Source organism: Dendropsophus ebraccatus, chromosome 3 (assembly GCF_027789765.1).
Source record: "Dendropsophus ebraccatus isolate aDenEbr1 chromosome 3, aDenEbr1.pat, whole genome shotgun sequence".
In the NCBI taxonomy this organism is placed as follows: Eukaryota; Metazoa; Chordata; class Amphibia; order Anura; family Hylidae; genus Dendropsophus; species Dendropsophus ebraccatus.
The window spans coordinates 23,818,812-23,881,158 of NC_091456.1; the positions used below are offsets into that span (position 1 = coordinate 23,818,812).

General features: G+C 44.4%; 3 protein-coding genes and 1 long non-coding RNA gene across 4 annotated transcripts; all 4 read left to right on the forward strand.

Annotated features, from left to right (window-relative positions):
* Positions 1-7,853: 7,853 nt before the first annotated feature.
* On the forward strand, positions 7,854-8,350 carry LOC138786979 (uncharacterized). Its single transcript, XR_011362271.1, has 3 exons — positions 7,854-7,930; positions 8,053-8,133; positions 8,269-8,350. It is a non-coding gene; the product is annotated as an uncharacterized lncRNA (long non-coding RNA).
* An 11,243-nt stretch (positions 8,351-19,593) lies between these two features.
* Positions 19,594-23,964, forward strand: LOC138786980 (macrophage migration inhibitory factor-like). Its single transcript, XM_069964062.1, has 3 exons — positions 19,594-19,770; positions 22,562-22,734; positions 23,802-23,964. The coding sequence occupies exons 1-3, from the start codon at positions 19,663-19,665 to the stop codon at positions 23,866-23,868; spliced, it is 348 nt and encodes a 115-aa protein (XP_069820163.1). The 5' UTR covers positions 19,594-19,662; the 3' UTR covers positions 23,869-23,964.
* A 5,742-nt stretch (positions 23,965-29,706) lies between these two features.
* On the forward strand, positions 29,707-38,524 carry LOC138786981 (macrophage migration inhibitory factor-like). Its single transcript, XM_069964063.1, has 3 exons — positions 29,707-29,880; positions 33,538-33,710; positions 38,365-38,524. The coding sequence occupies exons 1-3, from the start codon at positions 29,773-29,775 to the stop codon at positions 38,441-38,443; spliced, it is 360 nt and encodes a 119-aa protein (XP_069820164.1). The 5' UTR covers positions 29,707-29,772; the 3' UTR covers positions 38,444-38,524.
* Positions 38,525-45,846: 7,322 nt separating this feature from the next.
* Positions 45,847-59,940, forward strand: DDX51 (DEAD-box helicase 51). Its single transcript, XM_069964064.1, has 15 exons — positions 45,847-45,934; positions 47,591-48,221; positions 48,336-48,486; positions 48,908-49,053; positions 49,600-49,671; positions 49,780-49,886; positions 51,275-51,383; positions 52,988-53,130; positions 53,266-53,464; positions 53,855-53,970; positions 55,361-55,477; positions 56,850-56,951; positions 58,228-58,291; positions 58,378-58,512; positions 59,594-59,940. The coding sequence occupies exons 1-15, from the start codon at positions 45,912-45,914 to the stop codon at positions 59,618-59,620; spliced, it is 2,142 nt and encodes a 713-aa protein (XP_069820165.1). The 5' UTR covers positions 45,847-45,911; the 3' UTR covers positions 59,621-59,940.
* The last annotated feature ends 2,407 nt before the right edge of the window (positions 59,941-62,347 follow it).

Here is a 62,347-nt window from a genome sequence, read left to right on the forward strand (position 1 = left end):
ACCATAGCCTATAACTGTCTGTCTGTATACTGACTGACTAGTAGTTTACTAAGAACTGCAGAATCCAGGATCGAGAATGGCCCCCAGACCCCTTGGAGTCACAAGCCGCTCTCCTCTTTTCCCTTCACATCTTTATGGGCCTAGTTGCCACAGAGGCTTCAAAACTAATGGGGTAAATATCTGGTTATAATATCACAGCGAGGTGTCTTCTCTGACTATGTATATATTACAGTGATTATAGACATACAGAGAATTGTAGACGGCTAATAAATCATTGTAACTATCTGTGATTATATATGTTCTTCTACATCAGGCCCAAACTCAGATACACATTGGTTCAAAATTAAAAAATTAGACTAAGGCCTCATTCAAACGTTCAGTAATTTTTCTGGACCACAAATACTCTCGCTATTTTTACTCCATGGTCCGTATAAATTCATCCGTATTTGCATCTGTATTGCAACCGTTTCCGTAAAATGTGAATAGTAAAAGTTTGCATATATTTGATCCGTGTTTTTTACAGACATCACGGATGTGACATCCATGACATCCGTAAAAAACACAGATCCTATAGACTTCTATTGGTGATCCGTATCGCAATCACAATCATGCAATCACGTTTTACAGAACGTATTACGGATAAAAATGAACACGGACTGTGTGAATAGCCCAATATACATCAATGTGCTCTAAGTTGAACTGTGATTACAGATCAGAAAAAACGGACAACTTTACAGAGCGGGTGAATAACGCCTAAGTTGTGGGCCAACCTTGATATTTATTGAGGTATGGGCCGTTGTGAGAGCGGCGTGTGTCTCCTGGCCTTGTGCACCAGTGATATGATAAACTGCTATGGCATGACAAGGATAGGAAGGTGGAGGACAAGGTGGAGTAAAGCTAAAAGGGGTTATTCAGGGTTACAAAAACATGGGCACTTTCTTCCAGAGGGTGGGTTCAGACTACGGAATTCTCACAGATAAATTCTGCGGAATTCCGTCGCCTGTACGCGCTCACTGCCGCGCGCCTTTCTGACGGCTCTATAGACACCATTCTATGGGCCGGCTGAATCCGCATTCAGCCGGCTGAATCCGAATGTGGAATCAGCCGGCCCATGGAATGGTGTCTATGGAGCCGGCGGAAAGGCAAGCGGCCGTGAGCGCGTACAGGCGACGGAATTCCGCGGAATTTATCTGCAAGAATTCCGTAGTCTGAACCCGCCCAGAGACAGCACCACTGCTGTGGTTTGCAATTAAGCTCTATTCACTTCATATGGAACCGAGTTGCAAAACCTGCACCCAAACTGAAGACAAGAGCGGTGCTGTCTTTGAAAGAAAGTGGCCATGTTTTTGTAACACTGGATAATTTAAAGTGACTCTGTACCCACAATCTGACCCCCCCAAACCACTTGTACCTTCGTATAGCTGCTTTTAATCGAAGATCTGTACTGGGGTCCGTTCGACAGGTGATGCAATTATTGTCCTAAAAAACAACTTTTAAACTTGCAGCCCCGTGCCCAACGGCCGTGGCCTAGAATATCTGTGGCCTAACTTTGCACCACCCCTCCACCCCTCCTCCCCACCCTCTTCATCATTAGGAATGCCACTGGAACATTTTCTCCTGTCTAAACATTGCACAGGTGCCTTAACAATTCAGCCCATGTGCCATGCTGAAACAGCTGATGAATAGGAGACAATCTGCCTGGAGCATTCCTAATGATGAGGAGGGCGGGGAGCAGGGACAGAGAGGTTGTGCCACCCTAATGCATACACAATCTAGGCCACAGCCGTTGGGCACGGGGCTGCCAGTTTAAAAGTTGTTTTTTAGGACAATAACTGCATCACCTGCCAAACGGACCCCTAGACAGATCTTGGATTAAAAGCAGCTATCCAAAGGTACAAGTGGTTTGGGGGGGTCAGATTGTGGGTACAAAGTCGCTTTAAGGGAGGCAAAGCTTACCAGCGTCTGCCATGTTTGTGAGGGTGGGTTCATACTATGGAATCCGCACGGACTCCATCGCTAACGGCCGCGTTCGTTTCTGTCCGTGCCATAGACACCATTTTATAGCAGGGCGGATTCAGTCTTCTGCCAAAAGAACTGTCATGTCACTTCTTTCGGTGGACAGCGAAATCGGCCCGGCCATAGAATGGAGTCTATCGCACGGGTGGGGACGCGTGCAGGAGTGAGTGGGTACGAGCGACAGAATCTGCCAGGACTTATCCGCGCGGATTCCATAGTGTGAACCCACCCTTACAAAGTGACATGTCAGGATACATTCACACATTCGTATTTTCTGTCTGAAATTATGGACAGATTACAAGCCTATTAATTTCTATGGCCCCATATACACACCCATAGGCGTCATGGGTCCAGGCTGGGGCTGTGATCTGCAAATAATACTGATGACAACCTGTCACCTATAAATGGGTCTGTGCAATTGCAGACAGCTACAGACATGTGAACGTAGCCTTAGAGCAGGGATGGGGAACCTCCGGCCCTCCAGCTGTTGCAAAACTACAATTCTCATCATGCATGGACAGACAAAGCTAACCTTTTACTGTCCAGGCATGATGGGAATTGTAGTTTTGCAACAGCTGGAGGGCTGAAGGCTCCCAATCCCTGCCTTAGAGTCTCCTGACACTGAGCACTATGATGCCGATTAGAGAGAAGGAGAACTTCCAGAAAGCCGTGCAAGATCAGGAATGCAGGAATTTAACATTTTGGGAAATTCTTTTACATTGTGTATTTTAAACTGGGGCAATTGGAATATATATATTACATATCCATACATACATACATTTTTTTAAACACTTTTGCCCCCCCTCCTCCAGAAGACTTCTATTAGCAATAACTTAATTGCTCATAGGGAACAATGCAGTACTGCACTCATCCATTATCTCGGCACTCTATTAGCACATCCTGCTGGAGGCAGCCATGGAAGGCCTAGAAGCCACAGAGATCATTAGAGGGCCGGCTGTAGGAAATTCTGCTCTGCGGGCAAGAGTCTGATATGCCTGATGTAGATAGGTACATACTGTATCATACTGTGCAAAGCAGAAGCAGCTGGAGCCAGTGGTGGGAAGATACTATAACACAGGCGCAGGTACCCAGCAGTTGATACTGAGACGTAGTTTTCCGGCTAGGTGCCATGATTTGAAACTGGGATCATTAGTAAAAGTTTGAATCTGGGGCTGGGAGCAGCGTAGAAAGGTGTATTCGGCCCATAATTGTTCTGTGGAATAGGGGGCAACGATCAGCCGACATCGTTCATGTCGGCTGATCGTCGAAGTCGTTTGTCTTTCAACATGTTGAAAGAAGCTACTTATATAGCAACGATCTGCTGCCGCTGCTCCGTGGAGTAGGAGTGGTGGCAGCAGACCGCCGCTATATCCTATGGGCTGCCCGGACAATCAGCGATCACCCAGGCAGCCCCCCCGCAGCTCCCCGGACTCACCAGCTCACTGCTGCAGCGTGGAATAGCGGCGGCAGCGAGCAGGGAACGAGGAGCAAATGAGCGCTGACAGGGCTTGTTTGCTCCCCACTGTCGGCCAGTGTAATAGGGCCTTAAGAGCACAACATCTATATCCACATGTGTGGCACTAAAGCAGCCAGACTATCTGAGGCGTCTGACACCCAAGCCGACGGGTTGGGCACAGGGATGTAATATCTAGTTCATTGCTGAGGAGCCTGTAGTGCGGACCACAAGTTCCTATGCAGAGTCCACAATGGCGCTGTGGTGCTTGATGGACATCACTTATAGCAAGTGGGTGTAGTTCAAAATCCAATATATTCAGTATCACTATTGCCACAACACATTTCGGGGTGCCAGGACCCCTTTCTCAAGTGTACAGGATGGTGTGACACTAGGTCCTGGCACCCCGAAACACGTTGTGACCGTGATACTGAATAAATCAGATTTTAAACTACACCCACTTGCTATAAGTGATGTCGTTCAAGCACTACAGCGCCATTGTGGACTCAGGGACCTCAGGCTCCCCAGAACTGACCTACAAATAATCGGCAGGGGATCTGTGGGCGGTGGGCCCTTTTGTGCATTTTATTTTATTTATTTTTTTATGGGATTGCTGGAGTTTGCAGTATGTATTTCTATACTGAATGGTGACCAGTGATCAGGGGCTGAGGTGGTGGGATCTTTACTTTATATAAATTCTTATTTTGGGATGAACATGGGAGAAGCCCCTTTCTGCTTTATGTTAAGCTGTTATTCTGACTTTATAGAACATATTTTATTGATTGTCCCGGATATATCTGATATTAGCTGTACTATGAAGTACACAGGGAAATGTATTCTATGTCAGTGTCTATGTATTCTTATCTTAGTTATCCACCAAACGAAAAGAGACTCTTTGTGTATTAAATGAATCAAAAATAAGCTAAATACTTATATGATAAACCATACCTTTATTAATTATAATCATATATGACAATAAAATTGCAGTAGACAAGTCAGAAAATCACACATGGAAGACAACAAACCAGGCAGAGCAGTGGGGGTAACCTCATGATAAAGGCTGCACAATGCTATGACTTAGTGAAAGAATCATCGCACAGGTCACCATAGAAAAATGCATGAATACGTATTTTTGTCAGTGTATAAACTCATACATAGAGTATGTATATAATAATCTACACTAAAGTGACTGGTGCTAAATAAATAAATAACGCAAGGTGCAGAGCATACCCATCATGCAGTACTACTGCTCGTCCTGGATGCCGCCAAACCCCGACGTACGTTTCGTCTCCTTCATCAGGGGGTGACGTCATAGCAGCAGGACAGGAGTTATATACTGGACCATCATCAACATGTGACATATAAACGCACCTGTGGTTACTAATTGGCGTCATGCCGTGTGCGGTCCGGGATCGTCCCTCCGGATGTGACGTCACCAGAAGCGCGCGCCAGGGGGAAGGCCGGCCACGGCAAAAAACGTCACCGTGGCCCGCCCTCCCCACGACAGCGCCCCCAGTAGAGACGCCCACCCCGAGAGATCAGTCCCATTCAGCACGCCGCATGCGCACTACCACTGGTGTGATCCAAAAGACTAGAAGAAAGGCAGACAGTGCTGAGATGGATATAGCGCCGCAATAGCGTAAACAAAGGGAACAATCACAATCAGAGAATCCACAAGAACTCTGGCATAATCATTAAGGGTATAAATATATAAATATATAAGATGAATAAGATTATATTTGTTGTATATAAATAAATAAAGTGCATATATAATACAAAACAGTGCTAAAGTGTTATAAGATATTAAATATGGCACAGATCAATCCATGACCATAAAACTACATATAATATGGTTCAATATAAATAATCTAATAGAGAAAATATTATATACAGTGAAGCTAAATTATACCAACAGGAATAACTTCCACTATTGTGATATGAAATGCATGAAAAAATTTTTTTTTAAAATTGATTAAAATGACCCACAGTGATGTGAAAAAACAGTCAATCCATAAAGTGTGCAAATGCAAACAAAGTACACAAAAAAGTGCTGCAGTGCAAAAAATGTGCAAAAAGATTGTGTGTCTATAGTGACAACTATACAGTGAAAGCCTTACAGTATACCCTAATAAAAAATTCCTTTATAAAGACTTTTTCTTTCAAAAAATATATATATATCCAAGTCACATATATTTCTGATTCTTCTCCTCGTTTTCAACCTGTCACATCCATCTTCATTGTCAGACATCCTCAACGCATCAAACCAGTCCATGATCCACAAATAATGTATACCATCATAGTTACTATAATAAATGAAAAACACAATGTTAAAAACCAATAAAAACACACACATAAAAACACTTAAAAAGAACCTGCTGAAAGGTCATGTAGTGCTCAGAGAAATGGCGCAAAGCTCATCACCTCATTTAAACCTTGGGGCTGTAGTGTCTTTAGTTTCCATATCCATTTACTCTCACATTGTCCAAGCCTCTTAGTGATGTCGCCTCCACGTATATCATTAACAATGCGATCAATTCCCTTTACTTGAAACAAAGTCGGGTCACAATTATGATGTAATTTAAAGTGTCTTGCCACTGGTTTTAACAGATCCACCAATTCTTCATTTTCTGCAGCTAAAATGTCCCTTACGTGTTCGCGTACCCTCACTTTAAGTTCACGGGTTGTCATACCAATGTATATCTTGGGACACGAGCAGCTCGCATAGTAGACTACTCCTCTTGTGTTGCACGATATTGTCTGCACAATCTTATATGTCCTTTCTCCTGTGGAGTCCACAAAGTCATCTGATCTCATTATATTGGGGCACGCAACACATTTGCCACATGGGGTACAGCCCCACTTTGGACCTCTAGAACCAAAGATCTCACCTGGTTTTGACGGTCTATAGTGGCTATGAACCAGTATATCTTTTAGGTTTTTTCCCCTTCTTGCTGTTATTGCTGGTTGTGGTGTCAAATATTTCTCCAGAATGGGATCTGTTAACAAAATAGGCCAAAATTTTGCCATTCTTTCTCTCATTCCATTCCATCTAGAGTGGTACTGGGTAATGAACCTTACCTTCATATCATCCTGTCTCGATCTTTTCATATGTATCAATTCATGATGATTTGTTCCTTGTGCACGTTTATACGCCATTGTGGACTCAGGGACCTCAGGCTCCCCAGAACTGACCTACAAATAATCGGCAGGGGATCTGTGGGCGGTGGGCCCTTTTGTGCATTTTATTTTATTTATTTTTTTATGGGATTGCTGGAGTTTGCAGTATGTATTTCTATACTGAATGGTGACCAGTGATCAGGGGCTGAGGTGGTGGGATCTTTACTTTATATAAATTCTTATTTGGGGATGAACATGGGAGAAGCCCCTTTCTGCTTTATGTTAAGCTGTTATTCTGACTTTATAGAACATATTTTATTGATTGTCCCGGATATATCTGATATTAGCTGTACTATGAAGTACACAGGGAAATGTATTCTATGTCAGTGTCTATGTATTCTTATCTTATACTTTTTTTTTTTTTAAATTCGCTTTATTCTTTACATCTGGAATTCCATTAGGTGATGGCTAATGGTGATGAATATTTGCCATAAAAATTGGTAAAATACAGAGACGGCCCTGGGATCTATTCAGTGATCGGTTCCCGGTCCCACCGGCTGCTGCATTGGTGACAATAGCCGCCATTACATCAGAGGTGGAGCTGTCCGTCTCATCTGCTCCTCCTGTCAGCGCAGTCACCCGGCCGTCTATTGGTGGGTCAGGAGTCTGATGGCTCCATCCATCACTGGAGGAATCTCACAAAATAACGGCCGGGGTACAAACCATTGTATTTACATATTGGGAACAACATAGCAACATAGACAATCCCTATATGTGTCACATGTCAATAACAAGCAGTACAGTATAGATGCTGCTTGTGGTGATGATGTCATAATGTCCTAGTGATGTCACATGGGCTTCGGAACGTTTCCATGTGACCACCAGCGGGTATATAAGGGGCCTCCGGCCACCTATAGCTTGTCTCTGTTTTGCCTTTCTTGGTGATAGGAGACACCCCTCATTGGAAACAATGAGGTTTATCTTTCTTCTTGTATTTATGGATCTGATCCACAATACACAGTGCGACTTCTCATCTTGGATAAACACCATCCTGTCCTATGAGAGAACAATGGAAAAACCACCACCATCACCTACTATGTTTGAGGTAAGTGTCCAAGTGCAATCCATGAAATACAGGATGATGGATATTACTGTTATTGTCGATATTCTTATTATCCTCTATGATAAGATTCGGCCATAATTATTCCGTTTATTTATTATTAGTCTCTTGTCTTGGATATCAGACTATTATTATTTCTTGTCTTTTAGGGCTGGATTAAAAGCATCTTGTCCTATGACCGTCCTGTAGAGAAACCCCCACCACCACCTCCCACTATGGTTGAGGTAAGTCTCCAAGAACTATGCTTGAAAATCATCATCATCATCCACCATTAATGATAAAATGAAGCCATAACTATTCCCTGTATGTATCAGATGTTATTATATTATTATTTTTTGTCTTTCAGGAATTCTTATCCTGGATAAATAACGTCCTGTCCGTTCCTGTCCCACCTGCTCATAGACGGACCCGGGAGCACTGTATTGGAGTAAGTGGAGCTCATACTGTATATACAATGTGTACATCTTATGTTAGATGCATCTGGTTCCCTTTATAATACTTTCTATGCAAATTATATTATCTTTGAACCCTTGTAATAGTTTTCATTTTTTGCATCTTACAGAATAATCCATCGAAATCCACTGGCCCCCGAGAGAAGCCGACTATTATAAAGAAGATTTATACATGGATATCGGCTATAGTGTTTGGGGTAAGTGACGCCATCTTGTATTATAGGAAGCAATCTGCAGTCAGACATGACCCCCTCCTGTTCTGACAATGGAAGCTGGGACTGCTCTCATGGCTTCATACTGACTCTGTTTCTTTCTATTACAGGAGCCCCAACTACCCGTGGTCCCATCAGGCTATATAGTGACCCTACGTGACCGGGTTATCAGTGGAGCAATATTTGGACTACTCATATCACCAATCTTTGCAGTAGTAGTCCTGGCTGCATGGCTTGCCCAACCATTGCCGCTGCCAGACATCCCAGAGCCTGCAAGAGCAGCTGATGAGCCTGTAGAAGCAAGTGCCTGAACCATCAAGGCCAAAGAAGTCAGCGCTCAAGGCACCATCTCCCATTGGCACCAGAAAAAGAGACAAAGCTCCCAAAAAATCATCTAAACGTGTGAGCTTCAATAAGATGGTGCACTTCCGACCCATACCCCCAAACCACTGTTACCGAAGGGCTCCAACCTCTGAAGAACAGCAAGAGAGGGAATTTGTAGAAGACCCCATGTCTGCACATGACCAGGCACTGGACGAAGACACGGACACAGAGATGGACACAGACACAGACACAGACAACTAGCAAACCTGTCACCTGCCCGCCGGAGCGCCAGACACATTTAATCTGGTTTGGCGACAGATACGGCGAAAACTAATATGAGACGAACTTCGTCAAATTTATCATATTAGTAAAAAATTTATATATATAAAATGATGCAATGTGTCAGTGAGGGAATTAAAGGCCTGTAAAGGGGGAACAGATCATCTGAATGGGGCAGCCATTACTAAGAAGCTAAAGGATCTGTCTAAACCAGGGATGAGGAACCTTCGAGCCTCCAGCTGCTGCAAAACTACAATTCCCATCATGCACGCTTTGGCTGTCCATGCATGATAGGAACTAAGCAGGTCTAACAAGGTTATTAACTGCTATATCCGCGTTTGTCAATGGTTTCCCCCTATACCTGGGCTTGGCTCTCCAGCTGTTGCAAAACTACAACTCCTATCATGCCTGGATGATGAAAGCTTGGGAGTTGTAGTTTTGCAACAGCTAGAGAGCCAAGGTTTCCTACCACTGCTTTATACATTGTCATCTTTGCCAAAAGGTATGTGTGTGTATATAATATATATACACACACACATACACTGTGGTGCAACCCTTCTGGGCCCATTGAGATGAATAGACTTCATGCAGTCTACAAAGTTTCATCTATTTCCTAAACTTCGCTTTTTTTGCACAAATGAGGTCTGCTGCACTGATGGACGCCATACGGAAACTTTTTAGAATTGGTAATTTTTGGAAAATAGAAGAAAAATGGTCACTAGAAGATGCCATTCAGTCCATTATACTTGGCTATCCTGCCAGGAGTCACAGTATATAATAGATACACTTAGCAGACATGCTGATACTGTATACTGATGAAATATCACCACAACACAATGTGAACAGGCCCTAATATGTAGAAGTATATGGTTGTGTTCACACATAATATTGCCATACATCTTTTTTTCAACCATAACCAGCAGTGGGATGAAAACACAAAACTGTGCAAATCTTTCCATTATAATTTTGCCCTGTCAGTCCCACTCCTGGTTTTTGGATGAAACAAGACTAAGGAGAGGGGGCGTGGCTTAACCATGGCGCTGTGAGGACGCACATGTGAGGAGCTCCATCCACAGCCGCATATCTCAGCCCGGTTTTTGGTCCCTGTGACCCCCCTTTGGAATGTCCGGCAGCAGGAGGAGACCCCCGCCAAGCCTCCCCACCCGGCCGACCCGCTCACTCACCCTGCGCAGCAGCTGGGAACGATATCGCCGCTCCCCAAGCGCCTCATCACAGCAAGGCCGGCTCCCTGTCATGGCACCCACACAGAGTCCTGAGGCGGACCGCATGGACACTACGCCTCCTGCCAGCAGGCAATTGCAGGGTGAGAGATCGCCTCTGGGCACCCTTTCCCCGACCCCCATCTCCCTCGCAGACCGGGACTACACCCTTTGCCCCCCTGTCCTAATGGCTCAGTGCAGGCCCCCATCAGCTACCTAGGCGCACAGCCGCCATCTTCCCTGCAGATGCTGAGAGACATGATACAGGCACTGCCGTCTAAGCAATACCTGGACAGTGTTATCCAGAGGATTGAATCTGCCCAGCAACAAGCCATAGAGGGGGTGAGAGAGGAAATTGAGCAGCTCTCCACTAGAACATCACATAATGAGTCTGCCACTGCTACACTGTCTGCCCGTGTACAACAACTAGAGCAGGAAGCCTCTGCTAACCGCCGCCATTTGCAATCCTTGACCCTGCATCTTGATGACCAGAACAGAGGCAGGAGAAACAATATTCGTATCAAGGGTTTGCCTGAAATAAATGGGGCTGATAACTTGCCTGATAGAGTGATGGGCCTCTTTAACCAACTTACGGACGGACCTGCAGAGGCCACTTTTGTGATCGACCGAGTTCACCGGGTGACCAGAATGTCTCAGAACAACAGTGAGGCTCCAAGAGATGTGCTATGTCGACTTCACTATTTTACTGACAAGGAACTGGTTCTTAGAGCTGTACGGGATAGTGCCCAAGGGATGTTTGAGGGCACGGAAGTCCACCTGTATCCTGACATCTCATCCCGCACGTTATACATGCGCAGGCTACTACAACCCCTACTGGCGCTTCATACAGGTGGGGCCACCCTTTCCATGTCATCATTAGAAAAGACTCGGCCACTTTTATCTTGCGCCACCCAGATGAACTAAGTGAGCTGTTCGCGTTTCTGAACATCCCAGAGTTCCCCTTACCGGATTGGCTTGCATTGGGCCGCCAAGACCAACCGTCTGGACTCCCCAGAAGAAGACGTCCTTCTACTAGACGCCCCCGCAGCCCAGACCCACGGCCAGCTAATGTGGAGCCCCTGATTGACCTTTCCAGGGAATTTCCTAGGATGGCTTAATGACTTTCCCTCCCATGAACCTCTGACTGCAGGAGAGGCCAAGCTACACTGAGACTTGTTACAACCTAGATTCTTAGGGACTCTCTTAGCTACTCTCCACAAGGGCGGGCTCTTCTCACCTTTGCTATAGCCCTGGCGGCGCCTGCTCTCCCCTCCCCTCGCAGGTTCATGTTCTGTTTATCATACTAACCTGAGGCACTGCAGGAAGACATTCTGGTTTCCATAAGTTAGCGTTAGTTATACCTCTTGTTGATAGCCTCACAGTCAGTCTAGTTCTGGCTATTGCGTTCACTAACCTAAGCAAGCTACTCCCCTCCCTTTTACCGCTGTAGTTCGTTCTTGGGATAATTGCTGGTTACTGTGCCTTACTCAACGGAATATGGAAAAGGGTTGAATGTTCGCTCTATGCTATTATCTTCTACTAACCCTCCTCCTCCCTCCTCTTTATAGATAATAACGCTGTATTAGGGGTCTCCAGAGACCCACTTGTTTTCATGATGTTTGAAATTTGTATATGCTGTTGTGGTGGAAAACCTCTCCCACGGTTTTCTACATCCTCCTTTACTTATTCCTAGTGTAGGCCGGTTGGACCTACGTGCACCTTGGTGCTACTACCTTTCTCAGTTTTTGTCAATTTCTCACCTCTTTTCTTTGCTCAACTCTTCTTCCTAGTGTTTCCTCTTCTCGTTTCTACTTTCCTCCTCCTTTCTTCTACCCACTCTCCCCCCCCCATCCTCTCCCCTACCCCCTCCATTGCAGTCGGACGTTGTTTCGAGGCTACCTATCCACCATGTAACTCCTTGATCCAGGTAAGAGGTCTATCCTGTTGAATTTTCTGAAAGCACAACGTGTTGACGCTGCCTTCCTCCAGGAAACGCATATAACACCCTCAGCTTTGTTTAACCTCTCTAACAGGTGGTTTCCTCATGTTTACCACAGCTTCACAGATGATACCAAGGCCAGGGGCGTGAGCATCTTACTATCCTTACTTGCCGTGGGAGTTCGTGGACGTTCGCAGTGATGGAGAAGGCAGACTGCTGATGGTGAAGGGTAAAATTGCATCCACAATGCACACACTGATAGTGGCGTATCTTCCAAACACGGGGCAGACCACTGCACTCCAATGGTGCTTGGAACTGATGGACGAATTTGCCGACGGTGGTTTTTGGGGGAGACCTTAATGTAGCCATAGGCCCCAAGATAGACACCTCCTCGGGTACTTCACACCTACCAGTGGGAACAGTTAGGAAATTTAATGCACTACTCCGAGAACACCAACTAGTAGACACGTGGTGAATTCTCCATCCACGAGACAGAGATTTTTCGTTTTACTCTCCAGTGAGACATGTATTCCAGACTAGACTACCTCCTCCTCAGGCATAGAGACCTTCATCTACTCACGGCGGCGGACATAGGGAACATCACCTTCTCCGATCATGCTATGGTCACAATCAAAATCTCACTACCAAGCCATTCCCAAACAATGGCGGTGGACGCTTAATACGTCCCTGCTAACGGACGTGGTGGTCCAGGCAGACCTTAAAAGATCACTTGAAGAATACTTCACTACAAATGCGACAGCTGACATTTCCCCGGGTATAGTGTGGGAGGCACACAAGTGTGTAGCCCGCGGCATACTGGTCAAGCACAGCATGAGACTTAAAAAAGAACATTCCGCTAAAACGCTCCGTCTTTTACGGGAGCTTCAGTGCTTACAAAGTCGTCACAAAATGACTCCGTCGGAAGACAATCGGACAGCTCTGTTGCAGGGTCGGGACTTGCTTAGGACCCATCTCACGCAGTCGGCAAAAACACAGCTAGCTAAATGCAGGCGACACTTCTACGAGCATGGAAACAAGTGCGGAAGGACGCTAGCAAGGGCACTTCGGGAACAGTGGCAACAATCATATGTACTGTCTATCCTTATAGAGAACGGACCCGAGCTCACAGAACGGCGGACATTGCAGAGGTTTTTAGACAATTTTACACTAAATTGTATTCTGCTGATAAAGAAAACCCAGCCACTCTAGACCCCACATTTAGAGACAAGATCCGTACGTACATCTCTCAATCTGGCATGCCCTCTATAACAACTGAAGAGATGGACAGCCTAGAAACCCCTATCACTGCTGGTGAACTGGCATCAGCAATTAAGCAGTCCCAAACAGTAAAGGCACCCGGACCAGACAGGTATAGCCTCCAATACTATAAATCTTTCTTAGATATTCTTAGTCCCCATTTCCTTTCTGCATTTAACTCCCTATCTCAGGGGACACCTCTGCCGCCAGACGCCACGAGAGCTCACATAACAGTTATCCCAAAACCGGGCAGGGACAGTGCGCATTGCTCCAATTACAGACCCATCTCCTTACTAAACGTTGACCTCAAATTGTTCGCTAAAATCCTAGCCTCTAGGTTAGTGAATATATTGCCCGCTATTGTACACCCTGATCAAGCGGGCTTTATGCCCGGCAGATAGGCACGCGACAACACCATGAAGGCCAATAACCTGATCCATAAGGCTTATTTATCGGCTTCCCCTCTTATGTTACTATCTACAGATGCCGAGAAGGCCTTCGATCGGGTTAATTGGACCTTCATGGAGGAAACATTGAAATCTTTGGGAGTTGGGCCTGCCTTTCTAACTTGGGTACTGTCCCTATATGCCTCCCCTTCCGCCCAGGTACGAGTAAATGGCATTCTCTCTGATAGCTTTCGAATATATTATGGCACGCGGCAGGGGTGTCCCTTGTCCCCTCTAATTTTTATTTTAACTCTAGAACCTTTCCTTTGTTATATTAGAAACAACCCCAATATTGAAGGTCAGCAAGCCCACAGAACTGCATACAAGACCGCAGCCTATGCAGACGACTTGTTGTTCTTCATTACCAACCCGCGAATTGCCCTCCCAAACCTAATGTCAGAATTCGCAACTTATGCTAGATTGTCTAACTTTAAAATCTATGTTACAAAATCATCTAAATCATCATAAAATATCTGGGGATACATCTAGCCTCAGATCTCAGCACTCTTTATCAGCATAACTACGTTCCCCTGCTAAATAGTGTCAAGGCCGACTGCGAGAGATGGGTCAAGGGTCTGCATACATGGTTCGGCCGCTGCGCTATTTATAAAATGAACATCCTACCCAGGATCCTTTTCTTTTTTCAGTGTCTGCCGATTCGTTTACCAGTGGCGTTTTTCCGTTCAATGTCCTCAATTCAAACACGATTCGTCTGGGGGAACAGGCCGGCACGTATTCGGAAAGCCCTGCTCACGAGACCCAAAGACTTGGGAGGGATTGGGCTTCCGGACCTTAAAAAATACCACCTAGCAACCCACCTTACACACGTAGTGGACTGGTGCAGGAATAGTGAGAGGAAACAGTGGGTAGCTATCGAACAATCTTACACAGTAGTCCCAGTACAGGGGTTGGCCTGGGTTCCTTTAGCCCACTTGAGTGATATCAAATACCATCCCACCATAGGGCCCACGCTAGCTGCCTGTTCGGAGAAGGTGATTCGCCAACACTTTGCCCCGCTCAACTCACCAATGTCTCTTGTTCTGGGCCACCCGGAGTTCACACCTAGTGTGACGGACAAAATTTTTAGACAATGGATCGCCCACGGCAAATTCAGAGCACAACACTTTCTTCAAGACAAAGCCTGGTTAACAACCATAGCACTGTCTGACCTGACTGATCCCAGCCCACTAGGCCCATGGAGAGTATCCCAACTCCGGCACTTTCTTGCCTCCTTACCTGACCCACATTCCTTCCAGCACACGCTCACGACATTCGAGCAGCTGTGTTCGGAAACGGAACCTATACGCCATACCTTATCACTGACGTACCACGTGCAATTGACCACCCCTGAAGAGCCACCACCTACTTTCATGCTTAAGTGGGAGACCGACTTAAGACTAACTCTGACAGAGGAACAGAGAGTTAGGATTTACCGCTTGGCGCTCGGGTCGTCCATCAGCTCCAGACTTCAAGAGGCAGGTTATAAAATACTCGCAAGGTGGTACAGGGTACCAACCAAGCTCCACGCTCTGATTCCTCAGGTTGATCCCACCTGTTGGAGGTGTGGGAACCAGGAGGGAACGTTTCTGCACGTGTTTTGGGAGTGCTCCCGTCTTACTCATTTCTGGTCCGAAGTCCAACGGGTTATTACACTAGTCACAGGCCTCTCGATGCCCATGGGTCCGGTTCTGTTCCTTCTCCATCACTGTGAAATGTCCCAGAGGATCTACAAGCACTCCCTTCTTAGCTTCCTGGTGATGGCAGCACGAGCATGCATTCCAATGTGCTGGAAAAAACAAGAGCCTCCGGCATTATCCTTGTGGCTCTCCAAAATTAATGATCTGATGTATATGGAGGATCTCACCTCCAGCATACAATCCAAAAATAAGAAATTCTATACCACCTGACTCCCATGGATGGATTTCCAAGAAACAGACGAATATAGAAGCCTCTTGAGAACCGTTTACTGAACACGCTCTATGATCTTTCCATGGCATGGTTGGTACGGGGGGCTTGGACGATGTCCCCCTGCCTCTCCCTATCCCCCCTCCCCCCCCCTCTGATTCCTATAACCACCCGGCCCCTTCCCCTCTGTCGCTCTGTCTTCTTCTATCTGTCCCGTTCTAGGGTCTAACTACTGTTCTTTACCCCTATATATTAGTAAAAACAGGACTTGAGCGGGGTCGGTGGGCCCTCCCCGCCGCGAAGATACACAGTCCTCAGCAAATTTTTCTTGTATTTAAGACAGATTGTCTGATTGTTCATACCTGATCTTTATAAGTTGTAAAATGTCGGCTGTTGTGGGCCTATACTGTACACTGCTCTATGTCTTGGTACAAATAAAGAATTAAAAAGAAAAAAAAAAAAGAAACAAGACTAAGGTCTATACTGTATGTGACCACAGCCTAGGGCTGGGCGATATGGCCAAAAAATAAAATCTCGATTTTTAAAATTTTTTGGACAATTCTCAATTTTTTTTCTTTTTGCTAAATATACAGAACATTTTTCTCCTTGCAGCGTCAGATACTATTTTAATGACGTTTGAGACAACTGTATTGCTTCCCAGTGTAGCAGTCCTCCCCCTGTACCCCCATGTAGTAGACAAGCCCCCTCTGTGATAAATAGTTTTCCCAAATATGTGCCCCATATAGTATAGGAGATCTTCTTTGTGCCTCCTTCTAGGTAGGGTGTAGAAGTGGAGGGATAGTGGATAAGGGGTGTAGTAGTACAGGAACAAATGAGGGGGTAGTAGTAGTACAGGAATAGATTAGGGGTGACTGGGGGGGGGGACTGAGGCAGCTGGAGGTGACTGAGGGGGACTGGGGCAGACTGGGGGTGAGTGAGGAAGCTGAGAGAGTCAGGGGGACTGGGGGGGACTGAGGGAGTCAGGGGCAGCTGGGGGTGACTGAGGGGGACTGAAAGGGACTGGGGCAGCTGAGGGAGTCAGGGGAAGCTGGAGGTGACTGAGGGGGACTGGGGCAGCTGAGGGGGACTGGGGCAGCTGGAGGTGCCTGAGGGGGACTGGGGCAGACTGGGGGTGAGTGAGGGGGACTGGGGCAGCTGAGGGTGACTGGGGGTGACTGGGGAAGCTCAGAGAGTAAGGGGCAGCTGGGGAAGCTGAGGAATTCAGGGGCAGCTGGGGGTGACTGGGTCAGACTGGGGCAGCTTGTGGTCACTGAGGGGGACTGGGGGTAACTGCACATAGCCCTCCTCACCCCACAAATGCTCCCCTCCCGACCGCACGTGCAGGTCCCCGGTCTGTGGAGGAGGCCGCAGGGACTGTAGAATAAGGAGATGGTGTTGCTGCGGGTCCTGGAGCTGTACAGCGAGATCTGCACTCCCCGATCTCGCTGTACAGCTCCAGGACCCGCAGCGGCGCAATCTCCTTATTCTACAGTCCCTGCGGCCTCCTCCACAGACCAGAGACCTGCACATGCAGTCGGGAGGGGAGAGGGACGCAGGTCAGCTGCGGCTCTGCCGTGTAAGAGGCTGGAGGCCGCCTGCACAGTACAGTGTCGGGAGTGTTGGGGACGCAGTGTCCGGAGAGGTGCGTCGCCGACGGCCTCCCGCCTCTTACACGGCAGAGCCGCGACTGACCTGCGCCCCTCCCGGCCACCCTGCACTTCACCGCACCGCCTTGCACCTCTCTCCCCGCAGCCCGCCCTGCACTGCTCCACCCACCTTTCACCTCACCGCTCCGCCCCCAATGATTTTTTGTGAAAAATCGAATTTAAACGATTTTCACAAAAAATCTAATCGCTTCTGACATTCTGGGCGAATTAATCGAATTAATTTGATTAATCGCCCAGCCCTAGTAGGAGCAAAGCCTACTAAATGCCTGCAAGAGAGCACTGTCTGACCTCAGGGAGATCAACCAAAACACCACAGAGACACCATCACGTGTTTATCAACGTCAGTGTATCTAGGAACATTGCCCCCTGGGAAATCAAATATGCAAAAATACTGCGGAGACACCGTCACGTGTTTCCCAGAGGGCAATGTTCCTAGATACACTGACGTTGAGAAACGTGATGGTGTCTCCGCTGTGTTTTGATTGATCTCTCTGGGGTCAGCCAGTACCCCTGTATACACTGTACAGTACCACTTCTCTACCCCTGTATACACACTGCACAGTACCACTTCTCTATCCATGTATACACAATGCACAGTACCACTTCTCTACCCCTGTATACACGCTGAACAGTACCACTTCTCTATCCCTGTACACACTGCACAGTACCACTTCTCTACCCCTGTATACACCCTGAACAGTACCACTTCTCTATCCCTGTATACACGCTGCACAGTACCACTTCTCTATCCCTGTATACACACTGCACAGTACCACTTCTCTACCCCTGTATACACTGCACAGTACCACTTCTCTACCCCTGTATACAGACACTGCACAGTACCACTTATCTATCCCTGTATACACTGCACAGTACCACTTCTCTTACCCTGTATACAGACACTGCACAGTACCACTTCTCTATCCCTGTATACACTGCACAGTACCACTTCTCTAGCACTGTATACACACTGCACAGTACCTCTTCTCTATCCCTGTATACACTGCACAGTACCTCTTCTCTATCCATGTATACACTGCACAGTACCACTTCTCTACCCCTGTACACACTGCACAGTACCACTTCTCTACCCCTGTACACACTGCACAGTACCACTTCTCTATCCCTGTACACACTGCACAGTACCACTTCTCTATCCCTGTATACACTGCACATTACCACTTCTCTACCCCTGTACACACTGCACAATACCACTTCTCTATCCCTGTATACACTGCACAGCACCACTTCTCTACCCCTGTATACACACTGCACAGTACCACTTCTCTACCCCTGTATACACGCTGAACAGTACCACTTCTCTATCCCTGTATACACTGCACAGTACCACTTCTCTATCCCTGTATACACACTGCACAGTACCTCTTCTCTATCCCTGTATACACTGCACAGTACCACTTCTCTACCCCTGTATATACAGCACAGTACCACTTCTCTATCTCTGTATATACACTGCACAGTACCACTTCTCTATCCCTGTATACACTGCACAGTACCACTTCTCTATCCCTGTATACACACTGCACAGTACCTCTTCTCTATCCCTGTATACACTGCACAGTACCACTTCTCTACCCCTGTATATACAGCACAGTACCACTTCTCTATCTCTGTATATACACTGCACAGTACCACTTCTCTATCCCTGTATACACTGCACAGTACCACTTCTCTATCCATGTATACACACTGCACAGTACCACTTTTTTACCCCTGTATACACAATGCACAGTACCACTTTTTTACCCCTGTATACACAATGCACAGTACCACTTCTCTACCCTTGTATACACTGCACAGTACCACTTCTCTACCCCTGTATACACACTGCACAGTACCACTTTTTTACCCCTGTATACACAATGCACAGTACCACTTCTCTATCCCTGTAAAACCTGTATATATCCCTGTCCCTTAGTAGAGAAGCCTGTTCACCATGACACTGCACTCCGTCTCTGTGCTCGGTCACGGAGTGCCCTGCGGCTGTGACAGGATGCCGGGTGAGGGAGGGGCTGGCGCCATACCGGGGCTCGCCTCACGTGACCAATCACGGCTCAGGCCTGATATGGATCCATAAGAGAACCGTGAGCGGCTATTCTCACCTCTGTCCAGCAGGGGGAGCAGGAGCGGCTACTGATTGGATGACCTCTTTCAGGGGGCGGAGTTACGGACACGCGTTCAGTGTCGGCCTGCCATAGCTTCATTATACCCGCTGCTGTCCGCACACAGCCGTCATGCCAACCTTCGAGCTCTTCACCAACGTGGCCAAGGATGCCGTCCCTGATAACCTCCTGGGCAGCCTGACCCAGCAACTCGCCAAGGCGACTGGCAAGCCTGCAGAGGTGCGCGGCCGCGGGGGAGGGTGGTGGTGGTGGTACCCTATGGAGGGTGGGCAGGTGCCCCTCAGGATTGACAGGCCGCTCCTGCATCATGGCAGTCACTGCCCCTGCCTGGTATATCAGCCATATCCGTGCATGCTGCTTGTAGTAAACCGCGCGGCTTAGTTGTGTCCGGCGTGTAACTAGTTAATGGGCCGGACACTGATTGTACCAGATGAAGCTGCCAGACATCTCCGTGTAGTGACCCCTGCTGGGGAGGCCTGGTATTACATGGCGCGCTGTCTGTGGGATGATGGTCCTGTAATAGGAAGCTATGGCCGCATGTCTGTGACTCATAGAGGAGGGATCCTGACTATTACTCAAAAACGGCATATTTTTTACCTATTTATGGATGTTAAAGGATTTATTTGGGCTAAAAAAAGGAAAAACTCCCTAAAAGTGGAGCTTTAAACCTGTGAGGCATGGTATTAATCAGGGATTCCAGCAGTAATACATTTAAAGGGGTACTCCAGTGAAATAGTCCTTTTCTTTTAAATCAACTAGTGCCAGAATGTTATATAGATTTGTCATTTACTTTTTCTAAGTTTCCTGTCTTCCAGTACTTATCAGCTGCTGTATGTCCTGCAGGAAGTGGTGTAATCTTTCCAGTCTAGAGAGCAGGAGAGGTTTTCTCTGGGGATTTGCTAATACTATGGATGGAGGTGGCAGCAGAGAGCACTGTGTCTGACTGAAGAGAAAATACCACTTCCTGCAGAGGATAAGTACTGGAAGTCTGGAGATTTTTAAATGAAAGAAAATTACAGATCTCTGGCATTTTCTGACACCAGTTGATTTGAAAGATTTTCTTTTCCCGCTATAGAACCAACAAAACACAGTAATCACTGAACTCAAGGAGAACAGCGAAAAAAATTCCAATGAAGTACTCAATCAAGAGTCTCCACTGATGCCCCCAAAAATTTAAATATGCAAAACAAAAGTCAGTGGAGCCTCAGTTACGAGTCTCAAAACACGGGATAGCCAGATATCTCTAGCCTGTTGCCAACGGGGTGCCTCCATGATAGGGAGAGCACCACACCACCCTGATAAATAACCCCTTAAGTCCCACTCGGTTGCGAGTATTGGAACATAGACAGGGAAACAACAGGGTGGCCCCTTTTGTCAATGTCTAACTCAAGGTGCGAGTATTGCGATCATGACAAGGGCTTGCCAAGGCAGGCTTCCACCCACAGACAGCCGTTTCGGGGTTTCAGGCTAGAGATATCTGGCTATCCCGTGTTTTGAGACTCGTAACTGAGGCTCCACGGACTTTTGTCCCGCTATAGAACCCCTTTAAGGGTATATTCACACGGGCTCTCGCTGCGAGCCAGACAGGTCCTGGCAGTTCCCATACACTACATACTTGCTGCGGTCTAAACGACCGCAGGGAGTATGTAATTATACCGCCCTTAACCCCTTCTGCTCCCGGCCGGCTCCCCCGCTGTAAGCATACTTTACCTGTCCTTGCTGCACGGGTCCGGCGTCCTGCTCTCCCGTCCGGCCAATCAGTGGCTGCAGCTGGGCAACACACTGATTGGCCGGACGGGAGAGCAGGACGCCGGACCCGTGCAGCAAGGACAGGTAAAGTATGCTTACAGCGGGGGAGCCGGCCGGGAGCAGAAGGGGTTAAGGGCGGTATAATTACATACTCGCTGCGGTCGTTTAGACCGCAGCAAGTATGTAGTGTATGGAAACTGCCGGGCTCGCAGCGATAATCTCGCTGCAAGCCCGTTCGTGTGAATATACCCTAAGAGTGAGATAGGGTGCATTAAAGGAGACCTGTTACCCCGGCTGCCAGGATGAAGGCCGCCCGACCCCCCCTGGTGGAGTCCCTTATACTTACCCTTTCCTCGAAGTCCCAGACCCCGTCCCATTGCCGAGAAATCCCCGCCAGAAGCCGCGGCGTGCTCACTAGAGAGGAGTCCGACACCCATAGAGAGTGACTGGAGCATTCATTCTTTATGGGCGTCGGACTCATTTCTGATAAGCACGCGCACAGCTTCCGATGGGGACTCCACTCGGCAACTGGACGGGGTCCAGGACTTCAAGGAAAGGGTAAGTATAAGGGACTGCACTGGGGGGTCAGGCGGCCTTCACCCCAGCAGCTGGGGTAACAGGTCTCCTTTAAAAGCAAATACACAAGCATACTCACCTGCCCCAATCCCTCACCACCACTGCAGCTCCAAGATTGCTCAGTCCCTGCTGCTCCCTTTAGTCCAGTGCTTCTCAATTCCAGTCCTCAGGCCTCACCAACAGGCCATGTTTTGAGGATTTCCCATACACAGAACACCTGTGATAATACCTGATGCACTGAGTATAATTATATCACCTGTGAAACACTAAGGAAATCCTGAAAACATGACCTGTTGGTGAGGCCTGAGGACTGGAATTGAGAAGCGCTGGTTTAGGCGCACCCTGCTGGCCGTGATGCCTCCAGCCAGTCTCTGATGGGGTCACTGCTTTAGCCATGATTGGCATGTCAGAGGAAGCAGTGGGGATCTGACAGTGTCAGACATACAGCAGGTGGTGCAGGTGAGTATTCTTGCTTTTTGACATTTTCTCTAGTTGCATTTTTATCTCTGGTGTTCTTTCCCCTGCGTTTTCTTTTTTCCATGACACGTCAGATGATTCTCTCATCAATGTTTCCTGAAGAAAAAAATAAAAAAAAAACCCTCAAACACATCTAACAAAACTGCAAATGCATAAAAAAAACATTGTTTTTCTCTCCACTAAATTCCTGTCCTTTCTGCTTTCCCAGTACATTGCGGTGCACATCCTGCCCGATCAGATCATGAGCTTTGGCGGCACGACAGAACCTTGTGCCCTCTGCAGCCTGAAGAGCATTGGCAAGATTGGAGGTCAACAGAACAAAGAGTACACCAAACTACTGAGCGATACATTAACCAAGGAGCTGCATATCCCCCCCAACAGGTATAACTGAGGCCTATTCTGTATAGTCCAGGTCAAATCAACGACCGCCATCAGTGTGACATGGTGACAACCAGTCACCATCTATTTCTTTAGTACTACTTCTGTGCTAATATTAGTCCTTATTTACATTACAGTTTCATACTGGTTAGAGCAGATGTTAGCCTTCTGTGTTACTACAGTGTTTTAGTATTATCTTCTATGTCCTGTATCTCAGTAAATCTTTGTTAATGGACAATATGGTCACTTGTATCACACGTCCTTAGAGTAGACAATGAGCGTGGGGATCAGTGACAGTTATGCAGATGCAGTGTGTATACAAGCAGATGTACACAGTGAAAGGGGTACTCCGGCTAAGCAAATTTTCTTTCAAATCTGGTGCAAGAAAGTTATACAGATTTGTAATTTACCTTTTTTTTTTTTTTTTTTTTAAATCTCAAGTCCTCCAGTACTTATCAGCTGCTGTATGTCCTGCAGGAAGTGGTGTATTCTCTCCTGTCTGACACAGGGCTCTCTGCTGCCACCTCTGTCCACCTCAGGAACTGTCCAGAGCAGTAGCAGATCCCTATAGCAGAGAGCACTGTCACACTGGAAAGAATACACAACTTTCCACAGGACATACAGCAGCTGATAAGTACTGAAAGACATGAAATTTTAAAAGTAAATTACAAATCTATATAACTTTCTAACACAGCCTCTTTATTTGATACACCAGCACCTGAGTATATTGATGTGGGCTCGGCAGTACAAGTATACTATGATGTGGCCTGTACATAATGACACACAGACATGTGCAATTTTTTGTTTGTGTTTTTTTTTTTTTTTTTTAAACCTTTATATTTCCATATAGTTCAGCCATAGGTTTGTATGGCTAGGTTCACACACAGTATTCTGGTAAGTAATTGTAGTCAAATTCAGGAGTGCAACCGACAGAAAATTATAATGGAAAGATTTGCCCAGTTTCTATTTTCATTCCACTCCTGGCTACTGTGTCTGAATTTAACCTTAGAGTGGACATTCTGTTAATTTTTTATTTGTGTATCTGGTGCTAACAGTCTCTTCATTTACAGGGTTTACATCACTTTTGTGGACTTGAATCCAAGTAACGTGGGCTGGAACAAATCTACTTTTGCGTAACCATGCCCTGGTGCGGCGTGAACAGAAGACGAAATGCAAACCACAGCGTCCTGCCTGTGTAATACATTCCATAATAAATATACATAGTAAAAGACAGACGGTTTTGTGTCCCCTATTACCTGGTTTCCGGTATTTATATCCTTTTACAGTACACATCACCCTTCTCCACTTTCATTTTTACACTATAATCTTTATCAGTTTGTTCTAGATCTGGGGTAGGGAACTTCAGCCCTCCAGCTGTTGCAAAACTACAACTCCCATCATGCAAAGCTTTGACTGTCCAGGCATGATGAGAGTTGTAGTTTTGCAACAGCTGGAGAGCCAAGGTTCCCTACCGCTGGTCTAAATCTACATGAGTTAAAAAGGGCTGTCTCATCAGGGGGCAACAAAATATAGCTTTGACATATCATTTTACTAGGGGAAGCCATGGCCATGCATTTCCTGTCTGGAAATGTATAATGTGGGACAGCTTGAGCCTGCCGAAACGGGCAACTTCAGTATTAGGCTAGGTTCACACTGTGTTTTCAGCACACGTTTAACGGATCCGTTTTTTTTAACGGCCAAATAAATATTGTCAGCAACGTTTTTGTGTCCGTAAAAAAAATAAAACTGATCCGTTTTTTTTTTTTTTTTTATAATGGAAAAACGGACGCACACAAATGCATCTGTTTTTTGCAGTCCATTTTTCAAAGTTTTTTTGCAAAAACAGATTGAAAAAACGCAGTGTGAACCCAGCCTTACACAGCCCGTTTAGTGCAGTAAGCAAGCACTGACCTGCAAGATCTTCCCTCGCTTATAGAGCCTATTAGACGGCTGAATTATCGTACAACAAGGGCTGTATATGTATTGTTAATAATGTCCGTGCAGCCCTTGCTGTATATAGAAAGTAATAAAGTATATACAGTGGTGCCTTGGATTACGAGTACAATTCGTTCTGGGACGGCGCTTGTAATCCAAATCCACTCTTAAACCAAAGCACATTTTCCCATAAGAAATCACAGAAATGCAGACAATTGGTTCCCCCACCCCAAAAATAATGATTTATTATTCAGAATAACATGTAAAATTAATGAAACAAACATTCAGAAACAGCAGAATCTGTGATATTATAAGTTACTGTACAGTAACGGAGAGGATGGGAATCACAAGGGCGGACAGAGACTGCAGGGAGCATGAAGGAATGAGCAGGGCAGATGTGGGCATAGTATAGCAGCACTCTCTGTCCAGGGAGAGAGGGGTTACAGCTATGAAGAGATTACCTCCACAGTCCTGTCCCCTGATGCAAGCCCCAGCCTGAAGTGGATCTGCTATGATTTGGAAGGTGAGGGAGACTTCCTGGGTCAGAGTACAGTGCTGTAGACCCCGCTATGCAGACCATGCCCCTCCCCCACTCCCCCTCCCACCCAGTACTGGGAGCTCTTAAACCAAAGCAATTTTGAAAAACTGTGAGCTCTTAAACCAAGGTACCACTGTACTAACCTGCCCATGCCCCCCAGTGTTGTCCCGCCTGTTCCCTGCTGACTGCAGCCACCGCTGAAGCTTCTGATCTCGTCACTGAGATGTGACAATGCCACAGTCTATCGCTTCGGAGACCACTTCAGAAGCTGCAGCAGGACACTAGGGGAGCCTGGACAGGTAAGTATAATGTTTGTTTTTTTTTTTTTACTTTACACTGTAATCAGCTGCTGGCCTCACGTTGCTGTTACATGAATCTATGCAAGGTCGGGCGGACGACGATTTTTCAATGATCAACCAATGAAAGGCTCTTTGCCTGATCGGTTTTTGTTACATGGAGCAATAACCTGACCAAATCGGCCCGATGATTGTTCTGTGTAATAGGATTCTTACTATTAAGTGGCCCAACGTTGTAGTTGATGGGTTCAATTCTATGGCATCAACCAAATACGCTAGTAGTATAAAGAAGGCGGCTAATGGCTTTTTAACACTTCACCTACTCTTTATCTACGTGACTGCAGTTAGATCATATTGTACAGATGCTGTAAAACATTTAGGGAAAGGACATTTTATGCTTATTTTAGATTACACTCCTACTGATGCTGTTGTGGACACAGTAGCTGGATAAACCTGGATGAATACACCTTTAGCTCACATTTCTGCTTTGTGTATGTAATCCTGTCCTGACTGTTCGGGCTCTCAAAGCCCATAGTTCCTATTCCTGATACAGCTTCTCAGTGTAATAAGTACATACACAATGAATAAGAAGGTTTGTTGAACAACAGATTAGATGTGCAAATATATCCTAAAGGTTGCTTGAGGCCCTAGGAAAGGTAGAGACCAAAGAGCAATTATAAGGGTACTATTACACAGCCTGATGATAACTGTAAGCGAGTGCCGGTCTGCTAGGTCGGTGCTCGTTTACTGAGCCTATTACACGGCCCGATAATCGTTTAACAAGGGCTGCATGGACATCGTTACCAATGTCCTTGCAGCCCTTGCTAAACTGGCATACATTACCTATCCATGGTCCAGGGCTCCGCTTCTCCCCGGGTCCCGCGCGATGCAGCTTCAGAGCGGCCTGTCTCATCTGACGAGCCGCTCAGCCAATCACTGGCCACGGCGGCCCCAGCCTGTGATTGGCTGAGCGGCCTGTCAGCTAAGACAGGCTGCTCTGAAGCTGCAGAGAGCAGGAGGAGCCCTGGACCATGGATAGGTAATGCATCTACTTTGCAAATCGTCAGCCGCTGGCAGCATATCACTTACACGTAGCGGTGCGCGGTCGGTGGCCGACAATTATAGGTCCGAACCTATATTAACGATCAGCCGATGACCACTATCGTTGGCTGATCGTTGTGTTTATTGCACAGAACAATAATCGGCCGGATAGGGCTGATTCGGCCGATTATCGTTCCGTGTAATAGTACCCTTACGACTATGAGGGGATGAACACAAGGAGGACATGTGAGTTTCTCTTAGGGAAGCTAGTAACTTTCTAGAAACTGAAGATACCGCTCATGAGCACTAATAAGGAATGGCGATTTCAGATAATACACCAGACAGTCTGCAGCATGACCGCTATTCCACATAAGAGTGTGCACCATGCATAACTAAACCATTCTGGAGGGCAAAGTTGAACTGTGTCGAGTGCTGTCTAGGGTACTAGTCACATGTTAGTTTGCACATTATTCCATACATAAGACCAATAAGAACACCATACAAACCCTTGTGTACTTGTCACTACAAATAACTTTTGACATGTCAAAAGTTATTGATCAAAGCAATGGGATCAGGAGATACAGCCGAGGAGAGAGAGAGCGGCAGTGTGATCCACTCCCTGGCCGGCCGCACATGCCGTCATTATTTTCTTATAGACTTATATTAAAGCGACTCTGTACCCACAATCTGTCCCCCCAAAACCACTTGTACCTTCAGATAGCTGCTTTTAATCCAAGATCTGTCATGGGGTCCGTTCGGCAGGGGATGCAGTTATTCTCCTAAAAACAACTTTTAATCCTGCAGCGCTGTGTCTAACGGCCGGGGCTTACATTAGTATATGCATTAGGCTGGCAACACCTCTCCGTCCTTCCTCCCCGCCCTCCTCCTCATTAGGAATGATCCAGGAACATTTACTGCTGTTTGAGCTTTGCACAGGTGTATGAACGATCCAGCCCATGTTCATTATACACACAGGTGGGGAATAGGAAGCAATCTGCCTGCAGCATTCCTAATGATGATGAGGGTGGGGAGGAAGGACAGAGAGGTGGTGCCAGCCTAATGCATATACAAATGTAAGCCCCGGCCGTTAGACACAGCGCTGCCGGATTAAAAGTTGTTTTTATGACAATAACTGCATCCCCTGCCGAACGGACGGTCTTGGATTAAAAGCAGCTATCCGAAGGTACAAGCGGTTTGGGGGGGATAGATTGTGGGTACAGAGTCGCTTTAAATTATATTAACGGAATGAGCGGCTGGCTGGGAGTGTATGGCGCTGCCGTGATTTCTCCATGGCTGGATCTCCTGATCAGAGCAGGTGTCAGCAGTGAGACCTGGGATCTGTGACTTATAACATGTAAAAAGTCAGAAGTAGTGTCCGTGACCATTTATATCAAAACATCATGCCACACACATACTTCCAGTCTAGAAGAGAACTGTTAAAAAAAACTGATAGACTCCTTCATCTACAGGAATATCCTCAGAATAGTTGTGTAATTGAAATCCCCTGTAACAGTCCCTCTAAGCCCCCCACCTTTGCAGACTAAAGCTTTGTAATTGGGTTTATTAGGCAAATCTGCCATTATCTGCATTCAAAAAGACTTTCCCCAGGTCCCCCCCCCTCCTCTCTCTCATTCACTGCTCATTATCAGGAAATCTCGACCGGTTTACATCAGTTGGGCCCTGTCTGTTCTATGGAGAAGGGAGGGAGATTAGCCGCCAGCAGAGAACAAAGGATTACACAGCGGGACCTGTGTGAAAGCTGCTATTCAGAGGTCAGAGTGGTCAGTGCTGACCTCAGAGGAGATAGCCCGGTGATGTAGCTGTAAATTAACTCTTTGTTGTCCTGTTGGTGCCTTATCTCCCTCCACCCCTCCTCTCTCCATAGAGAACAATGAAGACAGGGGGGAGAGGTTCAAACTGCTTTTTCATGATAAAAATGTATTTTTTGGCTAATACACCCAATTACAAAGTTTCTTCAAATCGCCTGTACTATTGATTTCTGGAGAAAAAAATAATAATAATTTAAACGACAGTGACACTTTAAATAAAGGGGTATTCCTATTACAAAGCCTAAAGGGGTTGTGCCAGCTTTAGGATCAGCCCTGCCATGTCCCGCTCTCACTTCCTGGTTTGCGGCTGGGGGAAGTGCAGATAGGACACAGCAGTGCTGAGAATAAGCTCGGCTCTGCTGTTTTTCCATCTGACATTACACATTCCTCCAGGGACAATCCAAGCCCAGAGGTGGGATGTCAGAGGGAGGTTAAATAAAAGTAAAAAACATACTTACCAGCTCCCAGCCACCACTCTCATACCTAAGAGCGGTGGTTAGGATCCTAGGCAACCACTGTCAACCTGACAGTAAGAGAAAGAGACCAAACTTCAAAAGAAAGCAATTTTGCTAATGCAAAAGTTTAGGTCATGGCAATACACCTTTAACTTTCAGCATATGGTGTCAACAATACGGAGCCTCCTTTAAAAGGGGTACTCCGGCAAAAATCTTTTTCTTTCTGGTCAGCTGGTTTCAGAAAGTTACATATATTTGTAATTTACTTCTATTTAAAAAATCTCCAGTCTTCCAGTACTTATGAGCTGATGTATGTCCTGCAGGAAGTGGTGTATTCTTTCCAGTCTGACACAGTGCTCTCTGCTGCCACTGCTGTCCATGTCAGGAACTGTCTAAAGCAGTAGCAAATCCCCATAGAAAACATCTCTTTCTCTGGACAGTTCCTGAGATGGCAGCAGACTAGAAAGAATACACACTTCCTGCAGGACATACAGCAGCTGATAAGTATGGGAAGACTTGAGATTTTTAAATAGAAGTCAATTGCAAATCTATATAACTTTCTGAAACCAGTTGAACTAAAAGTAAAAGACTTTCGCCAGAGTACCCCTTTAATGCAGAGTTGCGGTTCGGCTTCCTGTGGGCCCAAGGCCCCGATGTACCCCTCACATCCTTGATATTTTTATTATTTGTAATTTTTGCTCCACACAGAGATGCTTTAGATGTGCTGCCAATTGTGTCGGCAGTTCAAATTGATGCCATAAAAAAAAAAAAAAAAAGATTTGCGTAAAATCATATGAGTAAATAAGTAACAGTCACGGGTGGTGAGCAGGATGTGCTTAAAGGGGTGGACGTGAAATACTGCTTCATTGTCCGTTTGTTTCTAAGACTGAGAAGAGCGGCTTTGGTTGCTTTGTGTCTCTTATCCGGTCATATACTCTCCCATCATAATGCCTATATTCACCCTGCACACTAATTTATGCCAGAGCGCAATACCCCAGAACTTCATGACGGACCTTTCCCAGCTACTTGAACAGGCCATGGATGTACCAGCTAAGGTAAGAATTGGGATTAAAATCATTACGAAGATTGTGCTCAAAATAGATTAAAGAGGTTATCCATCGCTACAAAAACATGGCCACTTTTCCCCCTACTGTTGTCTCCAGTTCAGGTGCAGTTTGCAATTAACCTCCATTTACTTCAATGGAACTGAGTTTCAAAACCTGCACCCAATCTGGAGACAACAGTAGGGGGAAAGTGGCCATGTTTTTGTAGCGCTGGATAACCCCTTTAATATTCATACATGTTCAATGGGTTATCCAGTGTTAAACATGGCCACTTCTAGATCAGGGGTAGGGAACCTTGGCTCTCCAGCTGGTGCAAAACTACAACTCCCATCATGCCTGGACAGCCAAAGCTTTAGCTTTGGCTGTCCAGGCATGATGGGAGTTGCAGTTTTGCACCAGCTGGAGAGCCAAGGTTTCCTACCCCTGCACTAGAGACAGCGCCACTCCTGTCTCCAGTTTGGTGTAGGTTTTGCAACTCATCCGTTCCATTGAAGTGAATGGAGCTTAATTGCAAACCACACTTGAACTGGAGGCGAGTCGTTTTGTTTTTGCAAGAAAGTGGCCGTGTTTTTCTAACAATGGATAACCCCTTTAAGAAGTTGTTTTACCTGTTTGTCATATAATGTAGTATTAATGTTGGGTGGAATAAAGCGAGAGGTGTGATTTATTTCAGGTACATATTTTGTTGAATGACTTTCTGTGGAAACTATTAGTAGTGATAAGCGTCCATTTACACAGAAAGATTATCTGACAGATTATCTGCCAAAGATTTGAAGCCAAAGCCAGAAATGGATTTGAAAAGAGGAGAAATCTCAGACTTTTCTTTATGACCTGATCTCTGTTTATAGTCTGTTCCTGGCTTTGGCTTCAAATCTTTGGCAGATAATCTATCAGATAATATTTCTGTGTAAATAGATCCTTATGGTGTGTTTACACAGAGATATTTATCTGACAGATTTTTGAAGCCAAAGCCAGGAATGGATATGAGAAGAGGAGAAATCTCAGGCTTTCCTTTATGACCTGTTTTGTGTTTATAGTCTGTTCCTGGCTTTGGCTTAAAAAATCTGTCAGATAAATCTCTCTGTGTAAACTCACCATAAGATGGAGCAGTTTCAAATGGCGAATAGAAATAATTTAGCAATTTAAGGTTGTGATCCCACTAGCATGTTAAAGGCATACTCCGGTGAGAATCTTTTTCTTTCAAATAAACTTTTCCAATACTTATGAGCTGCTGTATGTTCTGCAGGAAGTGGTGTGTGTTCTTTCCAGTGTGACACAGTGCTCTCTGCTGCCAACTCTGTTCCAGACAGGAACTGTCCAGATCAGTAGCAAATCCCCATAGAACACCTCTCCTGCTCTGGACAGTTCCTGTCAAGGACAGAGGTGGCAGCAGAGAGCACTGTGTCAGACTGGAAAGAGTACACCACATCCTGCAGGACATACAGCAGCTGATAAGTACTGGAAGACTGGAGATTTTAAAATAGAAGTAAATTACAAATCTATATAACTTTCTGAAACCAGTTGATTTGAAAGAAAAAAAAGATTTTTGCTGGAGTACCCCTTTAATTCCTTTATTCCACCTTTATAAAGGCATGGTGTAATATGATTTTGGTTACAATACAATAAAGGGTAAAAAAGCAAAATGTTGTTATAAAAGATTGCTGTTATAGACCACGTAGCATGTACATTATCCTTACAATGTATTAGTTTGGGTGCACATATATCCATTGCACTCAGCTGTTTTAACTGATAACAAAAATGCATTGGTCGTCATCAAGCTTTCTATCCTTTTTCTTTCATAAATAAAATAACAGTAGCCAGTAGTCGGACAAGACGTATGGAGGAACTGTGCAAGATGTGTTCTCCTGTCCAATGATCTGGGTCTAAATGGATGTGCTGGATATTATGAATTATGCCATTCAAATCAATAGGATCAGTTCAAATGGAGCTGGACTGACATACTATATCTGACACACTATATCTAATACAGTATATATAACATATATATGACATGATTGTATTATACATTGTTGCAGAGCTATGATGTAATCTGTTCACTTGTGTAGCTCTCCTTCCACCCATTCACCCCCCAGGTCCTGCTCTACGGGGGCTCATCTGTCTTCATGGTGTGTGGTGCTGATTGGAGTAGTGTGCATTACACTGTATGTGGCACACGGGGTTGAGGGGTATAGTGCCAGGCGATGCATAGTATAATCATTGTATATATCACTTGTAGTTGGTGCAGGGATCCACAAGCTGTCTCTACACTTACATAAGTGGAGAGGTCCACCAGACGTGCCTAGCATATAGTGCGTCTATGATTCAGAATATATATTTTTTTAAATCTTTTTTTATACATGGGGCTTGTTGCAAATGTAAATTCTTATCGCCTTTTCAAACTCAAGGGCACTTTTGCAACCATTTTGATCACCACTCAGTACACGCAGTACAAATATATTCTGTATTTGCAGACTCTCTATACAGTGAAACCTTGGTTTACGATCACAATTCGTTTTGGGAACAAGCTTGTAATCCAAATCACTTGTATATCAAAGCCAATTTTACCCTAAAAAATAATGGTTTGTTCCATAACCCAAAAAATATGGTAAAGTGTTCTGTATCAATAAAGAACAATGTATCTGGAAGGAAAGGGTTAATCAGTTAACTCTCCCACACATACAAATCCCCAGGTGGCTACAAACCTGGTGCTGGGGTCGGCTGCCTGGAGCAGCTATCATGAAAGGGGTTAATATAGAGGCCAGAGGAAAACAGCGGTGATGTGGACGGGCAGCAGAGGAGAGCCGAAAGGCGTCCGATCACTAGAGATGAGTGGACTTTTCGGATTTCTGGTTCGCAGATCTCTACCGTTTACCAACAGAGTTGATAAGGTAGCAGTGGGTTACAATGAAAAGGCTTTCTACCCAGTGCAGAATCAGGATGGGGACACAGGGGACTCGTATTACCAAATCTTGCTTGTATACCAAGTTACAATTTTTAATAAATTTTTGACCGTTACATAATTTCTTTAGGGAATTGATCAAATCACTGACCCCTTTCAGGGAAATGATGGAATGAACTCTATAATTTCCCCTTGCGACATGGAATTCGCTTACTGTATCGCCTCTCTGCTCCCTCGGCCGTCTGCTCTGCTCCCCCATCCGCCCCCAATTCCGTATGCCTGCCAATGCCTGCCTTTAGTCCCGTCCACCCTGCCACCATATGCCTGCCAGGGATGTGTGCCGCTCTGCTCCCCTGTCCGCCTCCGCCGCCATATGCCTGCCTGGAGTTCCTGTCCGCCCCGCTGCCATATGCCTGCCCGGGAGGTGTGCCGCTCTTCTCGCCTGTCCACCTCCGCCACCGGACGTAGTTCTGGGCGACTCCTCGATAGTTCATTCCATCATTTCCCTGAAAGGATTCACTGATTTGATCAAATCCCGAGTTAAATGATGCAACGGCGCGTTCATTCCATCATTTCCCAGGATTTGATCAAATCCCTGGATTCTATCATTTCACTGCAACATATATACATATATACACAAAGACACATATTTATGTACACTCACTTCTTACATTCCCACATGGACATAGTGTGACCACCTTTAGTTTAGGACTGCACAGACTTACAGTATATGGTTGTGTCATCTATAGGCCTTCGCAGTGATTATTCACACCAATCAACAAATGATTTTTGCTGGAACAAAAGATCCCTGTGGCCTGTGCAGTCTGCAAAGCATTGGGAAGACGGGTGGTCCAAGGAACGAAAATTACTCCAAGATACTGGGCGAGTTTCTGGAGAAGCAGCTGCGAATACCCCCCGAAAGGCAAGTGTCACCTTCTATACCTACTGCAGACATATTTCTTCAGGCTTCCCGCAGACACAAATTTTGCTCTGCATTATTTTCCTGTAGTTTTTCCTGCTTGTTTTGAGATTTGGTGCTTATTTTAAGATTTGGTTGGTAGTTTTCTCATTTTCCTTTAAATTAGTATAGGCGCTTTTATCTCTGGTGTTTTATCCCCGGTGTTATTTTCAGGATAAGTCATGTGATTCGTGGATCATGTGATCCCTGGTTTACTTTTGAAAAATTAGGAGAAAAAAACAGCAATATGAATATAGACATGATGGGGGAGATTTACTAAACTGGTGTAAAGTAGAATTGTCTTAGTTGCCCCTAGCAACCAATCAGATTCCACCTTTCATTTTCCAAAAAGTCTGTGAGGTTAGAAAAGTGGAATCTGATTGGTTGCTAGGGGCAACTGAGCCAGTTTCACTTTACACCATGTTTGATAAATCTCCTCCGGTGTTTTTTTCTGGTGTTTTTAGCCCTCTATAGAAGTCTATAATCCTGAAATCTTGCAGATTTTATTCTAGCCACTAAGCCTAATAATAAGCTGTCACTTCATGTTCTATACAGATCACTTTTCAGCAGTTTCCTTCTTATCAACACAGGCAGTGACCTCTGTAAAAGTGTACCTTAAAAGGGGTTATCCAACGCTATAAAAACATGGCCACTTTTCCCCCTACTGTTGTCTCCAGTTCAGGTGTGGTTTGCAATTAAGCTCCATTTACTTCAATGGAACTGAGTTTCAAAACCCGACCCAAACTGGAGACAACAGTAGGGGGAAAGTGGCCATGTTTTTGTAGCACTGGATAACCCCTTTAAACTCTTTTCATTAAACCAATAGACAACTCTGCAGTCTACTGTTTGTTATGTCCATGGGGGCTTGCTGTAGAGAATATCTGCAGAAAGCTCAGGCAATATGGCCTGCCCAGAATGGTTTATACCGTGGCTCTGATCAGTATAAAAATATATACTTGACACTAAAAAGAATCTTTTTCTTTTAAATCAACTGGTCTCAGAAAGTTATACAGATTTGTAATTTACTTCTATTTAAAAATCTCCAGTCTTCCCGTACTTATCAGCCTCTTTATGTCCTGCAAGAAATGGTGTATACTTTTCAATATGACACAGTGCTCTCTGCTGCCACCTCTGTCCATGACTGGAATTGTCCAGAGCAGGAGAGGTTTTCTATGGGGATTTGCCACTGCTCTGGACAGTTCCTGACATTGACAGAGGTGGCAGCAGAGATTCTAAATAATCAACTAGAGCAGGGGTAGGGAACCTTGGCTTTCCAGCTGTTGCAAAACTACAACTCCCATCATGCCTGGCCTCTAAATATGTAATACCACATCAGTCCACCTGCCAATATAACATGTTATCTGCCACATAATACTGACAGGAACTCAAACATGTTTAGCACTCGTTGCTATGTCTTTCTCTGCCAACAGCTGCTATCAAAAATCAACATGGGAGAGGTCTGTCAGTAAGGAGCAGGGGTGTATTGTGTTCTGTAATGCTAGAACTAAATATACTCGCTTACCATGCTGCCTAAAGTAGCACTGTCCAACATAAAACCTAAAAAAACAATTGCGGATGCAAGACCAGTATATATAAATTTACTTTATTGTTTACATATCAGAGAGTGAAACTATTTTTAAAAAAAGATACATCACATGGGGGCTAGAGCTAATACAAATCCCCATAAAAACGGTGGATTGACAAGGTTCTTACATGTAAAATATAACATCACAGAGCAAATAGCAATAGAAAATGATGAACCTATATATGTACTGGGCACTGGGCTGGTACAGCATGCAATAAATAAATATAACTCACAGTGAGAATACAGAAATAAATAAATACCATCCTCCTATGATACAAAATTACCCATACGTGTCCTTAGTTCATATATCCACCTCACCATACACCCGACGCACGTTTCGCTTGTTGCTTTATCGAGGGTGATGTCCCAAGTACTGAGCTCAGATCTTATAAACCCCATACAACCAATCAAACACATACCCATCATGTGAATCACATAGCACAATCAGTAACACCGAAAAACCGGAAATGATGTCACTTGGTCACATGACCAGACTTCATCACATGATAAGTTATTATTCATATATCCAAATTATTGCTGTATACATAATCATTATACCCCCTTCTGCTTCCCTCCTTCACCCCTCATATCGCAATCCTCTCATTTCTAAGTAACCTTAGTATCTTAGTAATCCAAAAATGGTCATGCATTGTACTACCACACTTGGTTGCAGAAGATGTATTTCATTACACAGTATGTATATATATACATTTCTGGGATATGTTGGTGTAACAATCCACAAGTCTACATTTACCTTGGGCACATCTTTAATCATGTTATCAATATTTACACATACACTTGGGCACTCACACCACTTTCATTATGAATATAAGCACTTTATCATACATACACTTTTACCTTTATATTATTTCACACGGTGTTCACATTTCACCATACACATATATACATATTTTTCTCACTCACAGTCTCAATATATTCATTATTTATTTTCTGCATTTATTATTTATTATTTACTATCTATCTATTATTCATTTATTATTCATTATTAGTATTATTTATTATTTATTATTTATTATTATTTTTATTATTTATTTTTTATTTTTCATTTTTTTTATTTATATTTTTTTATTTTTATATTTATTATTATTTTTATTTTCATTTATTTTTTATTATTATTTATTTTTTATTTTTATTTTTCATTCATTACTTTTTTATTATTATATTATATATATATATATATTTTATATATATCCTATTTATTTATTTTTTATTTTTATTTTTATTCATATATATACATATATGTTTTTGTATGTTTATTGATTATTTTTATGGTATAGACATTTATGTCTACAATGATACACAGGTTTTGGGTATATATAACTAATTACATATGCGATTTTATTACATGTATTTTATCTTAAATAGGTAAGTATTATGTGGCACTTTCTTTGGTTTGACACGTTTGTTAGCACTTTTTAGCACTTTTTAGCACTTTGCACGATTGCACTTTTGTTGGCACTGTCACATTGATATGTCCCACTACTCTTTTTATTTCTCACTTTAGGGTTTCTTTTGGGTATATATACATTGTTTTTCTTCTATATTATACATACGATGCAGTATGCAGACTTTAAATTGGTATGTTTTTATTTGGTATAGGACCATGTTTACATTGTATGCGGTCATGTGACTCCCGGCTGGTCAGCTGACCGTGCGGGACGTCACATGACCGCATATACAACCTTGCTCCGGATGACGCTCGTTGAGTGGCAGTTCCGGCGCCGGGCTTCCGGGGATGACGCGGTCATGTGATGTGGTCACGTGGTGCGCGTCATTTCCGGTTTTACGATGTGGATTGTGGATGCAGGAACCAAGATACTAAGGTTACTTAGAAATGAGAGGATTGCGATATGAGGGGTGAAGGAGGGAAGCAGAAGGGGGTATAATGATTATGTATACAGCAATAATTTGGATATATGAATAATAACTTATCATGTGATGAAGTCTGGTCATGTGACCAAGTGACATCATTTCCGGTTTTTCGGTGTTACTGATTGTGCTATGTGATTCACATGATGGGTATGTGTTTGATTGGTTGTATGGGGTTTATAAGATCTGAGCTCAGTACTTGGGACATCACCCTCGATAAAGCAACAAGCGAAACGTGCGTCGGGTGTACGGTGAGGTGGATATATGAACTAAGGACACGTATGGGTAATTTTGTATCATAGGAGGATGGTATTTATTTATTTCTGTATTCTCACTGTGAGTTATATTTATTTATTGCATGCTGTACCAGCCCAGTGCCCAGTACATATATAGGTTCATCATTTTCTATTGCTATTTGCTCTGTGATGTTATATTTTACATGTAAGAACCTTGTCAATCCACCGTTTTTATGGGGATTTGTATTAGCTCTAGCCCCCATGTGATGTATCTTTTTTTAAAAATAGTTTCACTCTCTGATATGTAAACAATAAAGTAAATTTATATATACTGGTCTTGCATCCGCAATTGTTTTTTTAGGTTTTATGTTGGACAGTGTTGGGTGCGCATAGACCGCACTATTTGAGCCTTATGTAGGATTACTGAAGTAGCACTGATCAAATTTCTGTATTGTCAAATTCCTCACGTTCAGAGGTTAGAGTACTGGGCTAGTTTTATGCTGCGCTTACACGAAACGATTATCGTTCGAATTTTCGCATAAACGATGGCATTTGAGTGATAATCAACTCGTGTAAACACAGCCAACGATCGCTAAAAATTTGCAGATTGCTTTGTGTAAACAGTCTTTCAAAGATTCACCCTATGTGAAAGATGGGCTTAAGCGATCTCAAAAACGATCACAATAACGATTTTTATTACGAATTTTCTAACGATTTTTCTAACAATTTATTCGTCTAAACGCTTTATAATCGTTATAAAAACCAAATCGTTGCTTCAAAATCGTTAAACGATTGATTGGGCGAATTATCGATTTGTGTACACACAGCATTACCCTGTTTGATTTTGTACTGATCTTTTCCATTGACTTATACAGCTGTTTTTACACATATCCATTGTCTTTTTCAGGGTTTACATCACCTTCCTTGATGTAAGTGGATCGAACGTCGGCTGGAATGGTTCTACCTATGCTGCGGTTGCTCTGTAATACTTTGGATTAATAATATGTGTACATGCCATGTATTACTCCTCTTCCCTTAATTATACTGCACTTTCTTTACTCAATAAACAGACATTTAGATGTGTTGTGTTTTGTATTGATTACAATGACAATTTTATTACTGTCCCTTATTCTCAATATGATGAAAATCTGCAGTTTCCCAATCCAAATCCACATGGATTAAGCCCATATAAGCGTACCCTTTTAACACTTTATATACTTTGGGGGACATTTACTAAGGAGTCTAATGTGTGTGACTATTTTAAGGTGGGTTGGCGTTTATTTTGTTCTAATAGATTGTTTGTGATTTGTAAATGTGTCTAAGTAAAAAGGTTGCAAAAAAAGTTGCAAACAAATTCACCTGGTACTGACCAGACATAGGCCTGCACCAGTTTTTGCAACTTTTTATAAAGTCGCAAATGATAAATTGGGCACAAATTCTGGATTATGCGAATATTTGGAGGAATAGTCAAAAGGCATTAAAAAAATAGTTTAAAAAATATTCGCCTGTCGAATACTGGCTCATAAATAGAACTTAATATATAGACCATAAATGCGCAAAAAATCCAATTATTCGCCTAAAATTAAGCGCAGAGTTCTTGATAAATTTCCCCATTTAGTTATATTTTTTAATGCTTTAAATCCGTTTTATAAGATTAACTAATAGTGTTGAGCAAACCTGTTAAAATGGTTCAACTAATGATGCCGAACCCAAACATTTTGACAGGTTTGCTCAAACCCTTTAACCCCTTAACGACTGTTGAGTGTAGATTTACGCCCCCACTGCCTGTGTCTTAATGCAGGAGGGCGTTAATGTACGCCCTGCCAGGGTCCCGGGTTATGGAGCAAGCTGTCTGCAACCAGGACCTCACCCTCAATGGCGGTCTGCCGCGATCGTGCGGCCGCCCGCCATTAACATCTTAAACGCAGCGATCGCTAAAGCTTATTAACATATAATATACCATAGCGTGCGTAATTGTCTGATCTATTAAAATAAAACAAATTATTCCCGCACGGTGAACGGTGTGAACAAAAAGCGGTAAAAAAAATGCAGCGATTGCTTTTTTTTAATTACATTTTATATATAAAAAAAATTTATAAAAAGCAATCAATACCTTTGAACTAGAAAAAAATGTTACTAATAAAAACTAGAGATCATGACGCAAAAAATGACTCCTCATACGGCCCCGTAGGTGAAAAAATAAATGTGATATAGGAGTTACAATAGGGCCATTGTAAAAATGCCTATTTGCAAAAAAAAGTTTTACTGCTAATAAAAATAGTAAAATGTTAGAAAACCTAGTAAACCTGCATATCGCTGTTTTCAGACTGACCTATAGAATAAAGAAAAAATGCCCGTTTTACCATAAAGTGCATTACGTAAACATGGAACACCCCCTCCAAAATTTGCAGAATCGCGTTTTTTGACCCAAGTTCACCCCATAAATATTTTGGGGGTTCCATCATTCATTTTATGGCAGATTTAAAAAAAGATTACAAAGTACACTTGTTTCTGAAAAAGAACAAGCCCTCACATGGCCCTGTAGGTGGAATAATGAAAGAGTTATGGGTCTTAGAAGGCGAGGAGGAAAAAACGAAAACGTGACAACTGGCCCAGTCCTTAAGGCCGATTATAGACCGCCGGAGTGTTTCTAGCGACATTCTTGGCCAATAAGCGCCTGTGTTAAAGGCACTTAACTTCTCTATCAGCTCTTTAGGTTGAACTGTATCAAAGGCTTTGCTTAAATCCAGGCGATAGCCACGGCACCACCTTCATCCAGCACATTTGTGACATAATCAAAGAAATCAATGAGATTAGTCTGACATGATCTGCCTGCAGTAAAGCTGCTGGGTGATAGGACGGGACGCCCCCGGCAGCCGCACATCACCCGGGGACAGACCAGGAGGCGAGAGGCTCGACGGGGCAACGGATGGCAGGTTGTGTTTTGTTGTTTTTTTTGTGTTATCTGCTGTGCACGGGGGGGGGGGGGGGGGGAGGGGGGACACCATCTATAAGGGGTGGGGGGGGGGGAAGAGGGGGACCATCTATGAGGGAGCCAGCTATAAGGGGGAAGAGGGAGTCCATCTATAAGTTAGGAAGAGGGGGCCAGCTGACATTCTCTGTGCTGCTGTGACCTCCCCTATAAGATCAGCACCCTCCTTTCCTGACATCCTCTGTGCTGCTGTGACCCTGCGACTTCCCCTATAAGATCAGCACCCTCCTCTCCTGACATCCTCTGTGTTGCTGTGACCTCCCCTATAAGATCAGCGCCCTCCTCTCCTGACATCCTCTGTGCTGCTGGGACCTCTCCTATAAGATCAGCACCCTCCTCTCCTGGCATCCTCTGTGCTGCTGGGACCTCTCCTATGAGATCAGCACCCTCCTCTCCTGACATCCTCTGTGCTGCTGGAACCTCTCCTGTAGGATTAGCAACCTCCTCTTCTGACATCCTCTGTGCTGCTGTGACCTCCCCTACAAGACCAGCACCCTCCTCTCCTGACATCCTCTGTGCTGCTGTGACCTCCCCTATAAGATCTGCACCCTCCTCTCCTGACATCCTCTGTGCTGCTGGGATGCTGTGACCTCCCCTATAAGATCAGCACCCTCCTTTCCTGACATCCTCTGTGCTGCTAGGACCCTGCGACCTCCCCTATAAGATCAGCACCCTCCTCTCCTGACATCCTGTGCTGCTGTGACCTCCCCTAAAAGATCATCACCCTCCTCTCCTGACATCCTCTGTGCTGCTGTGAATTCCCTATAAGATCAGCACCATCCTCTCCTGACATCCTCTGTGCTGCTGTGACCTCCACTATAAGATCAGCCCCTCCTCTCCTGACATCCTCTGTGCTGCTGTGACCTCCCCTATAAGATCAGCACCCTCCTCTCCTGACATCCTCTGTGCTGCTGTGACCTCCCCTATAAGATCAGCCCCTCCTCTCCTGACATCCTCTGTGCAGCTGTGACCTCCCCTATAAGATCAGCACCCTCCTCTCCTGACATCCTCTGTGCTTCCGTGACCTCCCCTATAAGATCAGCACCCTCCTCTCCTGACAACCTCTGTGCAGCTCTGACCTTTTGGGGGGGGGGGGCAACAGCAGGAAACCAGGTGGCAATATGTTTATTGGGGGCAACAGTGGGTGAACAAGTGGCAATATGTTTATTGGGGGCAGTGGAGGTGGGGTGGGCAATGCTTACTTGTAGCAAGGGACCAAACATTATGTTTATTGGGGCCAGCAGGGGGGGGGGGGCAGTAGCGGAATATAATATGGGAGGATTGACCGGGGAGGGGGGGGGGTGCAGGTTGGGTGGACAGCCCGGGGCCCAGGGTACATTTAATCCGCCACTGTATGGGTATAATGGTGCATTTACACTGAGAGACATATCTGACAGATTTTGGAAGCCAAAGCCAGGAATGGATTTGAAAAGAGGAAAAATCTCAGTCTTTCCTTTATGACCTTTTCTCTGTTTATACTCTGTTCCTGGCTATGGCTTCAAAAATCTGTCAGATAAATCTATGAATAAACGCACCATAACTTCTGTCTGTTCTCCATTCATCAGGAATATCTGTTCAAAGGGATTGTCTATACAGATCCGTCAGAAAGGCAACAGTAACAGATGGGATATTATTAACTTCTGGGGTAGCTATGACCAATTCACAGTATGGACTGAATAGGGTATAACTAAGAGACCAAGGAGGGTCCAAAAGCTGCATTTGTCTCACTTTGTCAGCTCCATAGAGAATGAATTAACCTCTGCCGTATATGCATGTAGTTTTTACACCGCTTGCAAAAGTCTGTACTTCAAGTAAACGTGGTAATGAAGTAGTACCTAAGTTCTCCACCTATCCCTATTAATTTTTTCTCTTTACACTTTCTTCTCCACCACTCACAGGGGACATTACACCTCCTGTAGGAATTTGTAACATTGGGAAAGGAAGTACACGCCTACACTTAGTCAGTCCAGTGTAGTCTAGTCTAGTGTGTGGTAGTGGATAGATGCACATGGGAGACACAGAGACTTTTTTCTTCAAAAGCTACACCTATTCCTAGTATGCAGTGCTAAGCCACTCAGGAGAGGACAAGTTAGAGAACACCCCAATCGACGCCGTGAACACTTCTAAAAGGGCAGGACAGTATCCTGAAACAATAGGAACTGATCCGGATAGAGCAAAGTTGCTACAAGCCTACGTACTCTCTCACAGCACAGGTGTAACCAGGTAAACTTGGCCACCTTGCTCATCACGGGTAACAAGGTCTGTGGCTTGTGTCACCCTAATAGGACAGGCAATGGCAATGGCGTCACGACAAACTACCATCTGGCTGAGCTAAATCCTGACCAACCACTACATCAGTGGCATCACACATCACCATCTGGCAAGTGACCGGTTATCCATAACAAGGCTGAGATTTCAGGGTCACTGTTCTCTATATCGTGGGAGGCCCCCACAATCTCTTAGATATGCCTATCCTATACATACCATGAATAGGGTATAACAAACCCAATTGGGAATATCTCTTTAGGAACACTGTGGTGGACACCATTTGGAGAAGTAACCCAGCACAGCCACTAGACAGTGTATGGAGCTGCCTGCTTCCTGTTCTGTTTTACTGTGTATGGTGGCACTGTGGCTATGGGTGATTGGCAGAGGTTCTGGGTGTCATCACCCTACCAACCTGATATTGATGAATTATCATCGGCACTAAAATGCTTGCATGCTTGTTACTCAAGTTGAGCATTTTTCAAGTGCTCGACTCGAGTAACAAACCCCAATAAAGTCAAGAGGAGACTCGAGCATTTAACCAGCTACCCCCTACTAGGCAGAGGGGAGGGTGTCTGGTTCACTGGCCTGCCAAGCTACTTAAACTATTCCCTACACTAAGGAGCCATTCAGAGGTCTGCTATATATGGTCTGTGCACAGACTGTATACTGCGGACCGCACCTCCCAGTTGAAAGGTAACTAATAAACACAATTGTGCTGATATCCCAGTATCAGAGCATAGATCTACTGTGCAGCTAGCGGAGGATACCAGCATAAGATGTTTTATTATGCCGTGCAAGGCCGGGAGATGGGCAGCAACTAGTCATCTGGGCGGAAGCAGCTTGTGAATAATCATGGCTCTCTGCCAGTCAGAACGCAGTACGGGGATGATTGACAGGAAGGGAGACCACTAATGGTCCTTTCTGCCTGTCAATCATCCCCGCACTGCGCCTTGACAGGGCCATGACTAGTCACAAGCTTCTCCCTGCCCAGATGACTAGTTGCTGCCCCTCTCGCAGCCTCGCACGGCATAATAAAACATCTTTTCCCCCTTTGTAAAGATAATGCTGCAGACATGGCTGGTTTGCTCCGCAGGCTGCACAGTAGATCTATATTATTACTCTATTTGAACAGCACCCAAGCACCCTAAGGTGCTCTATTGAACATTGATCAGTGACAAACAGCCAGCTCGATTGCTCAACACTAGTGCCGCCAAACTGGAGGCTTATTCGTCATTTCCAGAACATACTTATAGGTAGGTGACTTTCCAAAGGGAATGGTTTTCCTAGACATCTGGTCATGGTGCTTTACTAAAGGAATTACTGAACAGCCCCTGATTTTCAGTGCATTTCTATGTGCATTATGCTGGGGTTTTTTTTTAGTGATGTCTGTATAGGTAATAGCCTGTATGGTTTGTGGTCACCATTCTATGCAGCTTAGTGGACCATTGGAAAGAAACAGATAGGGCCCGGTCCATGATTAATCCATTGGAGTAGTGTTGCCAAACAGTTCGGGTTTGGCAACGACCTCCAAACCCAAACTGCATTTCACTCTAGGCAGCTGGAGATGTTGGATGCCACCCTAGGGAGTCCTGGCAAACATGGATACAGCCATTCGGCAAGATCGCTTAGCACAATCTGGGAGAGTAGCCAATGGTAGTAGATGGACATCTGAAAAATAATAAAGGTAGGTGGCTTTGGGTAGGGGGTTGCTTGGTATTACTGTGACTATCGCAGGGAGGTTTTGTTGTCCATACAGATGGAACCTTTAGTGAGATCACTGTCGGGTGGACTACATGCCGCATTGCCCCGTGCAGATAGATGGACTGTTACTGTACACGGGGGAGGGTAAAATGGGAAATGGAGAACTATGAGGTAGGGCTGGGCAATTAATTGAACTAATTCGATCAATTCGCCTAGATTTTGAGAATCGATTTAAATTTCTTTGAAAATCGTAAATTCGATTTTCAAGGAAAATAAAAAAAAATTGGGCTTTGACCTGCAAGGGGAGCAGTGGCACTCCGGGCAAGCTGCTCCTCCTGCAGGTCGGAGTGGGACCGCACGCCCGCACCCGGAGAACCGCAGCTGCCACCGCCCGCCCACACCCGGAGCACCGCAGCCGCCGGCTTACACCCTGATCACTGCAGCCGCCGCAGCCCGCCCGCACCCGTTGCACTGCAGCTTCCGCCCGCCCCCAGTGGCTCCTTAGAGCACTGGAGACATGGAGCTGGTGCCCGCTTCATGGTGTGAGTTGTGGTGCTAGTCAGTACTGCAAGACTACTCTACTACTACCCCCAATACTACTCCCCATACTGCTCTACTACCCCCAATACTGCTCCACTACTACCCCCAATACTACTCCCCCAATACTGCTCTACTACTACCCCCCAATACTACTCCTAATACTGCTCTACTACTACCCCCAATACTACTCCCCCATACTGCTCTACTACTACCCCCAATACTGCTCTACTACTACCCAGAATACTACTCCCCCAATACTGCTCTACTACTACCCCCAATACTGCTCTACTACTACCCCCAATACTGCTCTACTACTACCCAGAATACTACTCCCCCAATACTGCTCTACTACCCCCAATACACCCCTTATCCACTATGCCTCTACTACTTCACCCTGCATAAAATAACTAAAAAAATGTTTTAATCGAGATTTAATTTGAGAAAAAAAAATGTAAAATAAAATCGCCCAGCCCTACTATGAGGCATCATTTATTATTTTTTACGTTTTAGAGCAGGGTTGCAGTTGCAAAACTACAATTCCCATCATACCTGGACAGCCAAAACTTTAGCTTTGGCTGTCCAGGCATGATGGGAATTGTAGTTTTGCAATAGCTGGAGGCCTGAAGACTCCCTATCCCTGTTTTAGGGGAAAATTGCTTATAATGACTAAACTGCTTTACACACACAGCCCCCAACACTGTGTATTATATACTAAGTATTATTCTTCAGCTTCAACATTTAGAAATCCTGCACTATACATATACCCAGAGATGGGGTGGGTCTTAACTGGATATGAACAGAGCTGCAGAGTGCACGGGAGCCAGCAGAGGGCGCTCAATAGCGGTAAGCCTCTCTAGGTCGCGCATAGTGACGTCAGTAAGATGCGACGGTCCATGCCGTGTCCCACGTGATTCGCTGTGTTATGCTGGGACCACCGGAGAGCTTCAGTCGGGATGTCGCTGTTTGTCATCAACAGGTGCTCATATACTCGTCACTGTGTGCGTTCTCTGAAAGCCGCCTCGTGTGCACGGGCAGGGAATAGCTAGTAGGTCACATACAGTCAGGAAGCTGTCACATCTCCGGCTGCTTCATCCTATCATTTGTCTATGATCTGTAATGGTATTCTATCATATCCAGGACTTGTTCAGGGATGTCAAGCTCAGGCCCTCCAGCTGGTGCTAAACTACAATTCCCATCATGCCTGGACAGCCAAACCTTTAGCTTTTTCTGTCCAGGCATGATGGGAATTGTAGTTTTGTATATTTTTCATGTCAAATTTAACATTTTATATTTTATCTATATTTTTCCTTCTACAAATTCTTATATATTTTACAGTTTTGAGTTGTGGAAGCCATAGGGCAGGTTCTCATCCAGATTAAGGACCGTATACATCAGTAACCTGTGAAAATGAGATGCTGATATAGAGATAGATATATATATATATATATATATATATATATATATATATATATATATCCACACAAACAGACACGGTAATGGCTGAACAAAATCTTCATTCACACTCTCAGTAGCTTTGCTTATGGTCCGTACATTAAAGGGGCACTCTAACCAAAACAATTATTCAGATGAATCTGAAGAAGCGTCTAGTCCAGATGTGAAATGCTTTATATAGAGATGAACTAACTCTATTATCTGCATAATCCGGTGATACACGTCTTTAGATGGTTAGTGCTGATCACCTGGCTCGACTGAGATCCTGACTGGCCCCTGTTTTGTGTTCCAGGAGCCTTTGTAAGTGCTACCATAGCACCCTGTGTTGACTTTGGTGATACCCTGTTTCCCCGAAAATAAGACCTAGTAGAGATTTTGCTAACTTGCTTAATTCAAGGCCTCCCCTGAAAGTAAGACCGAGTAAAGTTTTTATTTGGAAGCATAACTGCTGAACAGAACACCAGGGCATGCAGCTGTGATTCTTTTTAGCCCGCTGCCATTGTCCCCTATCTTCACCGTCCGTTTTAGAGCAGCTGCATGTAGGACATAGGGCCCGTCATTTGTAGATGTGCAGGCAAGGCATCAAGAGGCCCGTCGCCTGCCGTCATCCCCAGTGTCCCCTACCGCCAGACGTAGAGCTGCACACAGTCTGCTGTTATCCTGTCTCCTGCCACCATACAGTACGCTGTCCCTCCTGTGCTGTACAAGTGTACTGTGTTGGTCTCCCCCTGGTGGCTGGAATCCGCCATACAGTATGCACTGTCCCTGCTGTGTTGTGGTGAGCTCCCCAGGTGGCCAGAAGCTGCTATACCGTGCACTGTCCCTGCTGTGCTGTACAAGTGTACTGTGGTGAGCTCCCCTGGTGGCTGGAAGCCGCCATACAGTATGCACTGTCCCTGCTGTGCATGTGAAATGTGAATTCTTCTTCATTGAAAAATAAGACATCCCCTGAAAATAAGACCCACTGCATCTTTGGGACCAAAAATTTATATAAGACACTACCTTATTTTAAGTGGAAAGATGGTAGTTGTGCAGATACCCCAGAGCTGGACATCAGGACACACTGTATTATTTCCTGTCAATGTTTTACTGACAACATTGGGCTTCGCTGTTTGATATATATAACTAAACCATATGTGCTCTTCATATTATGTAACCATTATCCTCTCCAATCTAATAGGTACCTTGGTGATGAGGTGGATTCATCTGAAGACCGAGCCAAAGCTTTGTTAGAGAAGTTACATCAGCAAGCCAAGCACCGACAGTCCCAACTAAAATGTATAGACAAAAAAGTCAAGGTGCTTTCTGAGTCCTACAGTGAAGAGGAAATAAAGGATCCAGTTGAAACCAATGATCAGAATGAGGTGTTGGAAAAGAGGAAAAAACCTAAGAAGAGAAAGAAAACTCCCAATGGTGAGACACCTAGTGAGGTGGAGAGTCCTGGGTTTGATGATGAACCAGAGGAAGATGAGAATTTGAAAGCAAAGAAGCCACGCAAGAAAACAATCAGTAAAGATGAAGAGAGCGTAGGCCTGGAGGCAGAAGAAAAAGAGGAGCAGAAGAAAAGCAATAAAGCAAAGGCGAAAAAGAAGAAGCCCAAACACAAGCAAAGTGATGAGAACGCCGATGAAGGATCTGGAGATTTAAGTGAAGATACAAAGGGCGAAAAGAATGATAGCGCTAAAGTAGAGAGGAGCGCAGCACAAAGTGAGGAAGCTAAAGTGGAAGAGAAGAGCGAAGGAAAAAAAGATACTTCAACTAATCCCAAGCTTCTTCTACTTGGTGGGTTTAAAGCCAAAGCAGTTCAGAAGGTAAGGCCTTTAGAGAGTCATATAGCGGCAATTGTACAAGGTCCTAGAAAGGTTATAATGTGTGCTTACCTGGAAATTACCCTCCTCCCCCCAAATGTCTTTTTACTTCTGTAGGTGCTGCCAGTTCTACCGCAGTGGCTAGCAAAACCGAATCTGGTCCAGAGAGATATTAAGCAGAACCTTGTCTCCATCCATGATATTCCTGGTTTACATCCAAACCTTCTAAAAAGACTCGAAGCCAACAAAGTGAAATCCTTCTTTCCAGGTAGTTATCCCAATCTGCACTTCTTTCCTTTTTCACGTTATAATCCATATACTCTCCTATAAGTCTGAGGATACAGGGGAAACGTTTCCAGAGGACATGCTAGAGCTTTTCTAGATCAGTTTTCCTCAGCCTGTGGCAGCCAGTAGTGGCAAACCTACATCTCATGTCGTGTCCTCACAGCCGAAATCTTCCAGGCCATGATGAGAGTTGTAGAGCCGCAGGTTGGGGAACATTGACCTTCATGGTTACAGCATTAGAAAGTACATATACTTGCCGAAGAAACTAATAACCTAAAGTAAAGCTTATGAAAGAGATAGAAAAAGAAGCTATATATGAATAAAAAAAAATCTCAAGGATTAGACAACTGTGCTTTAGTGTCTCTCTAATAAATTCTTTTTTTTTTTTTTCTTTTCATTTTTAGTTCAAGCAGAAGTGATTCCTGCTATTTTGGAGAGCTGTGCCCATGGTTTTCTTGTGGGCAGAGGTGGATATCGCCCAAATGACATTTGTGTTTCTGCCCCTACCGGAAGTGGGAAGACGTTGGCATTTGTTGTTCCAATAGTACAGGTCAGCTTAACAAAATAAGCATTCTGTCTACTGTATTCGGGACAAGTTCACACAATGTATTTAAAAAAAAAAAAAAAAGGCCATTGTTTAATCACAGCAGCTGATCACATTAACCCCTTCACGGACATAGTGTATACACACTTTATACACTATGGCTGGGATTCCATGCGGCCGCATAGAAAACTGCCATGTCTATTTTGTTCGGTCGTTATTCAGTAAACAGCAGCCGCACAAAATAGACTGTGCACACAATGTAAAGTACGTCTCCCGGACGTAATTTACATCGTGTTCTATGGCTAATTGGAGTGCGGGCACGTCTGAATGTGCCAGCATTCCGATTAAGTTGAAGTGATGTTCACCTGGCCAATACTGCAGTATCGGTCGGGTTGAACATCTCGGACAGCGGCCGTTCTGTGACACAAAGTGGCCTATCTTGAGTCAAGGCCTGCAATCGTTGTAGCACAGAAACTCTCATAGAGGTACAGTTTTTAGTATAAAGGACTTGACTGGGGAACTAATAATCTGAGTATCACTTTTTGTCCACAGGTTTTGGCAGAACGTGTCGTATGTGAAGTCCGAGCTCTTGTTGTGCTGCCCACCAAGGAGCTGGCACAACAGGTAATGAAATGCCTCAGCAGCAAAGCACATTGTGGTATTCTGCTGTAATCCTCTTATTGTTCTTCCTACCATTACTATGCTGGATTATTTCATGTTCTTTCTTATTAGGTCTGCAAGGTTTTTAATGTCTACGCAGATGGTACAGGTCTCAAGGTCGTTCTGATTGCCGGACATAAATCTTTTGCCAAAGAGCAGGAGACTCTGGTAACTAAAAAGTAAGTTATTATTGTTAATAAATCCTAATTGTTCGAACGAAATTTCCCCCTGAAGTTTTGTTTTGTATCCAAACTAATTCTGGGGAGATAACTGTCAACTGAACTATTGTACATGTTACTGAGGTGTTCAGTCTTCCAGTTTTCAGGAGCGGGGATTCCCCTGGTAGTATAAAGTGTGTTGGGGGATGCCAGTGTATTTGGGGTGACCTGAGCTCCTGCACAGTGACATCCTCTCTCCCTAGGTGGCCGGCGTGTCTCCTATTTAGTTGAAAAAAGGGGAGACAAGGGGTGCTTCCTTGTGTGATAAAAGATAACCAGGTTTGTGGTTGCAGGGTTTTGCAGGGATCCACTCACCTGGATAGGTTGTGTAAAATTTAGGCACAACTCTATATAAAGCATAGGAAGATGTACTCCGCAGATGTACTGGGGGACGTCACCACCAACGGTAGGAGAAGCATATATGGATGTGTAATAAGCCGATAACAGGACCAGGAATAGAGTCCACACCAGATGTCGTAAGCGAAGGAGTACTACAATATGCACACAGCGGTGCAGCCAAAGATCATACAATGGTAAATGACGTGGTAAACATATAGGAGAACATTTATCAAACATGGTGTAAAGTGAAACTGGCTCAGTTGCCCCAGCAACCAATCAGATTCCACCTTTCATTTTCCAAAGAGTCTGAGGAATGAAAGGTGGAATCTGATTGGTTTCTAGGGGCAATTGAGCCAGTTTCACTTTACACCATGTTTGATGAATCTCCCCCATACTCTTTATTGCAACGTGTTTCGGCCTTATAACATCTAACATAGCCCTTTCTCAAGCCTATGTTAGATGTTATAAGGCCGAAACGTGTTTCAATAAAGAGTATATGTTTACCACGTCATCTACCATTGGATGATCTTTGGCTGCACCACTGTGTGCATATTGTGGTACTCCTGCGCTTATGACATCTGGTGTGGACTCGATTCCTGGTCCTGTAATCGGCTGATTACACATCCACATATCCTATTTAGTTGAGTACACCGGCTGGCCTGGATAGGGAGGACATCACTGTGCTGGACCACGGTTTAGGGCGGGGATTCCCGTCATTATGATGGGAATCCCCACTCCTTTACACTGAGTAGTGGTGGATGATACATCTTTACTTACTGATGGTCTTTACACACTGTGGGCCGGGCGCTCTGCACCTGACCTATGGAGTGTAAAAACCAATGAAAATTTACATTGTTCCTTATGGAAAAACATAGCTCGGTTCTCAAACTGTTTGTTTCTGGAACAGCCTTCCAGAACTGAATTACTGGATACACATACTCTCTCTTTGCTCATATGTGATTCCTGGATTTCACTGGGTAATCTGTGCATTCCTCTACTTTCTACCATAGGGTCTTTAGGTTCTGCAGTTTAGCTGACATTCTTATATGCACACCGGGTAGACTTGTTGATCACATTCAGAAGACAGAAGGCTTCACCTTGAGACATCTACGATTTCTGGTAAGTTTTACTTAAGGCGGCCATACATTTTTTTTATACATATGTTGAGGTAAAGAGGTATTGAAGGGGCTGTGCAGCACCTCACACTTCAGTCCAGTCTAGTATTGGATATGTAGAGATGCTGCTGCCTACTGCGTGCCACAACTATCATGAAAAACATATGACCCAGGTATCATGCGTATGCCAATGATAATAATAGGACACGTGTACAGTGCATGACAGTGTCTCGCCTCTTGAATAGTATGCAGAGGCCTCTCTCCATGGCCAGATTATGCAGAATAGAAAGGGTCTGCTCAGTCTCTTTAAGGCTGATTCACACTCACCCATTATCATTGTGATCCAATAATATGTTGTATCGTTATGTTCTTCTACAGTGTGGCGGTAACATTTAATCACAGTATGGAGGTTGTATCTGGTATTATTTGATGACTCTGCATATAAATATTTTTTGTGCATCAGGGGGGACATTTCTTTTTGAGATTTACTTACTTAAAACTTAATTTTGCTATAGGACACACTCATTGGTGATTGATAGTTTCTAGTGTCCAGCAACATCCCCAAAGCATCAAGCAAAGCTGTGCCCACCGTTGCTGAGCACTTCCCACCAGCTGCTGCCCTGACCCAAGCCCCACTGCACACATGCCTTATCCAGCTGCCATCACAGTCATCTCCTAAACCTTTACCCTCCGAACCTTCATTAAAAAATAAAGATGAGGGGATCTTAAGCAGCAACATTGACTTCAATGAATATGCAGGGGGTGGGAGGTTAAGTGCAATTCAGTTTTAGTTGACCCTCATAATCGTCCCCCAACATCTACTAAAAGTTATGAAGATGCAAGAATTAGGGTGGGTTATAAAGATGAGGATACAGGGGTTTGGGTAGGGTATTAAACAGAATAATACCACTGTGCTTTTAGTAAAAGAAAACATACTATATGTAGTCCATAAATTCTTCCATACAATAACCATATAGCAGTAAATAAGTACTGTAAACAGGTTCTGCAGGATATATAAATGGTTACAGTGCAGTTACTTCCAGTGACTCACAGGTGATGTCATGTACCCTTCCTTGAGGGGGGGGGGGATTTGCTCCCACCAATTTATATAGGTGCGTTCCTAGTATAGATAGGTGACCCCTCTCTCCCTGAAAGTAGACATAGCAACAGCAAAAAAATGTGCTTACCTGCCCTCTGATCCCTTGCTGACAAGCGTACATTTCCTGTTTGGAAGACTAAAGGGGCACACATGGTGATGACAAAGTGATCATTGTACGTGTGCTTGGCCCTTGTGTGGGGGGTAGTGGTCCTGTGCTGCCCCCAGTGGCCCAAGGCATCCTGTGTCCTACAGGATGAATGGTGGGGTGAACAGCCAGAGGTTTTCTGCTTTGTTGGCTTCCATTTTTAAATATTTTGCTTACAGTTAAAAATGCTGCTTGCTAGCCGGGGGATGTAGTGCATATACTCTGTATTTCTGGTCCTAGCGATCTCTAGCATTTGTACCCCTCCAGGTGTGGTAGATGGCGGCTACTCAGGTGCCCCCCCACGTCCTGGTCCTGTGTTTGGTTTTACTTATTTGTACTGAGCTCCATCTTTTTTATGTTGCAGGTAATTGATGAGGCAGATCGTATGATTGACACAATGAGCCAAGACTGGCTTCCTCAAGTCACCAGCGCTGTATATAAAGTGGAGCCACAGGATCATGGAATGCTTTTTACTCGGAAGATGGCAGACATTCTAACCGCAGCAAAGTAACCTATCCTATTGTCTTCTTTAATCTGTTTTGTACCTTTACATTCATTTGTACCAGTGTTTCCATCCTTGGATAGATGGAGTGGCGGCTTTGAACATGTGTCACTTCATGTTTTCTTCTTTCACGCATACAGTTATGGGCAGCTTCAGATCCCGCTGCAGAAACTGCTCTTCTCTGCTACCCTGACGCACAATCCAGAGAAACTTCAGAAGCTGGGCTTGTACCAGCCCCGACTCTTTACATCCATCTACAAGCAGACTAAATCAAACACCACCGAAAATCAAAAGGAACCCCCAACCTCTGAGAACTTCTCTCTCCCTGAGGGGCTTACGGTGAGCAGCTTTTAAATGTGTTCTTAACTAGAATATTGCTATATATATATATATATATATATATATATATATATATATATATATATATATATATATATATATATATATATATATATATATATATATATATATAATATTTTTTTATATATATTTTTTTTTTACTATGTGCTGTGTGTATTTTTTTTGTTTACTATGTGTTTATATACATGCAGTTCCATATACGTTGTAGAGGTGCCGAACAGTGTTCCCATATGTGACCACAGCGGAGTCACTGCGGCACTCTAAAATAATTCAAAATAAAGTAGTGTGACTCTTTGCTAATATATATAGCGAGACAGATATAATGTATACTGTGTTTAAGGAAATGACGGTGTTGTTTATGTCTTACAGCACTACTATATCCCATGCAACCTTAACTACAAGCCTCTCATCCTCCTTCACTTCTTGCTCACCCTACGCTTTTCCCGTGTACTCTGCTTCACCAATTCCAGAGAGTCTTCACATCGGTAAATATCCCCGGACATATACGTAAACTGCACTGTATGAACTAAGATTAAGGGTGGTCAAACTTCTTAAGCAGAAGTCCGGCAAGAATATTAATTCCGGTGCAGGCAGAAGGTGGGAGGAACATAATAAAGAACACATATATGGCTGTCCCTGTGCCCCGCATCACCAGCTCTCTTGCAGCCGACGGAACTCCTTTCCCCACGGCTTCATACAACATCACGACTTGGGGGGAAAGTAGCCAGCTGATGGATTTCCCACTTAGCCAGTCAGTATCTGCAGCAGAGTCCCGCCCCTTTGTCACTGACTGGCTGAGTGGGCAATTCATCCACCCGGATTGTGATATTGAAGGAGCTGGAGAAGGCAAGCAGGTGTCCAGAAGCATTAATGGGGCAATGCAGGGGAGCGAGGATAGCTAAGCAATTCATTCTTTATTATGTTCCCCTCGGTTGCACAGGAATTTTTTTATTTTCACCGGACTTCTCCATTAAAGACAGAGTCAACTTTTCCTTCTCCTCATTGGAGCCCTGTAATGGTTATTGAGATTTTGGGAGGTGACATTAGCAATTTAGCATTATAACAGATCAGCTTCCCTTGATCACATTGTGTGGGGCCATTCCAACAGTTCGGCCACCAATGAGGGGCCGCCATAACTGTTAGTATAAACAGTTAGTAGATGGTAGTGGGGATCAGTCTGTGACTGCTTTTAGTGGCAGATGCGTGTAGCTGTATGGTGACCCCACTCTATACACCATTAAAGGCACCATGTACATCACGGTGTGGTAAAGGGGTGTTTCAATCTTAACTAATATAGTTAAACTTGTGGGGCTCTACAAGTTCAACTTTCTGTTTTGTCAGTGAAGAGCGGGATGAGGAGGCGGCTGCTGGAAGGGGATCTGTATTCTGTATAGTAATACAGTAAAAGGTGACACCAATAGATCAGTTCAAAGAGCATGGCCAGAAATCTTTCTCTTTGATTTCAAGGGGACAGCTCCAGTCAGTTGTTGGCTATGTCTATGGGGCTTTCTGTAAAGCATATCTCTAAATGCGGTTGAAAACCGCTCAGGGAGGATGGCAGCCCCCATTATAATTTACAAAAATGAAATAAAACAATCACAATGAGAAAATAGACACAGATGAGAAACATGAACATGTGGCTGTAACAAGTATGAGCACTCAGACCCGGATCGATCCAAACTATTAACATGTCTCTATGACACGTCAAAAGTTTTTATAAATGACAGGTACACTTTAAAACACTTTAAAGAGGTATCTTGGGCAGCTTTCTTTCCCTCCTCCTGTTCGTGACGCTTGCACGATTGTCCAGGCCAATATCTTGGTTTATTCTGCATTTCACATTCAATTCACAATGTTCTACTTTCCACCTTACAGACTGTTCCTACTCATAAAACTCTTTGGAGGAATCAGTGTGGCAGAATTCTCCTCTCGTCTTAGTCCTGGGGAAAGGAAGAAGACCCTGAAGGAATTCGAGCAAGGAAAGCTACAGCTGTGAGTTGGCCTAATGTCATAGAGTTTGGAGGAACTAGTATGATTGCTAGAACCAGCATAGTATAAGCATAGTGGCTTGTGCTGCTTCTTGGCCTTCTATACCTGTATATAATAAACACCTTGTAGGTGGTGAATGCCGCTCTCTTATCTTTGCTTTTAGTACACTGCTACTAGTGCAGTTTTGAATATTTCTTCTAATATTAACTGTGTATGTCCATGATGATGCTGATGGGTCTCCTGCTTCATCCTGGATGTATATGCTGGGACAGGACTACTCCATCCTTTCTTTTTCTATTTGTACTAGTATTACTGCATTCACTGTCATACATACAATGTTTTTGTTGGTGCAGAAGCGTCAAAAAATGATAGGATCTTAAAGGGGAATTATCGGCAGGTTAGACTAATCTAACCTGATGATAGCTCCCTAATGCGCACAGGGCACAGAGGTGGAATGTATGTCTCTTACCTTTCTCCTCTGCGTCATTCCCGTGCAGTTAGCAGTTGAATTAACGGCCTGGAGCATCGTTACTAGCACTGGATCAGCGCGACGGGGGCAGGGAAGTGCTTCTAATGGTGCTCCAGGCCGTAGATTCAACTACTAATTGCACGGGAACAGCACCATGGAGGAAAGTAATAGACGTAACTTCCTCCTCTGCACCCCCGGTGCATTAGGGGACTATCAGAAGGTTAGATTAGTGCTGATAGTTCCCCTTTAATAAGAATTTGAACTGTTCAAAAGCAGCCCATAGTTATTTCAGCTGTTTGTTATTGCGATGAGCCACATTGCACAGTAAGCTTTGGCCATATTTTAAGTGCTACATTTTTTTAACATGTTGTATACTGATTCATTTTTCTCTATGACAGAGAAGTTCCCATGTATAAAAGCTAACACTATACAGCCCTTTGCACTGTTTCCAGCCATATAAATAATCGCTATGAGCATTACTTATATAGCCTGAAAACATACTTTGTAAATCCTACCTATGAAGGCATGGGGGTGGTCCTCAGCTGCTAACTAGTCACCGCTGGCAGGAAACCTCTTCGGCAATCAGGCCTCCCTGGGAACGTCAGCATATAGGAGACAGTGGCATCACAGAGGGGCCGTCCGTAGCCATTGACGCTACCAGGAAAGCACGATTGCCAAAGAGGTTTCCCGCCATAGGTAGGATTTACAAAGTACATTTTTGGACCATATAAATAACGATCATAGCATTTACTTATATGCCCGGAAACAGTGCCTGGGGCTGTATAGTGATGTATTACCAGCTGCAGGGGCGATTTTTGATTGAGTCCCTATTTAAATAGTAGTGGGACTTGCTATACTTCTGTATACTGGCTTGAGTAATTTACCTGCTGTATTCATGTTATACAGGCTAATAAGCACAGATGCCACAGCAAGAGGAATAGACATCCCAGGTGTGAAATGCGTGATAAACTATGATGCTCCGCAGTACATCAGGGTATATGTTCACAGGTATGGTAGTACTAATATGTATAATGGGGGGAGATTTATCAAACATGGTGTAATGTGAGACTGGCTCAGTTGCCCCCAGCAACCAATCAGATTCCACCTTTCATTCCTCACAGACTCTTTGGAAAATGAAAGGTGGAATCTGATTGGTTGCTAGGGGCAACTGAGCCAGTCTCACATTACACCATGTTTGATAAATCTCCCCCAATGTGTGTAAATGTTTTACATTTAAATGGGAGCTCCTGCAAAAAAAAAAAAAATCTTTTAAATCAACTGATGTCAGAAAGTAATATAGATTTGTAATTTATTTCTGTTTAAAAATCTCCAGTCTTCCAGCTGCCGTATGTCCTGCAGGAAGGGATGTATTCTTTCCAGTGCTCTCTGCTGCCACCTCTGTCCGTGATATGACCTGTCTGGACTGTTCCTGTCACGGACAGAGTTGGCAGCAGAGAGCACTGTCAGAGTGTAAAGAATGCACCACTTCCTGCAGAACATACAGCAGCTGATAAGTACTAGAAGACCTAAGAATATCAAATAAAAGTAAATTACAAATCTGTATAACTTTCTGGCACTGACTTAATTTGAATTGATTCGAAAGTTAAAAAAATCCCCTATAATTACCATATCATGTCTAACCAGTTCTCTTTTATAGTAGTTTACTCCTCTTAAAGGGGTAGTGCAGCGCTAAACCATTATTCACAAAATAACACACATTTTCAAAGTTATACAACTTTGTAATGTATGTTATGTATGTGAATGGCCCCCTTCCCTGTGTTTCCCCCCACCCACGCCAGACCCGGAAGTGTGGTGCATTATACTCACCGCATCTCGTGTCTACCCCCATCGGTCATCTTGGGACAATGACGTAGTCTTCGGGAGGCCGATCGAACCGCTCCATCTGTCCCTCATGCCAGCCCCCCTCTGCCGCGTCATCAGCAGCTCAGCCGCGATTGGCTGAGTAGAGTTATGCTCAGCCAATCGCGGCTGAGCTGCCGATGATGCGGCAGAGGGGGGCCGGCATGAGGGACAGATGGAGCACCAACACTACCGGGTCTAGCGTGGGTGGGGGGAAACACGGGGAAGGGGGCCATTCACATACACAACACACATTACAAAGTTGTATAACTTTGTAATGTGTGTTATTTTGTGAATAATTGTTTAGCGACGCACTACCCCTTTAATGTCTGATTATGGTGATACACTTATGTGATGTCTTTAATGTTAAAGTCAGTTGCTGGAAAGTTTATTAAGAAAAGACTGCATATTCTTGTTGTTATAGGGTGGGAAGGACAGCTCGAGGGGGGACGTCTGGTCTGGCGTTCACCATGCTGCTAAGAATACAGGTCTGTAAGATGTTTCCTTGCAATGTGTGGATTAAGGATAGGAGGTCTGTATATTTGTCTTCTCACTGATACATCGTTCTTCTCAGGAGCAGAGATACCTGAAAATGATGCAAGATGCCCGGGTACCGAAGATACAGAAGCAGCTGGTGAAGAGTGACAGCCTCAGGCAGTTTGAGCAGCGATATGAAGAGGTGCTGTCACAGCTCCAGAGAGTTGTTAAGGTGATAAACTCTTTACACTTTGTCTACATTCTATTCTAGCACCAGGACACTTCAAGTGATATTGTCGCCCACTTTCCATATTCTTAGTACCATTCATAAGGTTATATTCTAGGAATTTAATATCTTAATGCATAAAGGATTTCTTGGTGGTCTCTCTCTTAAAAAATGCATGTTTTCGTCGGTGGACAGTGCCATCTGGGTGGGGCTTAACAGGTGTCATGCCCCTTCTCCCCACCTACATCAGTGTTGTAGGACACGCCTATCTGTGACGTCATCAATGCAAGGCCCCACTTCTCTTCAGTGACCTCATCAGAATTGGTCGAACGGGGTGCCTAGGCTCCACCCACCTCTGTGAAGTCATAAGAACTGGCAGGAGAAGGAGGATTTCAGCAAGTTCACTGCATGTAGGCTAAACACCACACATGTCCTCCTTCTCTGTATTCTGCCCAACTTGTCCTGCAAGGCCATTTTATTTATATGGAGAAGGAGGACATGTGTGGTCTTTAGCCCACATGCATTGAACTTGCTGAAATCCTCCTTCAGCTCCTTCTGATCCGGCCAGTTCTGATGATGGCACGGAGGAGGCAGGGCCTAGGCTTTCAGGTCAGCCCATTCAGATGACATCATAGGGGGGGGGAATCCCAGGCACTGCTTATGTCACACAGTGGGCGGTGCCTACAACACCAATGTAGGCAGGGAGATGAGGCACGATGGCCTGGAAGCCCCACCCAGATGCCACTGTCCTCCAACATTAACATGCATTTTTGAGTGGAGAGACCACTAACAAATCCTTTATACAGTAAGTATGAAGTGTCTAGAGCACTGCTTCATAATTCCAGTCCTCAGGCCTCATATGTCATAGCGACATATCAGAGGTTTATATCAGTCAGGGTCCAGGTGCTGAGACCCGCTTTGATTGTTAGGATGAAGGGTCAGACGCGCGCAGCAGCATATGCTCTGCCTCTTCATCTCCGTCTGACAGCTAAAGTTGCGGTGGATGGAATTGTAATGGCACCCTATGGAACTTCTGGTAATTGCAAGAATCGTTCATTTCTTTTTACCTTATACCTTTCTATTACAGGACGAACAAGCTCAGAAGCGCTGCTGAATTTTGGAATAGTAACCAAAAAATGTATTTGGTTCCGTTATTAGGGACTAACAGCTACCGCTCTGTTCATTGGCATACATGGAGTTCTTCTGTGCCGAAAACCATTTTACAAAGGCCTGTCGGATTGTGCTGCTCTCTATTTATGTGTGTGGGATACATAACAAACCTGTGGTGGACGAGCACTGTTCTGAGGACGATAAATTTTGTGCCTTATTGCTTTACAGGACACACAACATTTACCTTATTGTCATGTAAAGAATGAGGTTTGTTTTTATACTGTAAAAAAACAAAAAATAAAAACATTGTATTCTTGGTTTGAAGGACTTGAGTTTTTTTGTTTTTTTTTGCTAAAGAACGAGTTGTCCAGTACAATAATGAACTTGTACAAGTTTCCCTGTCTCCCACATGTTGTTATTCCATAGCACAATTAAAGGGGTTATCCATTGCTACAAAAACATGGCCACTTTTCCTCCTACTGTTGTCTCCAGTTTAGGTGCGGTTTGCAATTAAGCTCAACTCAGCTTACTTCAATGGAACTGAGATTCAAAACCCCACCCAAACTGGAGACAACAGTAGGGGGAAAGTGGCCACGTTTTTGTAGCGCTGGATAACCCCTTTAAAGGGGATCTTCAGTGAAAAAAATTCTTTCAAATCAATTGGTGTCAAAAAGTTATATAGATTTGTAATTTACTTCTATTTAAAAATATCAAGTCTTTCAGTATTTCTCAGCTGCTGTATGTCCTGCACGAAGTGGTGTATTCTTTCCAGTCTGACACAGTGCTCTCCGCTGCCACCTCTGTCCTTGACAGGAACTGTTTAAAGATTTTCTATGGGGATTTGCTGCTGCTCTGGACAGTTCATGTTCGCTACAATGCACGGCTGATGAATGTGTAATAATAAAGTACAGAGATCACCTCCACAGTCCTGTCCCCTGATGTGAGCCCCAGCCTGAAGTGGATCTGCTATGATTTGGAAGGTGAGGGAGACTTCCTGGGTCGGAGTACAGTGCTGTAGACCCGGCTATGCAGACCATATCCCTCCTCCACTTCCCCTCCCACCCAGTACAGGGAGCTCTTACACCAAAGCAATGCTCTTAAACCAAGTCACAATTTTGAAAAACTGTGAGCTCTTAAACCAAAACGCTCTTAATCCAAGTTACTCTTAAACCGAGGTACCACTGTATATACATACCTCTCCACGCTGCCCGTATCTTTGTGGCTTCTCCGCGCAGCTGCTGGTCTCTGAAGTGACAGGCTGCTTAGCCAATCATGGGATGGGACCAATGTATATACAGCCCTTGTTGCACAATTATCAAGCCATGTAATAGCCTAACAGATTGGTGTTTGTTTACATTACTAATCGGGGCATATAATACGGCCCTTACTATACTGAAGCATTAAGATTTCCCTTCAGTAGAACTAAGTGGTTTAGGCCAACCTCCGAATTACATTATCCCTTACAATACGATAAAACGTTAGTTGGCATAATGCAGTCAGGCAGATAATATTCTCTTGGTATTTACCAAACCCGGACTCATCCATCAGACACCAGATAGAAAAGCATAATAATTCACTCCATGAAATCCACATTACCACTACTGTATTTGATGATGTAAGGCTTGCATGCAGCTGCTCAGCTGGTGTACAGTTTGGTGTTCTAATGCAAGCTGAATTTTGGAACTATTCAGTTATTGAGTGAGAAGAGCGCTGGTGACTTTGTGTGCATTATAGTCCTAGGATTCAGCAACCCTGCTCTGTAAAGGTACGTGCACACTTCGGAATCCCGACGGAAAACCTCTATAACACGGGCGGAGGTAAATGGAGGATTGTAGAGGGTGCAGATGGCCTAGTGGTCCCCTGTATACACCCATGGCAGGTGGCTCACTGACCAATCCAGACCACCTGGAAGATGCCTGGTAAGTCTGATCACCAGTCCTTGTCTGGTCCCATGTAAAAATATCACTCCTGTCCCTTCAGCCCCCTGTATCATGTAGTCCCATGTAAATATCACTTGCCTCCCTTTAACCCCTCCACGATACAGTCCAATGTAAAAACTTCAGCCCCCTCCAACATACAATCATATGGAAAGTCAAGGATCATTGACATTGCGTTCTCCTTACCAAAGCAAACAATAATACATATCTACAAACTGAGCCCAAAGAAATAACATTCCGAAAAAGTGTTAGTGACCCCGATGACATCATGATCAGAGGATCCCTGACATCCGATTGAAATCTCACTATTTTTCTCAGTATGGTGTATTGCTGTTTGTTTAACAGTGTTATCAATACCAGGAAATATGCAAAGCCTATGCATCCTGTGTTTAGGATTTGACGGGATCATTGACATTGCGCTTGGGAGGTTGGCTTGGAAGCTTCCTCTTCTACCACTGCAGTTCCTGGTCTGGCCTGTTCTGTAATTTAAAGGGACAGTGCATCAAGGCTGTGGATTTGGAGCTTCTTTTGATTGGGGTCAGAAAAAACTGACTCCAGCTTAAAAAAAAAAATTCCAAATTTTTTTTATTGAATTTTCACATAAATTTTTTATAAATGTTACTCATTAAAATATTTTATGTTCTATCAATCTAATGCACCTATTTATAACAACCAGAAAATTTCTTCCATACATTTAGTTTCCGACATACATCAATAATAAAGCATGGGCTCTATTAGATAAGGGGGGGGGGGGGGTGTTCAGGGAAAAGTTGTCAATCACTATTTGGCAGGTT

Coding starts and splice junctions, on each gene's coding strand:
- LOC138786980 (XM_069964062.1), top strand. CDS start 19,663: ATGCCAACCTTCGAGCTCTTCACCAACGTGGCCAAGGATGCCGTCCCT. Junction 19,771..22,561: donor CGACTGGCAAGCCTGCAGAG/GTGCGCGGCCGC, acceptor CTGCTTTCCCAG/TACATTGCGGTGCACATCCT. Junction 22,735..23,801: donor CTGCATATCCCCCCCAACAG/GTATAACTGAGG, acceptor CTTCATTTACAG/GGTTTACATCACTTTTGTGG.
- LOC138786981 (XM_069964063.1), top strand. CDS start 29,773: ATGCCTATATTCACCCTGCACACTAATTTATGCCAGAGCGCAATACCC. Junction 29,881..33,537: donor CCATGGATGTACCAGCTAAG/GTAAGAATTGGG, acceptor TGTCATCTATAG/GCCTTCGCAGTGATTATTCA. Junction 33,711..38,364: donor CTGCGAATACCCCCCGAAAG/GCAAGTGTCACC, acceptor TGTCTTTTTCAG/GGTTTACATCACCTTCCTTG.
- DDX51 (XM_069964064.1), top strand. CDS start 45,912: ATGTCGCTGTTTGTCATCAACAG. Junction 45,935..47,590: donor TCGCTGTTTGTCATCAACAG/GTGCTCATATAC, acceptor CCAATCTAATAG/GTACCTTGGTGATGAGGTGG. Junction 48,487..48,907: donor AGTGAAATCCTTCTTTCCAG/GTAGTTATCCCA, acceptor TTTCATTTTTAG/TTCAAGCAGAAGTGATTCCT.